We start from the raw sequence: 72,089 nt of genomic DNA, 5'->3' as shown, positions 1-72,089 counted from the left end.
ACTTGTAAATGATCAGAAAAACCATATGGCTTACAGAGGGAGACCACAACTTAAGTTCAGGAAATATCTGGAGTTGTAGGAATAATTTAGGTGCTAAGAAAATTCAGTATAACAGATAAGAATTTACTGAGCAGTTCTGAGGAGATCTCAAGTGTTAATATAATTTCTAAAGTTGTATAAATTACTTCCAGAGCATACTTAGCAACTCGGAAGAAGGTTAAACTGGCCATTACAATATTTTACAATGTCTAGAGTTGCCTTTGGAATCTATCTTTCTTAATGTTTACTGACTTAATTTACTTGAAATGCAAAGCAAGATAAAGAGAGATCTTCTATGGACTAATCCTCTCCCCCAAATACCTGCAGCTACTGGGACTGGGTCAGGCCTAAGACACGAACCAGAAGCTCTACCTGCATCTTCCACATGGATGGCCAGGGACTCAGCTACTTGAGCCATCACCCATGTGTCCCAGGATGTGCATCCACAAAAAGCAGGATAGAACAATGGGACTGGTGTCCCAAGGCTTTGGGCAATCCTCCACTATGTTCCCAGGCCATAGGCAGGGAGCTGGATTGAAAATGGAACAACCATGACACGAACTAGCCCCCATATGGGACACTGGTGCTTACAGGTGGAGGATTATCCTGTTGAGCCACTGTGCCAGTCCTAGACTCTAATTATTTTCCAGAAAGATACAATCACACGAGTTTAGCCCTATCAACTAACTCTCAAATTTCTCATTCTTAAAAGAAAATTTAATTGTGCATGTTAAAAGCTACATGGCCTAGATAAGACATTTATTTGGTGCATTTTCAATACTAACTTTAACATTATTTATTCTTCCTATGTCCTATGTACACTTACTGTTTACATAAAAAAAGCATTATATGTAGTCTATATATTACATATTTTAATACCATATGTGTATAAAATATGGATGTAAAATACACCAAACATGTAATGATGCTTACTTCTAGGGAGAAGAGGAAGAGAACTGAGCAGGGAATAGAAGGCATTAAGCTATACATGCATATATAAGGCATTATTTATCTCCAAAAACATGTAAAATATTAGCACTTATTGTAACTCTATAGCATACACATATGTTCCTATGATTTTGTTCATACCTCTTTATATTTTAAGAAATTTCCTATTCAAAATGATATAAGCCATTTTTCTTTCCTAGCTAATCAATTTTTATTTCACTTCTTAATTTCTTTCCTTCTTTACAGTCAGTAACTTACTTTGACATTGTTTAAGGAATGATGAAAATTTTATGTAGATCTGGGTTGAAAAAAAAAATCCCTGCTAATTTATCAAAGCATTTATTTTTTTAAGCATTAATTTAAGTCTGTCCCTCCGAATGTTGCATCTTCCTTAAGGGGTTTCTCGTGGTCTTTAGAGAACTCCATCTGCTCTTCTAAAAGGAGAACATCAAACTAGTTTGTTAGCCGTGACACAATTATATCGCAGACACGGAGTTGCCTGACCACTTGTAAAAGTGTTTTTCTGGAAATTAGGAAAAGACCAAAGAACTCTGACTTTTTCTGGGTCTTTTCTGTAGTGCTGGTTTTGTGTGACTTTAGCTTAAATCTCTGTTCACTTCTTCTCTTGGGAACAAGAAAAGAACTTCGAAATCATCCTTCCCCAGCAATGCTCCCTTGGTAATTAACCAGTGGTTATTTCTCCTCTTTTTCCACCTCTTCCTGGACCTTGTTGTTGAATTTTACATTATGGACAACGTGTATACAAACCTGAAAAAGCAGCTTGCATGGAAAAACTATGTTTACATATATTTGGACAAACAGAGGTGTCTTGGAGCTAGCAGCACATCAGCAGGGAGGGGCTCCGCATGGCTGGCTTAGTCACAGTTCCAATGTTCCAGATCCAAGAATTCAACTTTGACAATTTAGCCATAGGGGCCGACTTGAATTATCCCAACTCACAAAACACGAGCGTATAAACCAAATGCCAATTGGTACTTCTGAGAAAGCTGTGAACCGATACTAATCATGGCTCCTTCCTCCTCCCCTTGGATGGAAAAAAAAAATTAAGAAATGAAATTATAACCAGAATGGTAGGTAACTACAGTATCAGAGCAAGATCAAGTTACTTGTATTATTCACATCATTTTGTCATAGAGCTATCACCCACAAACCCTCTTTACACTCACATTTTCTAGGCTTCTTGATGTTCTTTCCTTTAACCAACTGGTTGGAGTGCCCTGAGTATGACCATGACCATGGATTTATGCCAACAGGTGCATAAGGTGTCTAGAACAGCCAGGTGAGTGCCAGAGGAGTAAGTGCTGCTCGCTAGTGCCGGGGTGTGTGTTGCTGTGAGCAGACACCACCTGGCTGCGGAGTATGTTCACGGAGTGGCCAACGCTTGGGTTGGGCAAGATTTGGGAAGATTACGTGTGAGGATGTTCAAAAGATTTAAACTCACAAAAACCTTGGTGAGTTTGTGTAAGCTTTCAGGAATTGAGGTACTGAGCAGGATCGGACTACAAACCGTTCTGCCTACCCCGTGAGGAAGAGTGGGGTGGGAGAGCAAACTTTTTCAAGATGTTTACAGAACCCCCAAAAGAAAGAGTACAGATTAACTGGTAAAAGTGGGAAATCTCCAGATAAAAGCTGAGGGTTTCTGATGTGTTAAGTTCACATTTCTTACCACTGTTCCCATAGGTCTGCAGTTCTATGTAAGAACTCCAGCTACTAAAGCCACATCATCACTCAATGGTCACGAAATTCATTTTTTTTTTTACATCTGAGGACATATTAAGTATAAAATCTATAGTTTGCTGCTGTAAAGCATAATAAGATTTACCAAGTTAACTTGACTCACTAATATGTATAGAACGGAGTATAAGGCTTGGCAACTAGGGGCAAATGCTCAGTTTACATGACAAATGATAATTTGTGTAAGTTTTCCAAAACTAGGGAGAAAATCTCAATAATTCTCTAGCAGCTCCTAGCTGGTGCTGCCATATTCTTCAGACTCTGTGTACACTTAATTAAAGTGTAGCTTGCTTCAGAAAAAGAGATGTTTTATTATATTTTTGACAATCTTTACATAGTTAATTAGGGAGAAAAGGTTCAAGGACTATAGGAAAGTGGGTAAGACTATTATTTCCATGTTGCTTCCTTCCTGTATCTGAGGTAAAGGTGGATATTCCACCAAATTTCCAATTTTGGCAAGACTCTGTTATTCATTTATCTGTGGGTCTATTTCTGTACTGTGCTCTGTTCCGTTGATCTGTTGGCCTATTCTTATGCCTCCAACATTGTCAGTTTGGCAAGCCATGCGTCATACCAGAGACAGGAGAGCTCAAACAGCAGAAAGCTGTGCCTTGTCTGCACTTCCAGAGGCTGGGTGTCGGATTTCAGGTTGCCAGTGTGGCCAGTTGCTGGTAAACAGCCTTCCTCACTGGCAAGCAACAACCTCTCCTCGTGTTATCACATAGAAGAGACACAGAGAGCAAGTCTCTTACCGGAAGGATGCTAATTCCACCATTGGATCCCGCCCTCATGGCCTCTTCTACCCCGAATTTCCCCCAAAGGTTCCGTTTCCACCTATCACCACAATGCAGTTAGGCCAACATGAATTTTAGGGACACAAAGACATTCAGTCCATAAAAATCATAGTATTAATAGCAGTGGATTTATAGTAAGTCTTGAATCATGTGATATTTGCCTTTCGATTGTTAATCATTTTAGCAATTGCAATTATACACAGATTTTAGGATCAGCTTATCAATTTCTGTGAGGTTCTTACAGGTTTGCATTAAATACGTAGGCCAATTTGGAGAGACTCTGCATTTGGATCATATTTCCATTTGAGTTCCACAAATGCAAAAAAAAATTAAAATGTTGGGTCCTGCGCGATAGCGTAGTGGTTAAAGTCCTTGCTTTACACATGCCAGGATCCCATATGGGTACTGGTTCTAATCCCGGCAGCTCCATTTCCAATCCAGCTCCCTGCCTGTGGCCCAGGAATGCAGTTGAGGATGGCCCAGAGCCTTGGGACCCTGCACCTGAGCGGGAGACCTGGAAGAGGTTCCTGGCTCCTGGCTCTGGATTGGCTCAGCTCCAGCCATTGTGGCTGTTTGGGGAGTGAATCATTGGATGGAAGATCTTCCTCTCTGTCCCTGCTTCTTTCTGTATATCTGACTTTCCAATAAAAATAAATAAATCTTTTAAAGAAATTTAAAATGCTACCACTGAATTTTTCCCTTCTGAATCATTTAGTCTTTCCAGTCCACTTCCATTTTGGTTCTCAGAAAACTGAAGAATTGCACTGATCCTTGCTCAAAGGGACTGACGGGATGAACAACTCTGCTCGCTGAGATTCAGAGAAGTAGCGCTTTAAATAATATTCACAGTTGATTGTTCTTCACTCACGAAAGAAGAATAAAGAAGTATGAACTGGACCTGACACACACAGAGCTGGGCAGACAGGCAGACAGAGGCACAAAAATGCATAATTTGGGTATTTCTATACATAGATCATTTATCTGTATATATTTCATAGATATGTAAAACAGTCCAAAAATTCTTGTTGGAAATTTTTCAGCGGTTCATCATGAAGTAGTTCCTGTGCTTGAATGAGCCTATTACACTTGAGTAGTCCCTGGTGACAGGAAGATTCAAGTGTTCACTGCTCGTCCAATCTTGCATTTATTTGCAAATTACCAATTCCGTGCTGGGTAGCCCCTTCAATTTTTGAACATCTGCAGATGTTTAAAAGTGCAACACACATGGAGACAAAATTCTCCTGTAAATAACTTCATCCTGGCTCTTCGGCAGAAATGGAAGCCATACCAGGGACTGGGGATGTGAACCACCACCAACCCAGCATTAACAAATCCAAAGTTATTCAAAGTTATTTAAGAACATGAGAGAAGAAGAAGCCTCCAGTTAATTATGCTAAGAGAATGGTCAGAGAAGGTTCCAGAGAACAATGTATAGAAGTCATAAAAGGGAGAACAGAAGTTTGGATAGATGCATAGAGCACAGCACAGCACATTAGAAAACTCAGAGTATCTCAGAATGCCCAGAACAAAAGGCTGCAGAGTAGAAGGAGGCAAAGGAGAAGCACATGAGGAAGAGTCTTATACCTGCTGCTAATCTCAGACTAAATGCTGCAGGCAATGAGGAATCAGTAAAGAATCAATAAAAAGACATGGAAACAACCCAGATTACCATCAAAAGAAGAGGGGATAAAGAAACTATGATACATCTACTCTATGGAATACTACTCAGTCGTGAAAAAGAATAAAATCCTATCATTTGCAACAGAATGCTCCCAACTAGACACCATTATGCTCTGTGAAATAAGCCAATCCCAAAAGGACAAATATCATATATTATCTCTGAAATAAGGCAACCTTCATGCAAAATACAAGATCAATGGATATAAAGGTAAACATGTATTTACATGTACTTATCTAGAACTGTTTACTAGAAACTATCATCTCAAGATGTGAAGATACAATGCAGTATGCATCCCTACTTCCAAATCAAAGATGGTTTCCCAATGCAACTCTTAAATATATCTTTATACGATGTTGGCTTCTCTGTCATTCTCCATGCCTACAGTGTCAGGATACACTTAAATAGCAGAATGATGGACTTGGGATTGTTTAAGAAAGGCTATCCTATTGTAATAACATAGGTGGAATCAGTGGGGTGGACAGACATGAGATTATCATTTTAAGACTGGGAATTTCCCTGGCAGAAGGCTGAGTAGCCCTCAAGTTACAACGCATGTCAATGGTGTCAAAACCATGCACATGCTGTAGAAACCATCCTTGGATGTTGCGTTTGCCTCTTGTCTTGGCTTAGCAGTGGGATACCACTTCCCCACTCATGCTGATGATCAGTGGCAGTGAGCACAGCTCCAGTCAGCCACAGTGTCATCATGGGAAGCCACAGAGGCTCTGCGGGCACTGCAGTGTTGAGCTGTAATGTTTGATAAGCTTGATGCATCAGATGCATTCTCAACATAAGTGTACCATAAGGATGGAACCTGAGATCAGAGAAAACAAGAGAGCAAGAAGATAGCAGACCTCTAAATGATCTAGAAGTTTCCTCCCCATTCTTTCTCCTACCATCTGCTCCTTCCTTTTGTAATAATAATTTTTTTAAAAAGATCTATTAGGGTAAACATGTGTGTAGTGGTTAAGAAAGCTTCTTGGGATGTCTATATCCCATATGGTAGAGTTTGTATTGGAGTCAGCCCAACCACTCTCAGTACCGGCTGGTGACTAACGCGCACCCTGGAGGGCAGCAGTGACGTTTCCAGAATTTGGGTCCCTTTCACTCCTTTGGGGAGCTGGATTGAATTCTGGACTCTCTCATCCTTATCTAGCCCATTCCTGGCTGCTCGGAGCATGTAGGCAGGGAACCAGCAAATGGAAGCCTTCTCTCTTTCTTTCTCTCTGTCTCTTTATGTCTATCTCTCAAATGACAACTATATCTTTTTTAAAAGTTAGTTAAGAATAAGGACATAGATGAACCAACGAATTGTCATCAGAACTTAGTGACAATTCAACATGGGGAAAGTGGGGAAAGCGGGGAAAGTGGGAGAAGGTTCTAGTTCTATCCCTGACATGACAAAATCCATCACTATGCCAACCTTTCAGTCACAGAAAATAATGACCACATTCTCTTCCCCAAAACCAGGCAATAAAACCAATTCACACCTCTTCAACCCCTGCATAATAAGACGCCTTTCCCTAGCCCTGCTGTCTTCCAGTGTTTCATCACACAGAGCATGCCTCACCTCCAAGTTCTCAACTCAACAATCCACTTAAGATGAGGTAGGCAAACGCATTCCTCTTCAGCCTGTAGGTATTTACAACCAGCTAAAAGATCTCCCTCGCTGCTCAGTTGTCAAGAAAATATATTAGTGCTTCTAAATCAAGAACAAAAATCACTCAGAAATAAAGTTTAACATTTCATATTTTTGGCACTTAAAATATTCTTCTATTCGTGCTATCCTAACATGAACATATGACTTGCAAAGTAAAGTAGCCATAAATCAGGCTACTCTCACACTCCCCTCACACACACACACTTGTCGGGAAAAATAATTAGTATACTGGCTAAGATAGCACTAATAAAACAGTGCATTTCATTTCACTTGGTCCTTATTCAACAACTGCAAAAAAAGTTCCAAGGAAAAAAGACAAAGAAAATGAGAATTGTCATTACCCTGCACCTAGCCCAAACGGCAAAGCACATCTCTCGATGCTGCCAAAAGTCCTGGATCAGATCTTTATTTTCTGACCAATCAATGCTTTTCCACAAGTGACAAACTTATCCTGCCACAAGAGATGGGTTTTTAGTCTGGCCTGAGGGAGGCACATGGGTTAGAAATAATATTGTCCTTGGCCTAGATTTGGCAGAACTGGAGGAAAGTCACACAACTGGCATGTTTTGCAGTTGTGGGCTAATGGTGCCCTCTGTTTTCCATTTTTGCTCCCATCAACAGAATTACCAGATGGCCGAGAAGCCACTAGAACAGAAGCAATGTTCCAACAGTAGAAAGAGACAGACACAGTAAACACTGCAGCATCTATCTGCTGACTTATAATAGCCAGGCACACGTTCCAAAGATGAGCAGAAAAATGAAAGAGAGTAGAAACCATTGATGCCTCACTCCTTTCACCTGACTATCCGGACTTTTTGGGCCATACTTTGACCACAGGTGTGACTCCCTCTAAAACTTGGCCTATCTCACTCCCAAGGCCAAACTTACAGCCCAGTGGACTATACTATTCTGACAGTCACGTTAGGAAACTGCTTCAAGGATTCTGAGATCTGTGGAGACATTTTTCAAATGAGTGCTGGCTATGGAAGCCATCAGTTGGGTGCACATATGCTGAGGGTCTTTCCTGGCTGCTAGTGGGAGGAGGCGCAGCACCCAGGATGGTCACAACCCCCAAGTAAAGAAGCAGTGTTCTTTGAAATGAAGAGTCAGGGAACTGCCTGGAGAAACAACCCATGGCAGCCTCACTGATAGCATGACAAATAAAACGAGGAGGATGTACACAGCTGGCTGAACCCTGCATGATGGCTCAGTTGGCTAATCCTCCACCTGCCAATGCCACTGTCCTATATGGGTGCCAGTTTGCATCCCAGCTGCTCCACATCCCATCCAGCTCCCTGCTTATGGCCTGGGAAAGCAGAGGAGGATGGCTCAAATCCTTGATACCCTTGTAGGAGACCCAGGAGAAGGTCCTGGCCATTTGGGGAGTGAACCAGCAGATAGAATATCTTTCTGACTCTTTCTCTCTGTAAAGCTGTCTTTCCAATAAAAGGAAACAAATCTTTAAACAAACCAAACCAAAAATTTAAAAAGTGTCAACCCTGCTTCATTCTGGGGCGAATTCTTCCTCTGTTGGGAAAGTCTAAAACGATCTTTTCAGACATCCTCAGATCATGAAGTTGTTTCACCTAAAAAGGGCCTCCAGTTGTTACCAGAAGTCAACTCCAAGCAACGGAGTTTACATTTACATGTCCCTCCTGCCCACTCCCGGGCTCCGCCTTTCCAGTTTGCACCCCTGCAGGTGACCCCTCCCCCACCTCTCCCCTTCCCCATCCTCCAGCTTGTTCCATCATTCCCCTCTGTGCTAAGTTCAAACGGAAGGTGACACCAGGGTTGGAGTCGCAGACTCACTCTGAGGCAATCTGACCCAAGCTCACTCCAGAGGGCTCATGCCTAAAGCTGACTTTCTCATGCATCCTTGTGGATTCATGAAGAGCTCCTGCTAGCACTGGAAATGGCTCATGTGGAAACAGTGGCTGCAGTGCCTCCTAGCTGGTGGCTCCATATTGTGCACACCTGGAGCCTTCTGGGATGCAGTCACTTGACCCGTGCTATCCCAGGGACTTGGCAGGACCTAGGACAGTTCACAAGTGGCCCACATGTGATCCACAGCAAAGACTCATGTGTCATCCCCTGTCCTACCAACAAAACAGGAAATGTCTTGCTTTTAGGTATTTTAGGAAGACACCAGTCCATAGATTCCCCCAGATAGCAAGTCTTGGCTCTTTGAAGCTCATTTGATTTGACTTAAAATGAAGAAGAAATCGCTCCCCTTCTCCACTTCCATGATGGATACAATCAACAGTCTATTTAAAACTTGCCTGAAATGGTCCTCTCTTGAAGCTCCAAACAACAACCCTTTGTCTCTTCAACCCTTTTTGTAAACTATGAGTGGGTGTTCTGACTCAGGCTGGACTTTGAGTCCCAGAGTCCTCCAAGTTACTCCGAGGGTAGAAGCGTAACGGTCTTTAGGAGGTGGCTGTTAGTGCTGGGTCCCTGAGATATTTGGAGCTTGTCCTCGGAAGGTAATCCTTTTGAGCAGGTTCCCTTGCTAAGCTTCCTCCTGCCTCACCGTGTAATCCCTCTTTCTGTATGCATCCCTCATTTCTGGCACCCTAGAGCCTTTGTCCAAGTGTACAGCATGCCGAGTCTCCAAAACTGTGAGCTAGATCAACCCCTTTCCTTCCTAACACGCTTGTTTCAGGTGTTTTGTAGTAGTTCTAGAAAGCTAACAGACCCCCTCCCCCCAATCAGTTTATGGGTACCATCTGTCATCTGCTCATAGCACCTGTAATGTCTTGAGATAGTAGTTGGAAAACAGGGGTTTCAAGAGTCCCATTTTACAATGTGGTGACTAAAGCCCTCCTTCAGACTGCAACACTGAGAAAGAAGGTCAATGGATTTCCATCAGACAGGACTGGAACATACCCTGTGTTCAATTGGCATTTTGACATTTGAAGTCTGGGCACACTGGCGAGCCCCATTTGCCAAGGAGCAATTACTTCTACAGCAATTAGGTCTGAAATCATGTTATCTATTTGAATCAGTAGCAGTTACCCACACAAGATAGCATTAAACCAAAGCAGACATAGAAAAGTAAATAAACAACACCCCTTTTTTTTAGTCAAGCACACCATTAAATTCCCGAGGTTATTGACATTAACAAGATTCTCATCATAAGGATACTAGGCAGTTTGCTAATTAAACCCCAAATCTAGGGACATACACTCTAGTTATAATTTTTTACATTTTTAACAAAAGGAACAAAGAAGAAAGAAGACAAAGAATCTTAAATGATCAATTGGAAAGAAAAATCATAGAAGTGTAGATGTACTCAGGGTTCTAAAAATCAACTAGTTTAATATCTGTGCTTCACACAAAAATAGTAATAAGCAATACTATATATTGAACATATACTACACTTTAAAGTATATGTCATATATTAAGTGATGTCATTTAATCAGTGTATGTGAGAGACCGTGGTGGATGATTGCTTTGAGTCTTCCTCCCTCTGCACTGGGTAACCTCCAGCACACCATGGTGGGCAGGGAGCATCTCTCCAACCCCAAGATGGGCTTGACTATGTGACTTGCTTTGGGGTGTTAGCACAAGAAGCACAAATAAAGACACGTGTCTCTTTCTCTCTTTCTCTCTCTTTCTCCATTTTCTCACTTAAATGGTTTGACTGCCCATCATGCAGTCCCAAGCTACTTGTTGGTCCAGGAAGACTGAAGCAGCTGAGGCAGAGCCCCTCTCCTCCTGAGCCTGTAGCCAAGACTAACCAATGAACATCCATAAGCGAAATGCCACAACAAGTCAGCCAGCCTGCAAGCTAGGCAAACTGGTGTTGGGGGAAGCTACCGTGCTCTGGCAAGTTTGGTACATGGCATTACTTCAGCAACAACCGACTAACATAGATGCCTTGACCAAACAACGTTCTGTTAATCCCGGGATGGAAAAAAAAAAAATCACATTACACTATTTTTCCCATATCTCCTTCTTGTCTTAATTTAGCTGTCTTGACAACTCTAATATTGATAGTATTGGAATTTGAGAACTTCAATGGGAAAAAAATCTCCTATCAAGAATTCACAGAGCTTCTGAATAACCAAACTCAAAATGTATGCCATCAGTCTCTACAAAATGAGCAAGATTAAGCAGTCAGCAAGCTTTTTTATTTTTTAAATGCAAACTATCAACTCCCAGGCCTAGAAGCATATGAAAAGCTTCGTATTAGGGCAGCACTGAGTTGCCGAAGGTTTAGCAGCCATCCCACGTCAGAGTGTGTGGGATGGAGGGCTGCATCCACTTCTGACCCAGCTTCCTGCTCACGTGCCCAGGAGGCAATAGATGAAGGCTTGGCGCTTGGCTGCCTGCCTCCACATGAGATGCAGCTGAAGCTCCTCATTCTTGGTTGTGGTCATTTGGGGAATGAAACAATGAAAAGATCTCCGTCCTACCCTCGCTCTGTCACTTTGCCTAAAAAAAATAACTAAAAGAAACATTGGAAAAAACAACTTGTGTATTAATCAATGAGTTTTTGTTACATTTGTATGCAATATTAGTCTGAGGACAAATGTGACAATCAGAAATGGGTTTGAGGGGTAGCTAAAAATAAAAGTATGCAAAAGAGAGTAAGATTTTCCCTGAAAAATGCTATTCTCATCCTAGACACAACTTTTTTAGAGTTTCAAATTCAGTGTCTCATACTCTAAAACACTCAGAACAGCATAAGAAATCATAATTTGCTTCAAAAGCAAACAGAATCTTCCATCCCTTCCATCAAACCTCCAGCTAACACCAACTCAATGGTGAAAAATTAAAAGCACTAATTTTAAAATTAGAAACAGAATAAGAAAAGTCTGATATTATTTCTTATGTTCATATAAAATATAAAAATTAGAATGAGAAGAAAAGTTAAAAACTTGAGGAATGGAAAAGGAAAAAAACAATTATGAATCATAAAATACAAATAGAAAACTCAACCAATAGATATGGTTAAAGTGTTAGGAAAATGGGAAGATTTTTACAAGGAAGATATAACATGATTAGTGTTGAGGCCGATGTTGTAGCGTAACAGCTAAAGTTACCACCTGTGATACCAGCATCCCATTTGGGAAAAGCAGCAGAGGACTGCTCAGTTTGTGCAATTTCCAACCATGTGGGAGACCCAGATAAAGACCCTGGCTCCTGGCGTCCACCTGGCCCAGCGCTGGCCATTGCAGCCATCTGAGGAGTGAACCAGCAGCTGGAAGATACAGCTTTCTTACTTTCTCTAACTCTTTAAGAGATTATTAGTGGGCCCAGCACACCAGCTCAGTGGCTAAAATCCTCACCTTACACATGCCAGGATCCCATACGGGCACTGGTTCTAATCCTAGCGGCCCTGCTTCCCTTACAGCTCCCTGTTTGTAGCCTGGGAAAGCAGTCGAGGATGGCCCAAAGGCTTGGGACCCTGCATCTGTGTGGGAGACCTAGAAGAAGCTCCTGGCTCCTGGTTTCGGATTGGCTCAGTGCCAGCCATTGTGGCCACTTGCGGAGTGAACCAGTAGATGGAAGACCTTTCTCTTTGTTCCTGCTTCTCTCTGTATATCTGACTTTCCAATAAAAATTTTAGAAATAGAAAGATTAGCGTGAAAACAAGTAATGAAAAGCCAACTACATTTTATAACAAAGGAAAAGGAAGTATCATTATGCTCCTAAAACTATACTGTAAAATATATAACATTTAGGCCCAGCATGGTAGCCTAGCAGCTCAAAGTCCTTGCCTTAAATGTGTCAGGATCCCATATTGGCACTGGTTCTAATCCTGGCAGCCACACTTCCCATCCAGCTCTCTGCCTGTGGCCTGGGAAAGCAGTCGAGGACGGCCCAAAGCTTTGGGGCCCTGCACCCACGTGGGAGACCCGGAAGAGGCTCCTGGCTTCGGGTCGGCATAGCATCGGCCGTTGCGCTCACTTGGGGAGTGAATCATTGGACAGAAGATCTTCCTCTCTGTCTCTCCTCTCTGTATATCCGCCTTTCCAATAAAAAAAATAATAATAAAAATAAATCTTTAAAAAAAAAAAACTTATTTGAGAGGCATACCTTGTTCACGGGTTTTATGAACATGACGTATTATAAAAATATTACTGCAAACTTGTTTCATGTCTTCAAGTTAATGTTGCTGTCCTTATCACGGCAAGAATCAGAAATGCAGGGCAAGCTGGGAGGTTTTCCAGAGCCAACATGCTCAACTGGTCATTTGGTCAGCTCTGCGTTTTAGGACGATGGTTGCGGGGACAGAGAGAAAGACGGGGAAGGATGAGGGCGATTCCCCCAGCCAAGGAGCTGAAACAGGCTACACAGATAACTCCGCCAGGCAGCCCCTCAACACAGCAGCAGGCTCTGAGAAATTCTGCAACTCAAAAATTATACTCAGCTGGTCTTCACTCAGAAACAAAGTTTATAACCAGCAGAGAAAAGGCAGCTACCTGTCTTTTTCTTGCCTGCCACAGATAAACACACACACACACAGCTTTTTATAGGACCTGTCAAGACAGAGCAAATGTCAAAATTGCAAAGAGGATAAGGGAAATAAGGGGAAAGGTTGGCCTACCGGAGTGTCTACCACTTCCTTCTCTATTGTTTCAAGTTTGAGTAAGATATGATTCTCAGACTCCTTCAAACTAGAAAAGGCCCAGGAGACTCGGTTACCAAGTCACTATGCTTCTAGAATAGATCATTTGTCTAGGAGAAGACAGAGTGGTCCCCTAACTGGAGTGGCCGTGTTCCTATGGGTCCACAGCGAAAAGTTAAATAGGGCCCTAAGAAGCCCTAAGGACACAGGGGGGGAGTGTGCGGCACGCAGCTGGGATTGTCGGGTTTTGCGAGGGGCAGGATCCTGGTAAACGCATCAGATTGCTTCAATCTGTCAGAGCGTGCAAGGGTGACTCAGTAACTGGAGCGTCCCACGTGTGTAATACATCGTAACTCCATCTCCTGACCGTCCTGTAAACCGGGGCCCTTCCCAAGGATTCACTGTTTGGCGCGATTCATTTATCAACATTAAAACAAGGTTTTCAGGTTGCTGGCTTCCACGTCCCAAGACACAGGGTAAGATTAACCTTTTGAGGATGTGAGCAGGCTGGACGTAGGTGGGTGACCTTGACACAGGTGATTAATAGGAGGTGGCTGAGGTCTGGGGGGGAGGGGGAGGGTGCTGCCAGTGTTCTCCCCCACACAATGGCATGAGAAAGCTACATACCTTCATCCTCTCCATACTAATGAGACCTGTCCAATTAATGCGGAGAGGGATCCTACATATTAATCCATAGGAACTATTTGCACCAGGAGCAGGCGTTTCTTCAAATACAGCAGACATCAGTTCGGATACATTGGTAGAATGAGACCTCTCCTTCAGGGTGTATTGGTCACCATTTTCCCAAGATGCTTACGTCTTTAACCCCAGCACCCCAGCACCATCCGAGAGGCGCAACAGTTCTGTGCCCACGAGCAGCAAGTTCACAACTTCTTTCTCCGTGACAGCCTATGGCCTCGGAGGCCTTTCATCCAAATAGCCACATTCCCACAAAATGTTCCATGCACACCCTTCCCAAGGCAGTCCTAGACATTTCCTCTGCCTCCCCCAGGAGAGCCATGCTGTGCACCTGCTCCCCCCAGCATTGAAACAGCAGCTGGGCAGGCTAACGGGCCCCTCCGATGCCTCATGTGCTCTCCTCCGTCGAATTCCTCTAAACAAATTCTTTGCCTCAGTTCGTGGCAGATCTGATGATGCCCTGGATAAAGAGCCCCTAGTGCCTTGCTTCCCCCTTACTGGTACAGGTTAGGCCCAGAGGGAGGTACAAAATGGCACGGCCCCTATCAAAGTGTCCCTGGGCTCCTTTAATTTTCCTTTACAGAATTGTTTCCTTTGAATTCTGCCGGCCGCTGGTGAGTAGTCTTTTCTTTTCCCTTTGAGGGCGACTAGCTGACAGTGTAGTCATTTAACTGGAGATCAGAGCAACGTGGGTCACAGTGATGGCATTCGTGTGTGAGGCATCTGGTCAAACAAGCTCCTCTGAGCACTGGTGGCCACCAGGCTCCCCGCGATCTATATGCATTATTATCACCCATCATGCAACAGACCTAGGAGATGTGCTCAAATGTTAATATCCATCTAATATGAGGAGCCAGAGACATTGGGAGTGTAAATCCCTGGCCCAAAGCCAGTGAGTGGTCAGCCCAGGAGTCAGCCTCGGATGTGTGTGGCCCCAAAGCCAGGGTCATTTGCACCAATGACTGCCTTCCCCTCAGCAGCAGCAAGCCCCAGCCTGGTGATGGGTCGTGGAGCTACGTGGAAGTCAAGGTCCATGGATTCCCAAGATGTGCTTTCTTCTCCACCCCCACCTGGGCTGCAATTCCAAGGCCAATGTGTGCAAAGAACAGGAAGGAATTTTCCCGAAAGGAGACACATTTTGGCCATGAACGTGATGAGGAACACTCAAGGGAGAAGGGCAGAAAATGTGCTAAAAACACAATGTCAGAAAGGCCAGCGCTGGGGCTGGCGGCCACGTGGGCTGGGAGAAAGGAGGGGAGCATGGGAGCGGGGCAGGGGGCCCAGACGTCTACCTTACCTACCAGCCTGCAGTGCTCCAAAGTCTAGACATGGTTTATTAGGGGAGGCAACCCCTTGCTATGGAGCAAAAAAATAACTTAGAAGTGTGGAAAATGGAGGGCAATAGAGAAAAAATTAGAAGTAAAGGAAGCTGAAGGAATACTGAAGATACAGAGAGCCAGATGCAGGGCCCTGCAAGTGGAAAAGACAGGCAAGCCTTGTGTGTAAACTTCTCCCTACCACGTCTTACCATATTTATCCTTATTCATTTTGTCTCTCTCTCTCTCTCTCTCTCTCTAGATTGTACATTTCAGGAGAGCAGGGGTTGTTGCTGAGTCCCCTAGCATCAAAAAATGCTGCCTCGCAGGCCTTCCAGCAATCAACTCAGCACGAATTCAATCAAGTCAAAGGAGGAATTCCAGGACTGGTTGGAATTCATCAATCCAAGGAAAGGATCCCTGAGAAATGACCAAAACTTCTACCATGGCGAAGTGTGCGGAGAGTGGCCGAGGTCAGCATCATGAGAGAAGGGCGGGCAGCACTCAGGGGAGTCAGACGGACACATGTGGCTAAAGCAGCACAGAACACTGGGGCTGGTGTCGTCACTGTGAAGTTCTCAGTGCAGCGTGAGAAACGGGGTGGATGCCAAGGGAACGGGGAAAGCAGGCAACACCCGTGAGGGGAGCAGAGAAGGGGAACCGGCTCACGCGACACAATCAGAAGGCAGCTGGGAAACGGGGAAGCAGGGCGAGGGTTTGGTCCACATCCCATGCCAGAGCACCTGAGCTCACTTTCAGCTCCTCTGGGAGGCTGAAGATGGTGGCCCAGGGATGCTGTTGTGTTTCTGCCACCCACATGGGAGACCCAGTTTGAACTGCAGCCTCCTGTCCTCGGGTTGGCCCATTCTCACCGGCCGCAGGCACCTGATGGAACCCTGGAGGGGGGAAGCTCTTTCCTTTTCTCTTTGTCTCTCATTTTCCCCCTTTCAAATTCACTTTAAAAGATGTATTTATCTGCAAGGCAGAGACAGCTAGAACGTCCCAGCTGCTGCTTCGCGTCCCAAGTGCCCGTGGCCGCTGTGCTTGGACCAGCTTGGTTCCAGAGGCGAGACCCTCCACCCGGGTCTCCCAGCACCGCGGCCAGCTTCCACTTCTTCCTCAGCCTTATGATCAGGAAGCTGGGTTGGAGATGCACAAGCTGGGACTCTGCCAGCGTCACGGGTGGCAGCTTCACCGGTTCCTTGATTTTTTTTTTTCCAAGATGCATGATGGAGTCCAGTGTAGCATCTAACACTGAATACACCTGTGTCTCCCACTGGGATGACACCAGCCGCGCCTGCTGCCCCCAGGAGCTGAATTCCTGCCCTGGCCTTCGCTCTCATCTTGCAAGGCCACAGCAGGAATTAGGGCGTGAAGCAGCGAGTAGGAATTCTGTCTGCGCCTCTCAAACAAATTCAAATGTAAGAGATAAAAAAAAAATTAAAAGAAGCGTAAGTGTTTTAAGCAGAGGAAAATAAACTTTATCAGAAGGAAGACCACTGAGCACATATTCTATGCCAAAAAAGCACTTGAAATCAGATTCTGGGGTCATAAATGGTTGGGTTCCGTGACTGCGTTTTCTGCAATGTCCAGGGATCCAGCAACAGAAAGGAGGCAAGTGGGCAGGATTTAGCTAAAGTTTTTGAGAAAACTGCAAAAATGCCTCACCATCTATTTTAAGAGTTGACAGAAATCAGGAATATCTAGACTACCAGATATTATTGAGGAAAAAACAAAGTTTCCTCAATCAACAAATTCCGTTGGGGGAAAAAAAAATGGGACACTGGGAATAAAAAGAACTATTCAGAGAAAAATCACAAAATGTGGATTTTATTTGGATACTGATTTCAACGATTAAACCACCACGCAATTTTCATTTTCAAGTCCCATGAAAACGTAGTTAGAAACTTGGACATAAACAGGATTTTGCAATATTAAGGAATTGTGAATGTTTAGGGTTTTAACATCAGCATTTTGTTCCAGAATCCTCAGGAATGACAGATACCCCATTATATCCATAGATGCGCTTATTACAAAACTGAAATTTGCATCCAAGTTACAAGGAAACTAGGAAACCAGGTGCGATTTAGGTGAAGTAAGTGACCTTCAACTGGTAACTTGGAGGGCAAATGACAGGTGCATGGGAATTCATTATCCCATTGCGGGCACCTTCTAGAGGTTTCCTTTTTCCTACAATAAGTTTTGTTTAATATACCAACCAAACAAAATTGTCAGCAAGTAATGGAAAAAATCACATTCATTCCAATCATGTCCAGTTAAGGAGATGAGACAGGAAAGAAGTGAAAAAAAAATTACAGAAAGAGGATACGCAAAGCAGGCAGAGGCAAGAAATGTAAAAAGATTCACAGAAATCAAGGCAATAACGCCCACAGAAAAAGCTGGGAGGAACCGAGGAAGCCAAGGTGGATCCCGAGGCCAACTTGTGAAATTACATCACCACCTTGTGGCCTGTCGGGGTATTGCCTCGAATTTCAAAGCACGCTGTTTTTTCACACCTGCTGGCGCTTGCAGGATGGAGCCAGACAAGCTTGTCATTGCACCAGAAATAACTGAAGGAAAGGCCACACAGAAGCTTGGTTCTAGAGGTCCTGATTTGTCACATACACTTTCTCGACGCCCCTCATGTTTTCAGCTAGATTCTGTTTGCTGTCCCAAGTTCCTGGCGTTTCCTAAGCTGTACTGTCCCGCGAGCTCCTAGGCGGGTACCAACAAATGCTTGCCCACCCGAGAGGGCCCTTGACTTCTTGCCTCTGACTTTCTCGGATCCTTTTTTTTTCACCATTTTACCTCCTGCCTCAGTAACCCCCACTTCCGGCTCCTCCAGCTCCTTGAGCCCTCTGTTCAGCCCTTGCCGCCTCTCCCACCCTGCGGAAGTTGTGTAACTGGCACAGTATGACCACGCAGTAGTGTTCCCACACAGCGTGTCCAGGGGGCACAGGAGAGGGCTGGGGATGTGTGGCCACAGGGAACCTGTTTAACACAGAGGCTGGCTACACTTCCCAACCAGATGACCCAAACCAGACCAGGCCCATTCGTCCACCGCCGTCACAGTCACTCCGAATTGTCTTGTAAGTGTGCCCCCTGCCACCCACTCTCCTGGGTGATCTGCCTTCCTCCTCTCTGGCACAGATGGATGCCCCGGCAGACTGCAAACCCCTAAACGGACCTGCACACCGTGCACAGCCAAACATGTTGATAAAATGCACATCTGATCCAATAATTCTAGACTTCTCTTCCAGCGCTTCTTTAAAAGTTTTTACAACTCATTTGTCAGTTGGGGCCAGTGTGGTGGCATATCCGGCTAGTCCCTTGCCTGTGGTGTCGGCATCCCATAATAGGCACCAGTTCATATCCCAGATGTTCTGTTTTCGATCCAGCTTTCTGCTTGTGGCCTGGGAAAGTGGCAGAGGACAGGCTTGAGGCCTTGGGCCCCTGCATCCATGTGGGAGACCTGGAAGCAGCTCCTGGCTCCTGGTTAACTCCTAACTTCAGTTCGTCTTAACTCATGGCTGGCTTCCCTTCCCAGTCGCACATTTCATATGTTTATTACAGTTAGCTCCCTGTACTGCAAAGGTCTTCGTGAGTCTCTCTCTCAAATGGTTATTTGCGTCCAGCCCTTTAAACTCAATGTTCAGGCATCCTGTGTTGTACCAGTTATTGCCACGTACCTGGAACGGAGTGCAAGGCCCTCAATGCACGCTGGAGATTCCAGTCCTCGACCCTGCAGCCTTCGGGAGGCGTCCGATTTCCGAATGGCAGACGGGGCAGCAAGAGCTCTAAGGACGGAGAGGAGATAACCCTTTAAGGCTTAGCATTTTGGAAAACTACTTTTAAACTGTAATTTGCCAGTTATCACATGGATTCTTTCAAAATTCATTCATGTCTTCTGAAAGTAAAAACAACAAAATATATCCAAGATATATGAATCATGGACCCTGGGATCCCGCTTGTGGGAACTGACATTGACAATGTGTGCAAGAATTTATATTTCCTGTTTTCTGGTTAGACAGACAAACAGAAAGCACAAAAACAAAGACAGCAGGGACAGATTTTAGCCTGTGGTTGTGACAGCGCCACCCCCTATCAGTGAACAGAAGTTTGACACACTCAGCCAACTTCGGGCTCCACCTTGCTGTTAACGTAGACCTACTGGGTCCTGCCATTCATGTAGGAGACCTAGATCAAGTTCCTGGGTTCCAGCAACAGCCTGGCTGCTCAAAGCCTGGAAAGCATAGTAATAGAAAGGAACTCGCTTTCTCTCTCTCTCCAACTCCTTCTTTGTCTCTGCTTCCACCTCCATCTCTCCCAATTAAAAAAAAAAAAAAAAAAGAAAGAAAGAAAAGAAAAAAAGGCTAGGAACTTGGGCCTGGCGCCATGGTCTAGTGGCTAAAGTCCTCGCCTTGAACGCGCCGGGATCCCATATGGGGGCCAGTTCTGATCCCTGCTTGTGGCCTGGGAAAGCAGTCAAAGATGGCCCAAAGTCTTGGGACCCTGTGTGGGAGACCTGGAGGAAGTTCCTGGCTCCTGGCTCTGGTTTGGCATAGCACCGGCCGTTGAACTCACTTGGGGAGTGAATCATCAAACAGAAGATATTCCTCTCTATATCTCCTCCTCTCTATATATCTGACTTTGTAATAAAGAAAAAAAATCTTAAAAAAAAAAAGGCTAGGAACTTAAAATGTCCAAAATAAACCATGGTAGAGCCTAAATCAAATTCTAAGCAGTCCTTTAAAAGCAAATCTAATGTTCTGGGGTTGGCACAGTGGCATAGCCAGTTAAGCTGCTGCCGACAATGTCAGCATCCCACATGGTTAACAGTTCAAGTCCCTGCTGCTCCACTTCTGATCCAGCTCCCTGCTAATGCACCTGGGAAAGCCGCGGAGGATGCCCCAAGTCCAGGACACTTGCACCTATGGGCGAGAGCTGCACGAGGCTCTTGGCTGCCATCTGACCCAGTCCCAGTCATCACAGCCACCTAGGGAGTGGAACAGTGCATGGCAATTTCTCTGTCTCCCCCTCTTCCAAAAAAAGAAAAAATAAGTTAACACCAAAAAGGAGCAGGAGGAACAAGAGGAAGAGGAAAAGGAAGAAGGAAGGAGGAGGAGGAGAAAGTTGCAGGGCCCATAGGTGGCGTAACAGGTTCATCCTCCACCTGAGGTACCATTATGGCATACAGATGCCAGTTTGTGTTGGCTGCTTCCGTTGTGACACAGTTCCGTGTTAACGTGCCTGGGAAATCAGCAGCAAATGGGCCCCTGCACCCGCCTGGAAGGAGCTCCTGGCCCCCGACTTTGGATCAGCTCAGCAATCTGCCTTTCAAATCAAAATAATTTTTTAAGTTATTCTTCTGAAAAGCAAAAGAAAAAAACCTTGAGGAATGCTAATATAGAACTACTGCGGCTCATTTTCTAGTGCGCATGCTTGCTTCTCTGTGTGTGTGTATGTTGGTGTCTATTACAGTCGGACGCGGTAGGTTTAAACACGCATGCTCACACCCCCCCACACACACCCCTACGCAAAATCAAAGTTGAGAAAGCAAGAAACCAAAGTGGGAAGAGGGTTAGAATGCGTCTGGAGGCTCCTCTGTAATTTCTCCTTCTCCAATGAACAGCCACTGTCTTTGTAACAAGTACGGGAAAAATGAAGATAATATTTGTAAAATGGGAGGAAGCGAAGCTGAACCCCTGACAGCATTAACAAGGCAGAACACGGGAAGTGCAGACAAGCCTACCCACAGAGCTTAGCGGAAACTTAACACCAGTCGGTTCTCCGTGGCAATCAATATGTATTATGTAATAGGACTCCAATCAATATGTGCTTGAGGTCAGCAACAGGGAGTGGAAATGATTTGCAGGGAGGGGGAAGAGGTGCCTCCTGTTGACACTGTGGGTCAGACTATCCACACAACCTGTCTTCCACAGAGAATCCTGAAGTCCTGCTTCGTCCCTGCAGAATCGGAAGGGCGTCTGCGGGGCTATGCAGCAAGGGTACACACCCACTAGGTCGGCCTGGAACCACTAGACTTGGGCTAGTCCTTAACAGAGGGACACCGGGCAGAAGAGGCTACGAGCATCATGGCATAAGAGTCTGGAAAGAGGGGTTCAGTGGTCACCCCTACAGAACCACCTGAGATACAGGAGGGAGCAGACTGCCCGCATGAATGCCAGCGACAGCAGAAAAGTACATGGACACCAAGGTCAGATGCCTTGGGACCAAAGATGGTACCATGTCCAAACCACATGGGAGAGGTAGCACCTGGGCCTCCACGGGGCTCAACCCCAGGAGACGGCAGGGGAGCTTTCTGGTGGCCCAGAACCCTGAACTTATGTCTGACAAGCACGGAAGTCATTCCACTGCATGAGCCAGCCAGGGTGATCCACTGACCGACATACTGAGACTAACACCTCATGCCAGCCGGGAGTTCTATCCCCAGTTCCGTGTGCAGTGACATCCCACTGATGGCTTGAAACTGGCTATAGCAGGTGTATTTACATGCACCGGAATTGGCAAATGCTGCGGGGTTGTGATACATAACCAACGTACCACAACTCTACTGCACTGAGCAGCAGGAGCAACCCATTTACCCAAGTGGCCTTGTGGGACAGTGTCCTGGCCCCAGGGCTCCAGAACAGATCCCAGAAGCAGGAATGTCTGAGCTTAGAGGGACCCTGGTTGGTGCAGGCTAATGTGAAATCTCTCCAAGGGCAGAAATGAGACGGAGTCTTAGGGAACCCCCCCTAGATGGAAGTCCCAGCTCGACCGGTGTCAGCAGCGAAGGAGGACTGAATTATACGGCGGTGCTCCAAAGCGTGGGGGTGGGGGAGTCATGCCTGGGGCTTGACAGGCTGCCAGCTCACCTTGGGGACCATCTCCATGATTCTCAACTGGTCAGGGCTTCCTGGCTTGCCCCTCTGGGTCACTGAGTCCTTGTGGTCATCGCAATGCCCTTTGGCTCTGACAGCAAAACAGCACCAAGTGCCCTTTCCGGTCAGCACATGCATCGCCATGGCCGTGGGCGAGACCTGGTCCGCGCGAGTCCCACCTGCCGCAGCTTCCCCACTGGTGGCCATTCACACACAGCTCGTTTTCAAATAATTGTTAATGGACCTCCGCTTTTCCTTATCAAGCCGTAGGGAGCCGGTGCAAGTTAGTAACAATAACCCGACTTAATTATCCTATTTTCATGACCTCTGTTTGTCTTGAACTCCTGGATAGTCACAGAAGACTTATGGAATTCAGTCCACCAGTGCGCTATCTCAGTTCACAATCTGAATCACCAGCTAAGCCGTCACCTAGTGTCAAGGTGGGCCTGCACACCACCACCTAAGGCAGCAAGCCACTCAGGCCCAGCAGCCTATGGCCCGACTTCCGGGAGGACTCCTGTATCTGCCGGGGCGGGCTGCATTTCCCATAAACAGACGCCAAGACCTTGACATGCACAAACTTCCTGGAGACTGCACCCGTGAGAAGAAAACACGGTCCATCGGGAAGGGGAGGCTGAATTCAGAGTCATAAGGCACATCTGACGACAGTCTGCCAGACCGATGGGGAGCTGCAAGCCAGCAGTGCGGATTAGAGGGCTCCCACGTGCGGCGCGGAGGGCTGGGCCTTGGAACATGGGGTACCGGCTCGGGGCTGCCCGGAAGACGGCGTGCTGTCGGTGCGAGAGATGGCGCGCAGCCCCGGGACACTAACCAGCTGCAGCCTGTCGGCTCATCCGCTCCACACAGTGAACTCTTCACCAGTGGGGGGTCCAAGTCAGCCATAGCTCCTGACGAAGACATACTAATAAATCCAATCCCTTGTTACAAGAAACACAAGCGTGGCTTATCAACAAAGGACAGCCAGCAGAATAAAACTGTACCCTATAACTTTTAATATTGAGTTCAATCTCATATGCGTCCAACAAGCAGAGAGTCACCAGCTGTAAACAATTGTATACACCCCAGTCCCCTCCACGCAAGCCCAGAACAGGCACGCCTCTGTCACGGGCGCAGCAGATGTGTTAGAATATGACCATCGTGTTAGACCTTAAACAACAGAAATATATTTCCTCACAGTTCTAGAAGCGCAAGTCCAGGACCAAGGTTCCAGCCGCTTCCTTCTCTGCCGAGGACTGCCCGGCTCTGTGCTCACCTGGTCTTAACTAGCAGGGGCGGGGAACGGGGAGGAGCCAGAGATTAAATTGGCAATACTTTATCAACTGATTACTAAATATATTGTTTGCAAAACAGCCTAAATAATGTTCAACTCTTAAGATTTACAGTTGGTATGTAGTTTAGAAAAGACCATTCATGGACTGTCCACCTCCCATTCCAGCTCCCTGCTTGTGGCCTGCGAAAGTAGTGGAGGACGGACCCTGCACCCACGGGAGACCCAGAAGAATCTCCTGGCTTCAGATGAGCTCAGCTCTGGCCATAGTGGCCACTTTGGGAGTGAACCAGCAGATTAAAGCTCTTTCTCTGTATCTCTGCTTCTCTCTGTAAATCTGCCTTTCCAATAAAAATAAAGTCTTTTTTTTTTTAAGTGATACTCCCAAGGTAATGTTTAATTCAAGAGTAAGAGTTTACCTGATCAAGAGTGTGAAAACAAAACCATGGAAAATGGCAGACTGGAACAAGACTGATAGGTAGCCATACTAGAAAGCACTGCTGTTTCTCAAAGGCAGGCAGAGAAAAGGCGGGAAACAGAAGTTGGTGTTGTGGTGCACTGAGTGAGGGTGCCAGTAGTGATGCCTGCCCCATCTCTGAGTGCTGCTAGTGATGCCTGCCCCATCTCAGAGCACTGCTAGTAATGCCTGACTCCCATCTCCGAGTGCGGCTGGTGACGCCTGCCCCATCTCTGAGTGCGGCTGGTGACGCCTGCCCCATCTCCAAGTGCTGCTATGTGTCCCAGCCTCTCCACCTCTCCACCAGCATCCTGGCAACACACGGAAGGAGTTAGTCTAGGAGGTTCAGGTCCTTGGGTCCCTGCCACCCATGGGGGAGACCACGTGCTCTGCTACAACAATACCAACTTACCTTGGCAGCCACTTGGAGGGTGAACAAGCAGAAGAAAGATACATTCTGTCTCTTCCTTCAAACAAACACACACACACATAAAATCTGAAGAAAGACTTGAAAATGAAGAGAAAGGCAGAGATCACACTATGGAAATGACGTAACATTTTTAAAGCTCTTGGTACTATATATACTCTTGGTCATATGAAAACTATGTATGTGTATTTAAGATCAATGTGAGGAGGCAACGCAACAAACAAAGGCAGTGGAAATTAATAAGAAGGAATCAACTCCAACTGTCCCAGTAAAATTAGTGGATTTTGATGACAAACAAAACAGCCATGAATGCCTCTACTCAACAAAAAGTACTAACAATAATAAAAATTAATCATCTCTAACAGTAAGAAAATTAGGTCAGTATTAGAATTTTCAAGAGCAAGTCAATAGCTGAGTAACACTTGAAAGGAACGCAAGGGAAGAAACTGCAAGTCAATGATGTCCTTAAGACTTAATACCGGGCCTGGCGCGGTGGCGCAGTGGTTAAGGTCCTCACCTTGAACGCCAGGATCCCATACGGGCGCCGGTTCTAATCCCTGCAGCCCCGCTTCCCATCCAGCTCCCTGCCTGTGGCCCGGGAAGGCAGTCGAGGACGGCCCAAAGCTTTGGGACCCTACACCCGCTTGGGAGACCCGGAAGAGTCTCCTGGCTTCGGATCGGCATAGCATCGGCCTTTGCGCTCACTTGGGGAGTGAATCATCGGACGGAAGATCTTCCTCTCTGTCTCTCCTCTCTGTATATCTGCCTTTTCCAATAAAAATAAAATAAATCTTAAAAAAAAAAAAAAGACTTAATACCAAATCTCGCGCCCGGCGACGTGGCCTAGTGGCTAAAATTTTGACAGTGAGTATTTGGGCAAGTGGAGACTCTTTGACATAGTACAAAGTGTATTACGTCAGCCAATGGACCTTGGAAGGATTTTCTCGTCCTTGGAGCAATAAAATCTCTAGCATTCAGAACTGTCAAACCATTTAAGCAGTACACTTGAAACATGCTCCACATCAGGAACCCTAAGATGACACAGGTTGGCCATCCCCATTCCCAGGTACTGAAAGTGCTTGGGTTGCTGGGAGTGGTTCTCTCCATTACTCTCCCCACTTCCTGCAAACACAGGAAGAAAAAAGGAGGTTGGAGGCAGTTGTGTCATCCACTTTCCCTCATTTGTTGATCCTTCCCACCCTAACTGCTGGCTCACACGGACATGCATCTTTCTTAAATATGTAGACATCATCAAAAAATAAAATGAATTTATTATTAGAAAAAAAGATGAAAGGTTTTATATTGATTTATGGGCAAATCCCAAATATATGTTTTGTATAAAACACACTGCAAACAGTGACTCAAGAAACCTAAAGGGATGGCCAAAGATAACTGAGACAAGTATGAAGAATGAGAAAATACTGATACCATTGCAGAATTTAAACCAAAAAGCACTAAAAGAATAACGTTTCAGAATAGAAAAAGCCACAATTCACAATGAAGACATTTATGTACATATGTGCACCAACAAAGTACTAAAGGATACAGGAATAATTGCAGAAATGCATATTAGTCATGAAGAACTTTAAAAGGCAGTATTAGTGCAAAATAGGTCATGGGACTAAAAAAAATACTAACAAGACAAAAGATCTCAACAACTTCATCAATCAAGTCAAACCCTGAGGGAAGTTAACAAGTTAGAGGTTAGGGGGACAGATATAACTCAGGAAGTACAGAAATAAATTCCAGTAAGAAACAAAGAAAGGGGGAACTAAGATCCACACAGACCCCTTGCCCACATCTCCGGCTGCCCTGTGAATGACACATGTGTTAGGCCCACAACAGGAAAGTCAGTGCTCGGGTTTTGAGTACAAGTTATATCTGCCTAAACAAAGAAATAAAACCACTATTTTCCAGAAGACTGTAGTAGAGTTTACACTAGCAGATTATCAGTGAACAAGAATTTTTAAAATTAGTATAACCATGTTTAAGGGTATTAAAAGTTCTTTCAATGAATAATAATTCCTAACAACAATCAAGAAATCCTGCTCATGAAAACAATAAGAAAAAAATGTGGACAGTCTTAACAACAGTCAGCCAGTGAAGAGCTTCATAGTTTGAACTGGCAAAACACACAGTTAAGACTCAAGGTTGGACCAGGAAAAAGCATGACGCCAGCCTGGACTGCCCGCGACGTGAGCAGGCGTGCTTTGAGGGTACTATTTGCATTGTCTATGTGTATGCAAAGTTCCTTACTCTGCCAATAAAAAGGACCCAGAATCAGTGGGACCCCAGGAACAGTGAGCACAGCTCCTTTCCAGATCTTGGCTTCTACATGCCGGCGTTTCTGAAAGCACAAAATCCCTGACGAAACCCGGACTCCAGCCCCGAGGCGAGGGAAGGCAGCATCTGATACCGCACTCTTACAAAGTGAAGCCCTCACAAAGCCCTTTGGGGGCTTAGCACAAGAACTAGGTCTCATGGAGTTCTCCCGAACCATATTTCAGATAATTATTAAAGTAAGTAAGCATGGTAAGAGATTATATAACCCATAGAATAAAACAAAAATCTAAACCTACAAATTAGCCACATGGATGACAGAAAAAGTTGGGTAAAATGCTGAAATTACATGGAACATAAAATGAAACTGAATATTTGCTGCCAGAAAAGGGGAGGAGAATGAGTAGTGTTTCAGGAAATGACCTGCTGGTGGAAGCCCCAGGGCACGCACAGGTCATGTACTCAAACTGGACACGACAAAGGAGTTCTTCACTCGATGGTCTGTCCCGATTTCTACAGTGCTTTCCTGGGGGATACACAACCCTATTACAAAATATCAGACTCACACTGGACAAATCCTCCAAAATCCACCAACTGTTGCTTATTTCAGGCATGGAGAACTGTTCCTCACGACAAACAACCACAGACCTGTTTCTTCAGCTTTTCCACCCACTTTCACAGTGTCCATTCATTTTAAAAACGTCTGGCTGAACACACACCACCCAGACTCCAAGATGCTGGAGCTCAGCGACTTTGTTCCAAGTTCCCCGCCTCGAGGCCACACAACAGAGCAGACGTGGAGCAGAGGAATGACTTTTCAAACGAGGTGAACAAGTTGTTCATAATATTCTTTATTTCCATCTCAAGAAATGTCAATGTTCTTCAAATTTTACCTCATAAAATCAGATTTTCTGTCCCTAACTCTGCATTTCCAATAAAAATAAAAGCAATTCATAAAAAAGGGGGGTGGGAACCCCAGCAAGATGCTCTAATTGGCTAATCCTTTGCCTGCCAATACCAGGATCCCTTATGGGCTCCACTTCCCATCCAGCTCCCTGCTTGTGGTCTAGGAAAGCAGTCGAGGACGGCCCATACCTGTGTGGCAAACCCGAAAGAAGCCCGGGCTCCTGGCTTCGGACCAGCTCAGCTTTGGTCACTAAGGTCATTTAGGGAGTGAATCAGTGGACAGTGAAGATGTCTGTCTCTCCTCTCTGTAAATCTGCCTTTCCAATAAAAATAAAATCTTAAACACAAAAAATTGTAATTAATCCAAAAACACATTTAAAAACTAATTGTGAAGCCGCTTTTTTTTTTCAAGATACTCCAATAAAATACAAAATAGCTTGAAAAACAAAATTGATACACTGAAGTCAGAACCCAACTTTATTGTTACAACCAATTTTTATTTACAGAATATAAATCTCTTCAAAAAGATACATTCCTTCATTTAATCAATGGTAAAAAGCCTTATTAAACAGAAAGCCTGAACATCTCTTAAACAGAAATACAGTTCATGAAAAGTGTATCAACAGAGAACACAAAATGTAATTTTTAAACAGTTACATGAATGAGGCTGTTTTAAGTTTCTTCACTGACAACCCCATTTTAACCATTGAACAAATTTTACTTAAATTAACAGTAGTAAAAATGTAAAAATTCAAATTTAAACATGAAAATATGGAACAACAACAAAGAACAGGAAGTATCTTCATTACCAAACAGATTAGCAAATTCACACTCGGATACTTTTCTGAGGCTTATCAAAACACCTACATGGAAGGTTGCATCATTTGAGAGGTATCGGTACACGTTCAGTGCTGAGGCTGCTGGCAGCACTTACAGTATATACAAAGCAGCATTACACTACGGTGCTTCACATTGGATAAACACAGATTTAGGCGTCAGGCGACAATTTGCCAATTCAACATACAGCGAACACAGTGACAGATACTCATTTCATATTTTTTAAATTCTGAAACTGAATAAGCAAATTCTCATTTAAGCACATGGGATAAGGCCATGTCTTCTTCCTTATGACAGGAACTTTTAAAATCCAAAATATTTTGTATCATGGGTCCTACCTAGCGGAATAAAGACTCCTAAATACAGCACAGTCATAAAGTTTCTTCTTTGTGGATTTTATCAATGTGCAGACGAATGCAGGACTACTTTGGATTACTGGGCAACAAAAGCATCAGTGTGTTCCCCACGCGTGGTTACTTATGCAGGAGCACAGGCCACCACAGCACGGCCAGTGAATGCCCTCCCACGTGCCCTCCTGCTGGCGGGGTTCCTTTTAGTCACAGGAGCTAGTCCACTCAGATCCCACTGCATCTCAATCCATCTCTCAAAGTTCCTTTATTGAAGATTTTTAAATTTAACTAATGGGACACCTACAGTCTTAATGGCTAGGTTTTTTTTTTTTTGTTTGTTTGTGTGTTCTTCACTACCTACTTCAAATACAATATGTCATGTTTTAAATTTTTATAAATGCATTATTAAAAGGATTAATGGTATAGAAGATACCATTCACGGGTAAAACATTAACCAAAAAAATATGGCAATAGCGCTACACTTGAGACTATTTTTTCCTAACTAAAAAAGCTGTGAGATTCATAAAGAACATCGAGTTTATGACATTCAGCCAGCTGTTTTACAGCATCAGTTCCAGGAGGAAGCGCACGGAGCACAGGAGAGTCAGGAGATTCCAAGAGGAAACCTAGCGAGCAGCCGGGGCTCTGGAGCCGTCTGACACCACGGGCTCGGACTGCTTACAGCACCAGTTAGCTCTATACTTCAGATCATTCAGATCTTTATTTTATCCAGAAACGAATTTTGTCAGTAAAAACAAAACCAAAAACCCTCAGTTCAGAAAAACCTAGTTCATTACATAATGTAATCTTACCAATTTCAGTTTTCAAGTATTCAAGTAACGCAAACCCAAGCATTTTCTTTTGTGGCAATGACACATTTGCAGTCTGAGTTTCAGAGACAGGGAAAAATTCATTTAAAAGAACTGATACATTCTTCTGCCTGGAGACATAAGAACTAACACTCCACACTGTAATCACATAACTGGTATGGAATAAGAAAAAGTAACATAAAATAAAAGATGGTCCAATATTATCAACGTCTTCTTTAAAAAGAAATCAAAAATAGACTGCTTTAATATGTGGCTAGATTCCCAGTAACAGGATATCCTGAAAACAAACGAACTACAGAAGAAAAAGCAATTGTTCAACTTTGAAATAAAAATGAAGTTGCTGGAGCTCGTGATTACGCACTTGCCCTCGGCAGAGCAGTGTGGGCTACCACCAACTGCAAGATGCTCTTGGCATAAAGCAGTAACTTTTATGATGAATATTAAAAGCTTGTATCTATAGCACTTTGGAATGCAGTATAAAATGCTCGTGAAAAGCAATTTAAAGCAAAAAAACCCAAACATTGTAGTTTCATCATTTACAACATGAAGAAATTCAAACAAGACTTCTATATGAAGTAAAAATGAAATACCTGCCTAAGTTGAAAAGTAAAGGCTATAATTTATACTGAGAATGTCTTGGGATTTTCTTTACTGAATCTGGAAATTTCAATCACTTTTAAACTTATGAATTTTAAAATAGAATTATTTATTATTAGTTCACTGACAATGTGGCAAGAGCTGTCATCACCAGATTAACTCATGTCTTGTCTTTTTCCAATGCTACAAGGAACAAGCTTCAATTCAGAGAAGTCACCCAAGACAGGCTTGTACGGACACAAAGCTGTGCTCTGTCTTATCTCTGGACAGTTTTGGATTTAGGTTCACATTGAGATAAAGGAAATTTCAAGACTTTTTTTGTACATAAAGGCTACCAATTCTGAATACAGGAAAAGGTAATAGAATTTAGTTTGCAATCCCAGAACTGTATTTTTAGTGTGGAAGTATGACTCAAAACAGGAGCTATTAAAACTGTACACATTAAATGCTTCCAGGAAGCTAAGCTCACATCAACTAACAGCCAATTAAAAAACAGAGAGTCCCATGAGGCACTGAAAGGCTACATAAATTAAGAACTGACACTAGCCAGAGCTGCTGAACCCTACTTCCAGTTCCTGTTCACTCGCTGTGCAGCCAGAACTGTTGGTGATTTCCAGTCTAAAACCAACAAGCTGGATCTTTTCCTTACAGATCAATTTCTACAAAAAGGGGGAAAGAATGCAAAACAACATACAGCCTCGTATGCAAGATACAATTCACACTAATTTACAATTCTTTATTTACAGTACTTTATATACATTCCAGGCAGACCTAGTTGAATGAGTTTTGTGCTCATATTGATCTCAGATGAGGTGACAAGTATAACTTACTACCACATCTCTTTGATTTCCAGAAAATGGTGACAGCTGCTCAGGTAAGGTCATACATGTATGCAAGTGGGAAAAGGGGGAAAATATGGAATTCTGCTTATTAAAGCATCCAGGCCACTATGGTCTATGACTAACATTGAAATACGTGAATGCCACTTTTAACAATCATTTCCATATTTACATAATGAGCTACTACCAGCTGAGTGGTTACATAAGGCATTCAAGTTCCTTAGCTTAACGTAAAAAGGCAACTGACATCTCAGCAAGCCACAGGACACATTTTAGAAAGATGATTTTAGGGTGCTGTCAGATTAACCCTCCTTCAGAATCCCTTACATGGACAATATAAAGGGAAATAATTTTGAACCCTACCGCTAGCCTACACCAAGATTCCAAAAACCTATCTGGGAAGCAAAAAAGCATCACAACCCAAAATCTAGCCAAAGAGGGGAGCAACAGCTTAATTACCTTAATTTGTACTCAAGATGTAATGTGTATTCCCAGGGCTACAGTGAGAGCCTGTACTCCCATTTACATCCACTTCTACGACTGTCTGAAACATAGTGTCACACCTACCAGCTCTGTACAGCCTATGCCCAATGACTCAAGGAAACTCTACCCAAAATACTCTGAAGTGAGAATATGGATTAGGAACAAAAATCTCTCTGTCTCAAAGTTCTACAAGATATATATGCTGCTGTTTTATCTTAAAAGCGAGAAAGCGCTAAACAAAACAAAAAAGCACTACATACCCCCTTATCCTTCTATAATGTTTCAATCATAAACAAAATTCTACCAAAAAAATTTTTTAAGTTCACTATAACAAAAAGCTATTAATCCATTCATTCACTTAAGCAACTAGGCAAAACTCTATCTTAACAATAATGGGGTTTACAAAAGCAAAAGAGAACATTTACAAAACTGGGGAGGTAGAAACCAAATGATGGTCTAACACTGGTATAGATACAGACATTTTTTTTCCGAGGTTCTGTTTATGTAACTAGAATTTACCATTTTCAATGGCCTCTGTGTTTCTACTCGTTTTATGAGCTTTAAACATCTGAAGATAATCCAAGTACTGTAAAACATTCATCTGAGAAATGTTAAGTCACAGGAATACTACATCAGACTCCCCAGATTTCTGAGCATAAATTTATAGCTGCATATTTTGAATATGCAGATCCATTAAGCCAACTTTGTACATGGGCACTTGTGTGACGAAAGTGCAAGGCTTGTCAGACTCATCTTTTAAGCAGGGTTCACCAGGACTGCTCGGGTCCACATAGCAGTCTTCAAAACCTGAAGTTTATTTCTTTATCTCAAAGATCTTTCATGTAATAACTGTCTCTCAATCACTAAAAAAAACTAAAGACATACTTAAACATAATAAAACAAAACAAACAGAAATCCTCCTACCATGAGTATTTCTGCTTAATTCACATTTTGTTATTTGTCAGATTTTAAGTGTACAAGATCAATGTACTAAATGCTCCTTACTCTTTTAACCACCACAACATATTACTCTGCACTTACACGTATCAATTGATTATTTGCTACTACTCTTAAGACACAAAATCAAACTAACACATAAAACATAAGGAATGAATGCAGATAGGTTTAAAAAAATCTATGATATTTCCTTGCTTCCAGACACGATGAACTTTGTACACAGGTCTCAAAAATTAACCACACACACAAATTACTGTCAAATTTAAAAACAAAAAACAAAAAAGCATATCAATAAAGCGAAAACCAAATTTTTGGTTAGAAACAATTTGACAAAACAATTTTTAAGAACTGAAACTAGTAACTTAAGTGGTCATACTTAGTATTTGAAAACATTATTTAATACAGATTTTGGTAATACTAAATCATTATACTTATTTCAGGATTATATGGTAAATACTTCTATTTATACTGCAGACAATGCAGAGATGGGAATTAGTTCTAAGTTGTATTTCTAAAAGAAATGCTTTTTAAAGCTCAGTTCAAAAAGATGTACCATCAACAGAATGTATTCTACCTTCCTAAACACATGTTTTCACATGAATATCCTAAATTATCTAATGCCAGTCAACAACTGCCATTCTAAGAGCAAATGATTCATTTTACTTACAGAATACATCAAGATTAAAGGGTTACACTGAACAAGAATGTTTACTAGAATTATTAAAGCAAAATTTTAAAAGTTTTAACTAGAACATATTCATTGCTTACACTCAACAGATGAAAGCAATCACAGAATCTTGTTGAGCTTATAATAAATAATTCACATAACAGATTAAATTATTAAAGGCTTAAACTGACATCTTTATACCTTTTGCACATTTAACAAATTTTTAATTCACCACATTCTGAAAGCTGATCTATTTCTTGACATCATTCAGTCTATTCAAAAATAGATTGGTTGTTTAGAGGCATAATTTTTAAAGCAAGATAACCAAATTAACAGAATTTTAACAAATATCGGCTTTTTGGAATTTCTTAAGAAAAGATTCACAAGCATTGCCCAGCTTCTTGAGAATAACTAAATCTCTTCTTTATTCAGGCACTTTTAATGCAGTAACTTCAGGCTTCATTTTAAAGTACTGGTTAAAACGAACAATTGCATACCTAGTGAGAAATGAGAATAATGGCAAAATTAGTCAATGCTAAAAAAACGAATCCTTTATTTCCATTCACCCTTCTACACTGAATTTTTGAGTTTATACTCTTCAAAGGATGGATGTTTGATCTACTGCACCAGCTACTCAGGACTTTTCCAATACTCAGAATATTTATCAGCTTATAGCAGATTTCCTCACAGACTGATTATTGAATGTAACAGCCCTTATAATATTTAATTTAAGACAGCAGCAATATTTCCTGCGAGTTCTGAATGTTAATGCAAACAAAGCAGAGACAAGTGTAACATATACAATAAAATTAAAACTTACCCAAGGAAATCAAACTCAATAGTGGAGTATTTGGCTTGAATCAAAGCCCACAATCCCCAAAAGAAATGAGAAGCCTTAAAAGAAGGAAAGCGAAATAAAAAATTATCACAATGCATTTCTCTGAAAACATAGTATTAAGTTATTAATTACATCTTCTATCAATTTCATGCATGATACCGTCTTGCTGCTAATTTTGTGTAAGATATGCTTATCTATTTCAAAGGCATCATTGCAGAGAAAGAGGTAGCTCCCATCATCTGGTTAACTCTTCACATGGCTACAAGGGGCTGGCGCTGGGCCAGGCCAAAGTCAGGAGACCAGAACTCCCCCACGCTCTCCCACATTGGTGGGGCCCAAGCACTTGGGCCATCTTCCATGCTTTCTCAGGCTTATTAGAAGGAAGCCAGATCAGATCACAGGCTCCTTGCTAAGCATCTTACATAACACCTGAAACAAGAATACTGAGGAGCACAGTTCCTGGATTTCCACTGATGTATCCACATCAGAACAACACAAGGCAAATTACACTCTAAAGAGTGCATGCTTGGCCTAGCAGGCAAGATGCCAGCATTCCACAGTGCAGTGCCGAGGTTGCAGGCCCAGCTACGGCTTCCAAGTCCAGCTTCCAGTCCATGCAGATCCTGTGAGAAGTGACAGCTGAAATGCCTGGGTCTCATCTCAGCCACCCACGTGGGAGACCTGAGTTCAATTCCCCATGCTTCAGGCTAGCCTGGTCCTGTCCTGGATGTCATTTGGGGGCACGGACTAGTAGATGGAATGAATATCTCTCTTTCTGCCTCCTCAAATTAATTTTTTTTTTTAGATTTTATTTTTTATTTATTGGAAAGTCAGATATACAGAGAGGAAGAGAGACAGAGAGGAAGATCTTCCATCCAATGATTCACTCCCCAAGTGAGCGCAACGGCCGATGCTATGCCAATCCAAAGCCAGGAGCCAGGAACTTCTTCCGGGTCTCCCATGTGGGTACAGGGTCCCATGTGGGTACAGGGTCCCAAAGCCTTGGGCCATCCTCAACTGCTTTCCCAGGCCACAAGCAGGGAGCTGGAAGGGAAGCGGGGCTGCCGGGATTAGAACCGGCGCCCATATGGGATCCTGGTGTGTTCAAGGTGAGGACTTTAGCAGCTAGGCCTCGCCGCCAGGCCCTCAAATTAAATTTTAAATATACATAAAATACATGGTGGCTGCTTAGCCTAGAAGACACGGTAAGCAGAGAGCGCTCTGTCTCTCTGAAATAGTTTTAAAAAATTATAGACCAGGGCTCAGCATGGTGCTAAAGTCCTTGTCTTGCAAGCGCCAAGATGCCATTTAGGCACTGCTCCTTTTCCCATCCAGCTCCCTGCTTGTGGCCTGGGAAAGCAGCTGAGGACAGCTCAAAGTCTTGGGACTCTGCATCTGCTTGGGAGACCCAGAAGAAGCTCCTGACTCCCGGCTTTGGATCAGTTCAGCTCAGGCCATTGTGGCCACGTGGGGAGTGAGCCAGCAAATGGAGGTTCTCTAACTCAGTCTCTCCTCCTCTCTGTAAATCTGACTTTCCAATAAAAATAAATTTTTTAAAAAAATTTACAGACTAATTCCTTAACTTGCTTTGCATATAACAGATTGAAGCATCAGCACTAACAGACACTACTTAAGTGTTTTTAGTGGCTACACTTGCCCTAGCATAAACCAGGGAAGGATTTAGTCTCTCAGCCACCACACCAGGCCCAGCACAGTTCCACTTTGGAATAGCTCCCTGCTAATACACCAGGAAAAGCAAGTGTTTGGGTCCCTGGACCAACCAGGGAGTCCTGGTGTCTGGCTTCAGTTTGGCCAAGCCATGGTTGATAGCTACTGACAGTCACTTGGGGAGTGAATCAATGCATGGAAGGCCTTTCATTCTCTTTCCCTCTTCCTACAACTACCATTCAAGTAATTTATTAATACTTTTTTCAATTTCACCTTTTAAGGTATTAAGCTAACCTCTCCATATAACTGGCCTCTCCAGCTTTGTGTTAATGCACCGTGAGAGGCAGCAGGTGGCTCAAGTACCTGGGTCCCTGCCACTCACATGGGAGACCCTGATTGGATATCTGTCTTTGTCCTGGTGTAGCTGTGGCTGTGGTGGGCATTGCGGGGAGTCATTCAGCAGCTTCAAAGTCAATCTCTTTCGCTCCTTCTCCTTTTCAATAACTTAGGCACATAAACAAGATTTTTAAAAGTAGGGCCCAGCAGCGTGGCCTAGCGGCTAAAGTCCTCACCTTGAATGCACCAGGATCCCATATGGGCGCCGGTTCTAATCCCTACAGCTCCACTTCCCATCCAGCTCCCTGCTTGTGGCCTGGGAAAGCAGTTGAGGCTGGCCCGAAGCTTTGGGACCCTGTACCCGCGTGGGAGACCCGGAAGAGGCCGCTGGCTTCGGATCGGCATAGCATCGGCCGTTGCGCTCACTTGGGGAGTGAATCATCGGACAGAAGATCTTCCTCTCTGTCTCTCCTCCTCTCTGTATATCTGACTTTCCAATAAGTAAATAAATCTTTTTAAAAAGAAATAGCTAAAGTAGCTTTCACCTACTATTCAATTAACACCTTAGCTGAAAACTCATCCTAATACAGCATGTCATTCTTAGAAGGTAATTAAAGTGATCTAATGTTTTTTAAAAATGCACCGAAAGAAGTGGTCTTTAAAATAACAAAGCATTAAAACACCAAAGCAGCAAGAAATAGTTGTTTTAAGAAACAAAAAGGTCAAGAAGACAAAACAGACATAATCCTGCTAGTTTTTCTAACCTCTTTATATCACAATAGCACCAAAAAGTTAAGATTAAGGATATTGGGGGAAACCTCATATCTTATAAATCTGTTCTGGATTATGTTTTTCATAATATGATGTAAAGAAAGGGAAGTAACCCAACAAAAAACTGTGTTAGATGTTAATCTAACCCTAACTAGAACTTATTCATTAAACAAGTAATTCCTGAGCACCTATCATATTACCAGGGGCTAAGGATATCAGCAGAGAATAAACCAAAGTTTTGTCCTTTAGAGCAAGACACTGGGTTGAGGGCAAACTTCATGTTTACAATAAAAATTCATATAACGTAAAATAGGAAACTGTTACAAGACAATGAAAACGGAAGAATTTTTTATTGTTTATTTACAATTACACTTACCAGAGCAAACTGATTGACCTGAATGAAGAGTATCTCCACCTCCTTCTCAGTAACTTCAGTCCCAAAGCCCTTGTACTCCTTGTAGGCTTCCAGGTAAGAGCGCAGCCACTGGCCCTGGAGTTCCCTATCTGGATAGAGACTATAGTCTACGTCACTCACACCTTCAAAGAAGCAAAGAACAAAAACACAGACTGAAGGCTTTCAAAACACTCTCTTCCGAGCAACTTAATAATCATTACCACCACCAATATAAAACACGCTTCCTTATAATTTTGACTGCAACATTAGATATTAATAGCATTTATTAAAATAAGCCAGGGCCCTGCATGATAGCCTTGTGGCTAACGTTCTTGCCCTGGACGCACTGGGACCCCCATATGGCACCAGTTTGTGTCCCAGCTGCCTCACTTCCCATCCAGCTCTCTGCTTGTGGCCTGGGAAAGCAGCAGAGCACAGCCCCAAGCTCTAGGACTCTGCGCTTGCATGGGGACCTGGAAAGAACTCCTGGCTCCTGGCTCTGGCTCAGCTCCAGCTGCTATCGCCATTTGCTGAGTGAACCAGCAAACAAGATCTTTCTGTTTCTCCTTCACTCTGTAAACCTGACTTTCCAGTAAAAATAATTCCATCTTAAAGACAAAATAGTGTTGATCACCATAAACAACTCCTGTTGCTGCACTTTTTTTCTAAATATGTAAATTAAACCACCCCCCATGTTTTAGTAAACACTGCACAAAATTTAAACAGTTGGGGCACTACCTTAAAGCATGGCTCAAAATTTTTTCTTTTTTTTACCATGACTTACACCAAGAAACTTAGGTTTTCTTTTTGTCCTTATAGCTGATTCTGTCTCAAAACAATAATTCTAACTATGAAATGTTCTGTTCTTTCAATCCCTTCCCTGGGAAAAATAATTCCATTATCACACAAGGTTTATTTCATGATGCAAAGTTACAAGCTTAGAAGATAAACTTAGGGCTTTATCTAGCATTCAAGCTCTAAAATCAATTCATAAATTGTTCTAAACCTAAATACATCTCCAGTATATCTTTTTTAAAAATTTTATTTATTTACATGAAAGATGGAATTACAGAGAGGAAAGATCTTCCATCTTTTTTAGAAAAGAAAAACCTATCAAGTGAAAATCATTCAAGGGAATTTCTCAAAGCCCAGTTTTAGAGTATTGCATGTTTCCAGATAGTTGCAAAATGAATTTTAAACACTTTCACTTACATAAAATACTAAAACTTACTTAACACAGAGGTTCTATTAACATCCCAGAGTAAAAATGAGTAATTCCTCAATATTCATAGCCAAAGACAAAGCTTTGTAGCAGAGGGTGGCCCAAGGCCTTGGACCCCGAACCCATATGGGAGACCCAGAAGTTCTTCCTGGATCCAGCTTTAGATTGGATCAGCTCTGGTGGCTGTGGCCATGTGGGGACTAAGCCAGCAGATGAAAGTTTAAGATTTCTGTCTCTTAAACACAAATAAGTAAAAGAGAGACAAAGTTTTTTAAGTCAGTTCCTGGAATGCAGTGGTGACAACTCAGCTAGTTGGGTTCCTGCCACTGCACTAACAACCTGGATTCAGTTCCTGGCTTTGCTCTGGACTTGCCCTGACCCCTAAGGCATCTGAGGAATGAATGAGTAAATTCAAGCTTGCTCACTCACTCTGTATGTCTTTCTCTTTCTTCCTACTTAATATGCAAAAAAGCCAAAAATCTAAAACTAATAAACAAAACTACACAAAATTAAAACTTGGGTACCAGGGGCCTGGCACACTATCCTAGTTGCTAAAATCCTTGCCTTGCACGTGCCAGGATCCCATATGGGCACCAGTTCCCAAGCAGCTCCCTGCTTGTGGCTTGGGAAAGCAGTCAAGGACGGCCCAAAGCCTTGGGACCCTGCATCCACATGGGAGACCCAGAGACAGCTCCTGGCTTCAAATCAGCTTGGTTCCAGCCATTGTGGGCACTTGGGGAGCCAATCAGTGGATGGAAGATCTTTCCATCTGTCTCTCCTTCTCTCTGCAAATGATTTTCCAAATTATATATAATCATCTTTTAAAAAATTGGGTTCCAAAAGTTTTCTGAATTTTATTTTGGCCCTGGTAAGTCCTCCCTCATCTATAAACTGGGACTATTACCATATGTTTGTTGTGGAGGGAAAAATGCAATGAGATTTACAGAATACTGTGAGCAAAGACTACTGTCGGTTCTCAACAGAAACCACAGTCATTACGCTCCTTGTATTCATTATTTTCTGATGGTAATTAAGCAAGAAATTATGTTTATCTCCTTTTCCTTCAGTAAAAAAAAAAAAAAAAAAAAAAAAAGGAAAAATGTTGCTCCTATAGCAGGTTCATCCTTTTTTAACAAAAAAAAATCATAATTCCCAAAATACCTTTTCCAGATAAATGGCTGACCAGCTAAGTAAGTTATTCTATTAGTTAACTGTAGATTTTACCTGCAAATTCATTGAAATGATTGCCAATATCATATGCCAGGTAGTTGTATCCAGAATATTCATAATCAATGAACTGTACATCACCTATGTGAGACACAAAAAAAGGCATTAAGAAATCACATACACGATCAGAAAATCCCTATGCTATTTATAATTAAATAGCTTCCAATATTCTGTCTCATTGTACGTGCTTGGTTACATGCACTTCTGAGACAATACAGGACAAGGCTGTGAATTTTAATGGCAATGAGCTTTACAAAATTCAAACTGTATCTCCTGGTCAACAGCTTCTTGGTGAACACTTTCGTCCACTTCATTCAAGAAAAAAGAAAAAGTTCCAACAAAAGTCAAAAATGTTTTTTGCCACATGGGGGCATCAGTTACTCAAAAATTCAGGTTTCTTTAGCAATAACTATCAGGCAAACATTAGAAATGTATACAATTTTAACAAAATACTAGTCACTGACAAATTTAATCTAGCTGTGTCACTGAGTTAGGATGTTGCTTTCATGTTCTGTATTCCCTGGATACCACAAAGCTACCGTTTCTGTCTTTGAAAAAAAAAAAAAAAAGAGCAGGGCTTCTTTTTTAACATTTATAAACTTGAAAAATACAAAAGCTAAATATGTTATTACACAGTATATATTTCTTTGTGATTCTCCAAAAAAATTCTGTTCTTCCCATTCGAACAACACACTTCTAACTATGGAATCCTGAGGAAAGCATGTGATGGATTTGGCTGGACACGATACAAGTCCAAAACAGCCAAGATTAAAAAACGGGGGAATAAAGGACATTTAAATAAAAATTTTAAGGGCGATTCCCTATCTTCATGAGAAACCACAGACTCAAGACACTTTCAGGAGAATGGGCCCAGACACAAGGCTGGCCACAACAGTGGCTAAGCTGCTCACACTGAAAACACACAAGAAATGCTTACTGATTTTTGCAAGGAGATAAACTCCTGGCTATGTATTTTGGTATTTTCCAAAGAAAACAGCTTTTGGACTACAATGTCTCAATACAGGGTTTCATGCTTACTTTGGAGAATTACGCTGACCATATAAATCAACAGAGACTAGCAGAATTATATCACACAAAAAAAGGTCATGCAAATTCAGGATTTTGTAAAAGTAATGATAGATGACTCTAATATGTAATTCTAGCTTTTTATAATTAGTGAAGTCCAGAATATAACAGCAATCAAAGAATCATAACTCAATTATTAAAACATCATGTTAAAATCTATAAATGCTGGTGAAAATAAATTACCACAATGCAAATGTCTCAAGTATTGTATTCTTGAACTTATAGAAAATTATTCCACAAAATGTTACAAACTAATTTTTCTAAAACTATAGAATGGAACATATATTTAAATTTCTAAAGTCATCAGGAATGAGAGAGTAGAGACCTTCACATAATAAAATATTGGTAGCCACAAAAAAAATACAATCATAGGGAAAAAAATCTCAATTTCAGAGAAAACAACTGGGGAACTAGAAAAGTCATATAGATAAAGAAGTCATTATAAAGCATGCCTAAAGAGAGGGAAAATAACAAAACAAACAAAAAACAAAAACAAAAACATGGGAACAAAAAGGGACCAACAGTGGAAATAAATCAAAGCAAATGTTTCATCCCATACAAGGCAGTGATTTTTATTTTTCTGTATTTTTAAAATTATTTACAGTAAATGTTAGGGTTTTTTTTAAAGAAAAATGTAAGATTTTTTAAAAGATGATTCTGTATATAAAACAGTATGTGGGAAAATAAAAACACCACATTGATTCAAAAGATACCTACCATCGGCCTTCAGAAAATCAGACTACAGGAAAAACCAAGGTGCACAACCGATCCAGAACAGTTTGATTAGATCATTTCTAGACTACAGCTGTTGACTTTTAATTTTCTAAACACAAATTCTTGTAGAGCTCATACAAACTGAAAATGCCAGTAAAAATACACAGCCGAGACCTGAAGTTTACTTTTGTTATATAAATAAAAGCTTTGATTTCAATTTTCAAAATTATATTTAGAATTTGGCAAATACAGTTTAAATGGCACATAAAATATGCCTGTTTTTGAGTACATACATTTTAATTAATATTTACAAGTTAAAATCTGTTTCAGTATGAAATTTTTAGCAGTGACTTTTTGTAGTAACATTAATTCATTAAAACTAGCCTTTATCTTTAAATGCTATGTTGAGTTTATAAATAATGCAATTTAAATAATAAGAAAATGAAGCTAACAAGATACAGATGAGGCTGTTACCAGGCTCCGTGCATGTGAACAAGTGATGCGATAAACCTCCAGTCAGTGCGTTTAAGAAGCACGGGGTGCGCCGCCACATGGCAGCAACAATGGCATACCTAATCTGTAGCAGATGAAGAGAATTTGGCAAACTCACATTTTACAACACACAAAGCTTAAAAGGAAAAAAATTGTTTTAAAAAATCTGCATTAACTATTCTATTGCAAACAAAGTGGAACTCAACCTTAAATTTAATATTCTGCAACCGAGTAAAATTAAAGAGGCTTACAGCCTTGTTTAGGGTGCCAGAAAAATCAAATTACTGGAAAATGTTTTCCTAGCAACAAATACCATACCTTTTTCATCTAATTTAACTAATTTTCAAAATTTCTCATTACTTGCAGAGTAATGCCCATTTACTTATTATTGCTTAACTAGTTCTTACTGCATGGCCTTCTTGGTCACTCTTTTAAGACAGACTTTTTAATTGGGGCTTCAAAGGGGAGGAAGACAAAAAGTTACATGCATGTGCTTCTTCCAAGGAGGGGAATTTCAATTTCCCAGATTTCAAAGGATCTTTGAATTCTATAAAATAAAGAATACTACTTTACAGACTAGGACTGCCATTTCATTTACCTTTGTACAGTTAACACGACAATAAACATAAAATGAATAAAATATGTGGTTAATGGATAAAACCATAAATTCTCAAAATTCGCATTTTACTAGCATGTCTTACAAATCTTTACAGTAATAAAATCCACATGAGTCAGACTATTCAAACTTTAGGGTGCTGAAACTGATCTAATTTTAAAAGTATTTTTAAAAACTAGAAAGTAATTTGTCATTCAATGTTATAGAACTATCACACGCTAAGTTTGAAATTCCCTACTTTATTAAGAGAGACAAAAGTAAAAAATAAGAACCTGAAATCCTTCCAACTCATTCTACTTGTTCTGATGTGTGAGGCCAATGGAGACTAGAGAAAGGTAACCCTCCACACACAGTGCTGGCTGAAGGATGCATTCTGTCTGAGAAACTGAATGTACTGTGCTCCACAGCGGGACTCGCTACATATCCTGAGCGCTGCCCTCACCCTGGGGGACTACAGGGCCTCCTCAAGGACGGCAACAAGCTTCATTGCATTTTCTTGCCCTGCTAGCCACAGGGCAACACTGGCACACACAGGAATAAATGCAAGTTGTGCAGAGAAAGCTGAGACCAAATAACACATTTGGTGGGTAAGGGGCAAACTAGAAACTATGATACACTGAGGAAAAAATTACATTCTCTTACATTCTTCTTCAAATGTATGACTGAATACACAGTACAGGTCTGAAGGTATGAATTCTGGGGACAAAATTACAACTAATATAGTGGGGGCACTCTTCCTTAGCAATTCCAGTTTTTACAACCTAGGTTTATATTACATAACTTTAAGAATTCTTTACCATCTGCTAATTAGTAGTCTAGATTACAAAATTAAAACAGAGTTAAGATAATCAATCCCTCACTGAAAAAAATCTCTAGGGCAGGTACTGAGACACAGAGGAAGTCACAGTTTGCAATGCCATCAAACCCGCCTGAGAATGCTGGCTGAAATCCCAGCTCCACCCACTTCCACTGTAGCCCCCCCCAGACCCCTGCCAATGAACCTGAGATGCAGGTGCAAGGCTCAATACTTGAGTCCCTGGCTACCCACTTGGGATCCCTGAAGGAGTTCATGATTCCTGATTTTCATTAGGAGTTCATGATTCCTGATTTTCATTAGGAGTTTATGATTCCTGATTTTCATTAGGTCCAGCCCTGGCTTTTATAGACATTTATAGAGCGAACCAGGAGATAGGAAATGGCTCTTTTGTTTCTCCCTTTGTCACTATATGCTCAACAACAACAAAAAAAAAAAAAAAAAAAACTTCAATCTGAAAAATGTAGCTTGGAATGTAGTTGGAAACTACTGGGCAAGGGGGCATCACCAAAGCCTAAGGAGTAGAACCAGTGACTCACCCACTCCCAAAGTACACTATATAAAACGAAAGAAAAATTTGGTTTAATGCCTTTTTTAAGACTAAAATAAAACCCTTTTTCCTATTGACATGTATTTAAAGAGTTATAAATCAGCACCTTATATTTTGCTAACAGAAAATAAACAGTGATTGTCATTAGTGAAATTTAAAATTTTGTGCTGAACCATAACGTGAGTTCTAACAATTACGGGCCCCAGGGAAAGGCAATGAAATAGTCACCATGGGTCATCAGATCAACAAATATCCTGACAGCATCAAGACATAAGGCAACAATCTCTGAAGTTTTGGCAATTATTTCGAACATGTTAAAAATTAAAAGATTAGTGGAAATCAAAATAGTAGCTCTGAAGTCAGTAAGCAACATTACAATCCGTTCACTTAGTATAATATCTATTCAACTGATAATTAAGAGATGCCTGGTGAGACTATGATTCTGGAGCAAGAACCACTGCTTTCAGTTTTTTATTATATATACAATTCTATCATCATTATCATTAAGTATTCTTCTCTTACCTGTTTAGGATGTCCTTTCAGTGAAGGCAAGGAAGGGGCTTGCTGTTTACCAACCACCTAATTTCTGGCACTAACTGTTCAAAATTCTTAACAGGATCAACTTGAGAAAGGAGGCTCACTCTTCCCCCACACTCCCGAGTCCTGTCATCGGACACGCTGAGGGCAGGTAGAGGTAGCACTTCTTCCTGCGATGCCTCCCAGCTCCTGGAACATCGGCTGCAAAAATGCCCGCAACCTTCAGGGTGCTCACAACCTCTGTTTGCACTGCGCACGAATACGTAGCATATCGGTATATGCACACTCACTGACTTGTACATGTACACAGCTTTAATTTTAAATTCATCAGTCAGCTTACCCTTATAACAAAAAACTACAGGCTCCACTTAACAATAAATCAAACTACCGTAAACTAGAATTCTTTTAGTCACAGGATAGAATTAACCTTCCAGCCTACAATAACCATTTCTCACTTTGGCAGAATCAGATACATTTTGTAAAATGCATGGTAGGAACATCATCTGTTTTTTGAAAATAATGCATTGAACACAGCCACACTCATGTATCTATGTATTGAACATGGCAGTGCTACAACACAATGACAAGAATATGGCCAACAAAACCACCAAGACACACTACCTGGCCCCCAAGAGAAAACTATTTCCAGGCCATATCAAGCATAATAGTTAGAACTGAGAGCTGCCAAGTACCTGGTCCAGAGCCATGTACATTTATACACAGGAACTAATCTTGTCAGCAGTCATCTAAAGGAATTATTTTCTATTAGTCACAAAAATAAAATACTATTAACAATGCAAAAAGTGCCAGAGAAACTCTTTAACATGTGAATGTTCAATTTTGTATATATTAATTATTTTTCAGCTGGTCCTAGGAAGTGGTACAGAGCTTTGTATTTTATTCAAAGTGCTCTAGATGATTCTGATACAACAAGGAAAGACTAAATACAGACAGAGACAAAATGACCTGTGTAGTCCCATTTACTTCTGTAATTGAACAAAGACTGAAACTAAAGTCTGTGTTCAGACTTTTCTGAGACTTTTAAATAAGATTTACAAGAGCTGCTTAATATACACAAAATCTAAATTACTTTGGCTTAAAAATACATGCAGCGACTTCAAGATGATCTGAGTATGTTCATGCAGTTTTTTAAAATTAGTTCTTCTGAGAAATAAACAATTCAGACAGTAAGCTTGATGATGTCATGGCCAATTCTTGCACTTTCATTTTAACTTTTTGTCTATTTGTATCTCATGAGTATGTTTAAAGTAGTGAAGCCCCGAGTTTAAGTCATACAAAATGACAAAAAACATATTTGCGAACATAACATGTAGCTTAATCACATATCCTAGACCTAAATTACCTCAAAATATTCAACTTCCATTTTATAATGTAACAAGGTAAGTTAAGAAGGTAAATGGCCTTGGAGTCACTGAACCAATCTTTCTGAGACAGCTCACCGAAGTACAGTATCAATGCTATGATACAGTCCCTATTGCATAATTTCTGGCATATGAAGCTATTTTTGAAATGTTATCTTCTACTTACAGCTAAAGACTCTAATAGGTCATAAATTACAATTTCTCAAATCCATTACCCCCTAATTTTACCAAATCCTAGGAAGAATTTCTTACTATACTTTCACTACTTTCAAGTTTTATCTAAACATCTGTTTTTCCTAAGGCTTACATATTAGCAAATCACAGATCAACTGGTTTCTTCCAATGAACGCCAAATGATCAAAACTAGACTTCCTGATGGACATTGGTAAGGTAATATTGGGAAGGAACATTTCCATAACAAACAAACATAAGCACAAAGACAAGAAACAAATGGTACACAGTTGACTTCTATAAAAAAGAACATATTCCATAAAATGTTAAAGACAAAGTAATCTGATTTTTTTGGTCCCGTATTTTTCAGTTTTATAGTTTATTCTGTGAAATGAATACACAAAAAAAAATCCTTGTAAAAATAAAATATATGAATGGTTAAAAATATATTTCAAATAAAGATTCTCTTTTATTAACTTGCAGTTAAAAATAAAGCTGAGTGTCCACTTCAAATGTAAGATGAAGTCCCTCACTTTAAAACTCCATTATACAAAATGTACCGGGTCTTGCACTGAACGTAAAGGTTAACACATTGCTTTAATGCATAACTAATGCCCTTGTTTTAGAGATGGCATTGAGATTTGGTTACCAGGATATAATCCATTATACGCTATGAAAACTGTAATTAAGAAACAGACAATAATACATTAAAGGACACTGTCAAGTACTTAATGCTTTAGTGTATACCTGAAGTTTTAAGAAAACAATGAGTCCACACAAAAATTTCAGTGACTCACAAATAAAGATGTCACTTCAGTATGCTTTTAAAAAGTACGGTCAAACTATTTTGAAAACAAGTGTTAATCTGCCACCCCTGACAGTGTTTCTTTGATTTCCTTCAAGTTACCTGTCAATCTAACAATCTCTATAACAGAACAGTCTCAACTTACAATCAAATCAGAGGGGTGACAAACATTAACTTAATGTAATGATGACTGTGTTAATGAGACTCCGTTGGCTTTAGTATACTCACAAAAGCATACTTCCGATTCAGAAATCAAGCCTTCCAACTGTACAGACTACCCTCAAGACCTGCTTTCCTACAACAGCTTCACAGCTTCAAACAGTAGTAAACTACTGCTAATCCTTCAACCAAAAACTGTATTTTTAAATTCCAATTTAGTGTTGAAGGGCATGTATCACTCAGCAACCAAACCTCAAACCACTTTACCCAATGATATACTACAATCAAGTGCTTCTTAAATAAGAAAGTCAAATTAATACAGCAAGATGCAAACAAAAAATTCCATCATCAAGTATCACTGTCTACATTAGAAAAAGCTAAAATTATTTACCAAAAGTTGTTGGTTATTACTGTAACACATATAAATTTGCGCAATCATAAGCAACATGAACTCCAAGTGCGCCCCTCTCTTTAGTGTCCAAATTGAAACGCAGCGGAATGAAGGTAATGGGAAGCCTGGAGACATCTTTGTTTCTACTACTGCTGTGCTCGCCAAAACTGTGAGACAATTTTTGTATTTATAAAACAGTGCAATGTCATTTTGTTGATATTCCATAACCGCCTTTACAAGCAGGTATACTTTCCAATCATAAATAATCAAAAGATTTTACAGGTAAGTATATAAAGAAAATCTTTTCATCATTTTACATTTAAAAATCCAACAGGAACCGTAAACTATTTCTAGCAAACCAATTTAAAAAAGAATATTTTGCACCAACACATATTCCTAAATTTATCACAGTGATCATAACTTTATCACCTAAAACAAAATCCTCAAGGACTTCATGTATGATATTAACGCTTGAATTCTTGAATTAAATTTATTTGTACTGATAGAAAGGTCAAACCGTAAGAATCCAAAGAAACCAACTTTACTTACTACTAAGGTCAAATACCTACCTTGTTTCTCATTGTAGATTATATTCTTACACAAGAGATCATTATGGCAAAGCACCACAGGTGAGCCCAAGTTGGAAAGAATCTCCTTCATCCAAGTCATCTCTTCCTGAAGGACTTGAGGGCTTGGGATATCACTTAGGAACCTTTCCATTAGAAAGAAAAGTTCGATTTTGTTTCTCTCAATGACATTTTTTCCAAGTTTTATTAAGAATATCTATTTTGAATAAATCTCATCCATTTAATTGCACTCCCAAATTAAAAAACAGATCAGTGCGTTCCAAAGTCAGAACAAAAGAAATTATTATAATAAATCTAAATTTATAAAAAAAAAAAGGCAAGACATATGCGCGTAGTGGCAGGCATTGAGCCTGGCGGCGAGGATAATGCTCTGCTACGGATTCGGGCTCCCAGGGAATCAGAACTTGTTACCCACATGGGAGCCTGGATTAAGCTCCAGGTTCCCGAGTTGAGCCTGGCCCAGTCCTGGCTGTTGTGACTGCTGGAGGAGTGAATATACAGGTAGGAAATCTCTCTCCCTCCTTTTGACTCGATTTTTTTAAATATTGTTTTTTAAATTATAGGCAGAAAAGACAAGAATGTATCACTATCAATTGCGTGGAAAACTAATATGTACAGATAAAATATTAAAGTTAAAGGCTTTACATTTATCTTCAGTTTATAGGTGAAGACAGATATTTAATTTTAAAAGGCTTAAGTTAAAGGACTTATCAAACTAAACTTGTCTATTTGAAGGTTCAAAGTTTGAACATAGGGCCTGGCACAATGGAGTAGTAGTTAAAGTCTTCGACTTGCATGCACCAGGATCCCATACGGACACTGGTTCTAATCCCAGTGACCCCTTCCCATCCAGCTCCCTGCTTGTGGCCTGGGAAGGCAGTCGAGGCCAGCCCAAAGCCCTGGGACCCTGCCTCTGCATGGGAGACCAGGAAGGGCTCTTGGCTCCTAGCTCCTGGCTTCGGATCGGCGCAGCTCCAGCCGTTGCGGCCGCTTGGGGGGTGAACCATGGGACGGAAGATCTTCCTCTCTGTCTCTCCCTCCTCCTCTGTATATCCACCTTTCCAATAAAAATAAATAAATCTTTAAAAAAAAAGTTTGAATGCAACAGAAATCAGTAAATTCTCAGAATTGTTTATAGTTAATAAAGCAAGAAAAGCAGACATGTCACATCAAACTATGTTAAGAAAGGGACTATTACAGAAACTGCCTCGGAACAGAGAGAATCCAAAGGATAGAAGTGGGGCTAGTTAAATAACAGCATTTTGTCCTATATTACTCTATATTGCTATATTTTGTCTTTTAAACACAAGTATAACACTATCTATTTGAAAACCTGAGTAACGGGGAGGAACAGAGAGAGATCTTCCATCGGCTGCCTCACTCTGGATGCTCCCAAAAGCTCCTGCTCAGCCAAGCAAAGTCGGGAACCAAGAACTTCATCCACGTCTCCCACACAGGTGGCAAGAAGGTCAAGTACTTGAGCCATCACCCAGTGCTCCCAGATGAGTTAGCAGGATGCTGCATAGAAGCACCGACTAACCACCACAGAACCAGCACTCCCATGTGGAGGAGTGGTACAAGACTTACCACATCTATGTTCCCACTAATCTGATAACAAAAAGAAACAAAGTAGGTGGCTATTACTAATCCCACAATTGCATCATTAGGATTAGAAAACTGTTATTAAAACTTTAAACCTGCATTCTCTTGATTCTTCCTCCAGTCTCTGAAATTACTCTAATTGTAAAATTTCTAGTTTCCATCATGATACAGACTATTTTATATAATTTCCAATCTGCCTACTCAGGTGGTTCCTACCTGCTGCTATGTTCCCCACTACTGAACTCTTCTCGACACCCAACTTCACAAAGTGATGCTTTAATGCAATTTATAAAGTAGTTAGATTGCTCAAGAATCTATCTACAAAAAAATTCAGTGCTAGAAGGAAATAACAAGACTCAAAGGAAAATGATCATTGTAATTGTGTAAAAATTAAAATATAAAAATATTTTTAATATTGTTTTTCATGTTCTAGCTGCATGCTTTCTGCACACCTCCAGCTGTTCCAAAGTATCACTACCCCAGAGGGTATCCAAGTATACCTCTGAGGGTCTAGGAAACAAAAGGCAAAACCTAACTTCTTTAAATAACATTTTTTTTTAAAATATGGGACCAGCATTTGACACAGCGTGTAAGGCATCTCTTAGAGTGCTTGGATTTGAGTTCTGGCTCAGAACTTCAGATCCTACCTTCCCACTAATGTGCCACCCACAGGGGAGACCTTAAGTGAGTTCCAGGCTTCTGGCACTCAGCTATTATGGGCATCCAGGGAGTGAACCAGCAGACAAAAAGACTCTGTCCCTTCCCCTGCCCCCACTTTCAAGTAAACAACAGCTAACACATATTCAGTACTTATTTGATGAGGCAGTGTCTTAAGCACTTAATATAGGCTAAATCAATTCTCATTAAAAACTCTTTAAAGTTAACATACTACTCATTTTCCCATTTTACAGATTCCAAGGAGACAAAGTAACTTGCCCAAAGGCAACTGAGATCTGATCATAAGTCAGTGTGGCTCCAGACTGTTAAGTTCCAATATCACCATCAACACCAGCATTCCTAAATGCTTAGCCACCAAAAATTTCCATAGTCATCAAGAGTTCTCTTTTTTTTTTAAATACTGTACCTTCTTGAATATCGAGCTCAGTGGGTACTCTTCAAAAGTTTGCCTACCTTTATTTGAAGGGTGGAATATCCCCAACACTTTCAAAGTTTGTCAAAGATGAATATATAGTCACACCTCTGTAAGAGGGGGACTGACTCCAGCACCCACTTCCCACTCCAATCAGTCAATCCGTAGCAAAAGTCTCATGTGCCTAACTCCCCTACGAATGGTATTTTTACATCACACACATCACTTCCCTGTGATACTTCAGTTCATCCTTACACTGCTTACAGTACCTGATACTGTAAATGCTCTATCAGACGTTCTTATACTGTGCTGTTTAGGAAACAACAACAAGGGAAAAAAGTATTCACTTTCAAAACAAAGCTAATTTTTCTTAGTATTTTTGATCCACAGTAGTTGAGTATACAGAATACAGAACAAGGAACACTGTAGACAGTGAACCAAGTTAAATTTTAAATTAACTACATGCCTGCTTCCCTCTACCGTTTACAAAGAAAACATTTTCTGATTACAAAGATGTACCCTTCATATGTTTTTATAAAGAATAAAATAAAATTTCCAACTTTTATGCTAGTAATAATTATACTACATAAAAACGTTCATACAGACTCTTAGTACCTGATCAATATATTTCTACATAAAATAATGAAATATCTTTCGAACTTGAGGAGTCAGTTTTACAGCAGCTAAGATTCCCATAAAGTTTCAACCTACTGATAAAAACAATCAAGACTAAACTAAGAACCCAAACTTTTTCACACTCCAATATTGCTATCACGCCCCAATGTAGAACTCTAAAGCCTTTTCAAAACTGTGAAAGACTTTTCAAAAAGGTCTCTACAACCAACTAAGCAGTGTGAACGACTGTACCCATTTCATGTTCTCCACATTACAACCCTTTCCTCTTCTGCCATCCTCAGCTCCTCCCCTTGCTGTCACTGGCGGGACTGGGGGATTAATGGCATGGAAGGGGACAAAGGCAGTGGTTTCTGTGGAGCCCTCTGAGAGCCAATCAATCAATACTGATTTTACTTCAAAACAAAAGGACAAATAAAATCAGATTTTACACAAAAAGACCTTGTAGTTACCTTGGCAATTTCATTATAGATTTATAGAGCAAAGTAATCTATAACAGCTTCAAACAGAAAAGTAAACTTACCTTTTATTAATGTCTTCATCAGCAAATCCTGTGGGAATGAGTGAGAAATATTTTCCCATCTTTAGCCAAAGATTAGATTTGGGAATCCATCCATTATGTGCGTGAATAGCATGGATTTTAGCAAGCTGGCGTGCTATTAGCCTGTGGATAACAAAAAAGCAAAAAAAGAAAGAAGTTACACATCATGAAGTTCATGTCCACAGATAATTATTTTTCTTTACCAAATAGCTGTCTCCTAAATCACTGTCTTGAAAAATTTGGTTCGGGCAAGAATCCTGGTAAATTAGTTCACAGCAAGAATGCCCAACCCTCAGTATCTGATCACCTTGAAGCCTAACTAGGCTTGTCATATGCTGCCATCTCCTGGGGATGGACCATTGTGCTGGCCTGTCTTCAGCAAATATCCCCCCTTGCTGTTTTCATCGCCCCTTCCACAAACCTCCCACCCTGCTCCTTAACTATCAACCCCACTTGCCTGTAGTGGCAGCTGAGCCCCCACCATAGTCTAAGCTACAGTCCCCACACCAATTACAACTGTAATGAACAAAGTCAACAGTATCCTGTTTCAACAAGTATCACTGAACACTTTTCTAGCAATCATGGTGTGATGACTGAATCAGGGTCAGAGTCATCGCTTGAACCCTGGTTTTCTCAAGCAGGACCCTAAATTCACACTTCCGAAACCTCTTTACTTCCTTCTCTAAGCCAGTCTGAATATTCCAATCATCATCCTTCATTATCAGTGTCAGTCTTATCATTGACTAATGCACTACCAAAACATTAAAATTTTCTGTACACGTAATTGAGGTCATGGATCTCAAACAAATCAGCAAAGACTTACAGAAATGAAACAACGGGCTGACTTTCTCTCCCCCAAGACCACATATTTATGTTTTTTAGACTATAGGAAAAACAAATCTATTTTTATGGTAGTCTCTTATACGATGAACTAATAAGGATAATTTAAAAGGTTTATGTGGAAAAGGAAAACTGTAGCAGAAACTATGTACAGATTTCAAAACAATTCTCTACCAAATAAGCTTCATTTTAATTTCATTTTTCATGAACTTTTTGAACTATCTTCCATACAGTACTTAGGCACCTAATTAATTTCATGAAAACTTCAAGTGCCCCCCAAAGAATATTATTTTAATATATTATATATATATTAATACTTTAATATTAAGAGGGTCAGACATAGGTGTGCTGGTTAGGAGACTCACACCCTCATCAGGACGCCTGGGCCCCACCTGCAGCACCAGTTCCTGACTCCAGCTCCCTGGGAGATGGCAGTGCTGCCCCCAGCTCCTGCCACTGACATATCACCTGCACTGAGCTCCCAACTAGTAGCTCTGGCACTTTCTCTCCCCCAGCCTCTCTCTATCCCTCCCAGGTAAATACATTCAAACTCTAAAACAAAAATTCATACAGTAAAATGTGACCATTTACCTCAAGATTCAACAACCTTAATCAACTACAGAACAAAAAAAAAATTTTCAGAAAAAAATAAATTTCAGAAAGTTCCAGAAAGCAAAGATTTGAATTTATTGGATGCTGAGCAGTATACACAATCCACACAGGTCAGGTATCTATCTTGCTCTAATCTCTCACAATTTCACAGATCCTGTCTCTCCAGTGTTCACTGTTGGAGCACTGTTCACCTCGTGTCTCATTCATATGCCCTGTTAGGCCTACAGTGGCTGTATCTGTATTGAACACTGGGTACAGACATTTTTTTTCCCTATTAGTATTCTTTAAAAATACAGGATAGCAACTATTTACATAGCATTTATTTTATATTCAGTATTAAACAGTGTCTCTTACGCTAAGGTAAGTGTCTGGGTCTAGTGGCTAAGCCTCCACTTATTGAAGCACTTTAGTTTCATACTTGGCTCCCCTGCTGACTTCACCCCCTGCTTATACAGACCCTAAACGAAGGCAACAACAGCTCAGCTGATGCATTCCTACCAATGACACTGGGGCTGTCCCTGACTCCAGATTTTGGCCCCAGTCAGAGGCCACTGCAGGTTTTTGGGGGAATTATAGATTTCTGCATGCTTTACAACTAAGCCATAGCTTAAAGGTAAAGTTGTCAGTATCTTGCACACGCAGGATGAGAATTAAACAAAGCCATTAAATTTATCATATTGACGCCTTTACTGTCAAAGTTAAAATTGGTTTGTGCTGCAACCTGCACACTCAGAGCCTGAAGACCCTGGGCAACAGGTGAACAGAGCTCTTTGTTCTAGCAGTCGGAACAGTGGGAGATGGCGTGTGGATACTCACTTAAAGCTAATGGCTTACTCTCTATTAATTGTCAAGAAAACTCATGTGGACATTTCTCTAGTAATCTTCTACAGTGTACATATATATTCTATCTGAATCCAAGCCAGCCTTTCCTCCAGTCAACTTATCTAATTGTTTTGGGGCCCAGCACTGGGTGCGGCAGTTAGGCAGCTTGCAAGCTGCAAGGCCATCATACCACACAAGTGCTGGTTGGAGTTCTACATGCTCCCTGTTTAATGCACCTGAAAGCAGTGGAAGAAGGTCCACACCCTTGGACCCTGTCACTTACATTAAGGCCCAGGTGGAGCTGCAGACTTCTGGACGGGCCACTGCTCTGCTGGGGACTCAACCAGAAGATGGAGGATCTCTCTCCGCCTCTCCTACTAGCTAATTCTCTTTCAAATACAGACATCTTTAACAACAACAAACAACTTTACCACACTAAATACTCTCATATTTCTAAAGTAGAAATTGAGAAATGGAAATGTACCTGAAAATGGCTGGATTGCAGACATGCTTTGGATCCAACGCCTCTCCCTGTATAAACTCATAGCACAGGCCGTTGTTGAAGGTGCAGTAGAGCTGTGGTGCACAGCCATGAGCCTGTAACACTCGGAAACTCTTCACTTCCTCATCTCGATCAACCAACAACTCGGTCTTATTGCCATAAATTCTCACCAGGACTACATCCTCCATGGTATTCCCCACATAGCAGCCAATAAGTTTATTGGTGATTCCATCTGTGAAGAGCTGTAAAGAAAGAGGGTGGAAAACGGGAAAAAACAAGGAGTGAGTTATATCTAATTAAAAGAAAATATCCACTTTTTACCATAAAATCACCTTTGGATACAATTTTGTCTAGAGTATTTGTAATTATTTTAAATAAAAAGAAAGGCTCATGTTTAAATGCTGCCCTTAATTCCTACAATAATTAGGAATCCCTTGACCCAGAAACACCGCCTCTGGTATTTCTGTGCAATGCTTTAACACCTACTCTATCTTGGTCTGCTTCATGCTGCAATCACTGCACCATCTCTCCTACTCCAACGGATGGGAAACTCCTGCTGGAAGAGAATGCTGCCCTTTCCTAGGATAGCACAGTGACCAGAATTTATAACTCTACAATTTCCAACTTACAAACAAATTCTATTTTAATATTAATTTTAAAGATTACTAAACACACATTAAATATGTTATGTACTCAAGTTTGAACTGCTTAAAGTGGAATGTGATGGCTAAAAAGAGAAGTGCAACCCTAATTAGAGGAAGATAAAAAGAGAAGTAGGGGTTTCTATAACATTTTCTAAATAGATCATTGGGAGTTTTCAAGAACTCTTAGCACTTCCAATCATTTTTGAAATCTGAGCATAGAAAGTATAACAAAGCAGATAAATATTTTAGCAATTCTAGTTCTTGAAACCACTTGAAAATCCTTTCATTTTCCACTACACTAACTCAGTCTTTCGTGTGTCCAGTTACAGACTGGAACTCTGGAAGCCACTGCTGGGACACCCACAACCCTTACTAGCATGCCAGTTCAACAGCTGGCCCCACCACATTACATGCAGCTTCCTGCTCATGTATCTAAGATGGTGCATGATGTCCTGAGTCCCGGGGGCCCTGCTATTCACATGGGAGACCCAAAATGGACCCAGACTGCTGAAATGGACCCCGTCGGCTCTGGTCTGACTGAAAGGGACTATTTGGAGTGTTGAAAGCAGTGAAGCAGGCAGTGGAAGATCTCTACCCTCTCCCTTGCGCTGTGACCCTACTTTTCAGAAAATTCTTTTCTTTTTACTGGCAAAGCCTTCAATTCAGTTAGACTTATATGCCATTCAACAGTTATTCTCAAAGTACCACTAAGCTATATTCAGGGTTTTCTTTCCAAAAATTTATTTTATTTTTCTTGCAAAGTCAGATATACAGAGAGGAGAAACAGAGGAAGATATTCCATCTGCTGATTCATGCCTCAAGCAGCTGCAACAGCCAGAGCTGAGCCAATTCAAAGCCAGAAGCCTGAAGCCTTTTCCAGGTCTTCCACGTGGGTGCAGGGTCCTAAGGCTTTGGGCCATCCTCAACTGTTTTTCCAGGCCACACGCAGGGAACTGGATGGGAAGCAGGGCTGCCAGGATTAGAACTGGCGCCCATATGGGATCCCAGAGCACTCAAGGCGAGGGCTATAGCTGCTAGGCTACCATGCCAGCCCCCTCATAATCAGTTTTATATGACCATATTCTGTTAAACTTTAATCCTTAAAAAGGGTACAACTAATCCTAATCACTTTAAATCTTTAGTTTAAATATTAACGGCTTTTAAATACTGGATGAGCTTATCACAGATTTTAAATCTTGTTCCCTGCTTTACCTCACCACACAGCTTCAAAAAGCAACATGGGTGTCAGAAATAAGACAAAGACCTAGCATTTAACCAATTTCGACAATCCAAGAGTTTCTTTAAAATGTTGTAGCTGGGGGCTAACATGGTATCACAGCACACTAATCCTCTATCTGCAGTGTCAGCATCCCACACAGGCACCAGCTCATGGCCCGCTCTTCACTTGATTTAGCTGTTTATGACCTGTGAAAGCAACATAGAATGGGCCAAAGCCTTGGGCCACTTTCACATGGAAGACCCAGAAGAAACTCTAGACTGCTGGCTTCAGATCAGCTCAACTTCCCACATTTTTTTCTCAGCATTTTTTTGTTTTTATATTTTATATCTGGGTGACCAGGATGGAGTTCCTCACTCCTGGCTCACGCCTGGTTTCAGCTTGGCCCAGATCTGCCTGTTGAGCCACTTGGGGAAGTTAACTGCCAAATGGAGGCTGGTGTGCCTCACTTGCTTTACTTTTTAAAATCAACAATTTCTTTTAAGATTTATCTTATTTTTATTGCAAAGTCAGATATACAGAGAAGAGACAGAGAGGAAGATCTTCTGTCTGATGGCTCACCCCCCAAGTGGCTGCAATAGCCATAGCTACACCAATCTGAAGCCAGGACCCAGGAGCCTCTTCCAGGTCTCCCACAAGGGTGCACAGTCCCAAGCCTTTGGGCCATCCTCGACTACTTTCCCAGGCCACACACAGGGAAATGGATGGAAAGCGGGGCTGCCAGGATTAGAACCGGCGACCATATGGGCTCCCGTGCGTTCAAAGTGAGGACTTTAGCCTCTAGGCTACCACGCTGGGCCTAAAATCAACAAATCTTAATTAAAATATCACTCATGTAGGTTAAAACACAATTAAGCATGCATCCTGTGCATTTTATGAAATGTACTTCACAGTACTGAAATCACCAAATTAATGAGAAAATTTCTTTACCAAAGAAGTTCAACTGACAAATGTGAAACAACAGAATTAGAAAATAAATTTCTGACAACTTGGAATGTAATAACTATTCACAACAAGTCTGAGCAAGTCAGACCACTACATGAAAGCCAGATGGGGCAGTTTACAATAGGATTTATTGCGTACCTCCTGAACTCACACCCACTAAGGCTGTTAGACCTCCTGAGAGGATACGCTTTGCCACATTTTATCACCTGTGACTTGGAATCCTATCAAGCTTTCAGATCTTTGTAATTTTAGAACATGAGAATGAAAGAAACATCACAGAGATGGGCACTGGGCAATAGCTGGGCCTACCGCGATGGCTCAGTGGCTAAACCCCCACTTTGTAAGTGCAAACATCCCATATGGATGCCAGATCGCATCCCAACTGCTCCAGTTCCCGTCCAGCTCCCTGCTTGTGGCCCCAGGGAAAGCAGTAGAGGACGGCCCAAAGCCTTGGGACCTGTGCATGCCTCAGAGACCCGAAGCTCCTGGCTTCGGATTGGCTCAGCTTCAGCCATTGCAGCCATTTGGGGAATGAACCAGCGGACACATGACCTTTCTCTCTGTAAATCTGCCTCTCCAATAGAAATAAATAATTTAAAAAAAAAAAAAAAGGTACTACAAGTCCTACTGAATGCCCAGGTGGAGTCCTAGGCCCACTTCAGATTCAGCTTCCTGGCAAGACACCATGGGAGGCAGGCGAAGGCCAGGAGAAAGGCAGGGAACGGTACAAGGGCAACACGCCAGGAGATGGAAAGGCAGACTATATGGTCATTCATCCCACTCACGTCCAACAGCGAATTTCTAATTTCTTCTTCCCTGCTCACAAATTTCTTGATAGAATCATTGTAGTCAATGTGTCCATTTCTGATATTATCTGCTATTTCTGTAAATCTTAATTTTATCAAGTTAACCAGTACTAAAAACTTGATAATCATCAATAGCAGATACTGTCACTAATTACAGATTAGCGTGGAGTTGGACTGGAAACAGAGCAACTGGGACATAAACTGCCATTCCACATGGGTGTTGCAGGCAACAGCCTTGCCTGCTAAGCGACGATGCAGGCCCCCTCTTCCTTCTTTAACTAGTGACTGCATCATATCTTCATTTATTTTTTATATACTTACTTGTGGTTTCCAATCAGGGCTGTGAAATGCTGAGAGAACAGACATGGACAGCCAAGTGGGCAAAGTTCTGCTGTTGCCCCAGGACACAGCAAGGCCTGTGGGTCACACTGCCATCAGCCCACCTCTGTTTATTTAACATACAGCACTGTGGCAGGTGATTTTGTTGGAACACAGTGTTCTCACCCCCAGAGGAAAGGGTGAAAAATCACTGGCCTAAATAATTTATTGGGCCACATTCCCTCTAGTCAAGGACAAACTAACAGGGACAGAATTTACTCTCCTACTTGAAAAAAAAACTGCTCTGCAAAAGCAAAATCAAAAGTCAGACAAAACATATAAAGAAACAACTTTAAAGATAATAGATTTTAGAAAACAAAACCGGTCATCTAACAATGTCGCAGCTCAATGCCATATAAGAGAACTCCCAGACCCAACACAGAACTGGAACACTGACAGGGCTGCAAGTGCTGCGAGATCAACTGCGTGTCGAGGGATATTCTGACAGGTACGGTACACAGGGCAGAATCCTAAAGCACACAGAGGAAGAAAGACAAAAAGAGAGAACTCCACAGATTTGCAAAGGTTCCTACAAAATATTCAGAAGAGTACTGAGCAGGACACACGTGTGAGGACACTACCCAAGGCTCAGGGAAGAGCACTTCAAGCAAGGGACTCACACTGACAGAGGGGAGGAAATGGTCCCTGTGTCCTGGCAGACACATGGGGAAAATTCCAAATTCATGGGCTAACAGGTTGAATATTTTCTGAAATTCATATTGACATGCCAGTATTAAGAAAATCAGGCACGCATGGCTGGCACTGTGACACTAGTATCCTATGTAGGTGCTGGTTCCAGATCCCAGGCTGTTCCACTTCTCATCCTGCTCCCCTCTCACGCCTCTGGGAAAGCAGCACATGACGACCCGAGTGCTTTGGCCCATGTACCCATGTACAAGACACAGAAAAAGCTCCTGACTCTGGCTTGGCCCAGCCCCATCATTGCAGCCATTTAGGGTGTGAACCAGTAGACTTCCATAATATTCTCTCTCCATCTGTCTGTGTAACTTGACTTTCAAATAAGTAAATTTTTTTTGAAGATTTATTTATTTTTATTGCAAAGTCAGATATACAGAGAGGAGAAGAAACAGAGAGGAAGATCTTGCGTTCACTGATTCACTTCCCAAGCAGCCGCAATGGCTGGAGCTGAACTGATTCAAAGCCAGGAGCAAGGAGCTCTTCTAGGTCACCCACGTGGGTGCAGGGTCCCAAGGCTTTGGGCCGTCCTCGACTGCTTTCCCAGGTCACAAGGAGGAAGCTAGATGGGAAGTGGAGCTGCAGGGATGAGAACCGGCGCCCAAATGGGATCCCGGCGCATTCAAGGCGAGGACTTTTGCCACTACACCAGCTGCTGGGCCCAGATTTCAGGAAATTTCTATTCCCCAAGTAGGTGGACTTTACAAGCAGTGTGGAGCCCTTTGAACATTTTTAGTTATGTTCATATTTGTATTATAGAAAAGTTACTCTGCAAACAGTGCAGAGTGATTTTTTTCCCCCATAGGAGAGGGAATTAAATTGGCAGAGACGCTGTTACAGTGTTGTAAATAGGAAGTGAACAGGGTCCTAGTTTGGGGGCCCCACGATCCACATGGGAGACCAGAATTAGTTCCTGGCTTCTGCCCAGCCCTACCCTGGCCATTAAAGACATCTGAGGAATGTAGCAACAGATAAAATTCTCTCTCTCTGCAAGTCTGACTTTCAAGTAAATAATCTTCTTTAACAAATTAAAGACAATAACACAGGGTGGGTGTTGAGGCTCAGCACATTACACTGTCACCTGTCATGCCCACATCACATAAGAGTGCTAGTTCTTGGTGAGGATGCTTCCAATCCAGCTTCCATTGAACACATCCTGAGAGGCAGGCTCAAGTGCCTGCGACCTCGTGCGAGACACACTTTGAGTTCTGGCTTTGAGCCTAGTGGCTAGGATGCCTGTCTCCCCACACAGTGCCACCTGTTGGGGTGCAGTGCCCTGTCCCCCAGTCAGTTCTGTGCTGAAGCTGTGCATTAACACACAGTGATCCTCTTCCTGCCAGAGATCTAGTCTGAATTCCTGGCACCACGTGTGGCCCAGGCCCACTGTGGACATTTGGAGAGTGAACCAGTGAATGAGAGAGCTCTCTCCGTCTCGCTCTAATAAATAAATCAAATTTGGAAAGTAAACATTTGGTTTAAAAAAAAAAAACATACAGAATAACTTAATTGGGGTTAGCACTGTGGCACAGCAACGTGAGCTGTGTAGCCTGCGGTGCCAGCATCCCAGATGAGCACTATTTTGAGTTCCAGCTGCTCTACTTTGGATTCTGCTTCCTGCTAATGCACCTAGAAAAACTGGAAAAAAATGGCCCAAGAAGGACCTGAATGGAATTCCAGACTGCTGGCTTCAGGCTGACACACCCCTGCTGCTGTGGCGATATTGCATTAGTAGATGGAAGATTGGTAATTTACTGATTTTTAGAAGAAAATGTACACAAAATCACCTTAAAAGAGAATGATTTGGGCCTGGCAGCGTGGCCTAATGGCTAAAGTCTTGCCTTGAACGCCCCGGGATCCCATATGAATGCCAGTTCTAATCCCGGCAGCTCCACTTCCTATCCAGCTCCCTGCTTGTGGCCCGGGAAAGTTGTCAGGGACACCCAAAGCCTTGGGACCCTGCACCTGCATGGGAGACCTAGAAGAGGTTCCTGGGTCCCGACTTCGGATCGGCGCAGTACCGGCCGTTACGCTCACTTGGGGAGTAAATCATTGGATGGAAGATCTTCCCTTCTGTCTCTCCTCCTTTCTATATATCTGACTTTCCAATAAAAAATAAATTAAAAAAAAGAGAATGACTTGAAATTGGAATTAGACATTTTACTTTTCATTTAACAGTCTTGTATTTCAAATATTTTACATGATTTGCATTTTTACATGATTTACATTTTTATAGCAGAATTAGGCTTAGATTTACTTTCTTTTCTTTAGAATTTAAAACCCACTACCATTTTAACAGTAATTTAACTATGTGATGTTAACATGATCAAATTTTATGCCTGTAGCTATCAAAAAGTATAGTCAACACCATAAAAACACGAAAAATGTTTTTGCAGGCCTATGAAAAAAAGGAATATAAAGCTTTCCCATGTGATTGCACCTACATAAAATGCCTGGGCAAAGTAAAAGGTAATTAACAGGGCCCGGCGCGGTGGCACAGTGGTTAAGGTCCTCGCCTTGCACGCCCGGGATCCCATATGGGCGCCAGTTCTAATCCCAGAGGCCCTGCTTCCCATCCAGCTCCCTGCCTGTGGCCCAGGAAAGCAGTTGAGGACAACCCAGGGCTTTGGGACCCTGCACCCACGTGGGAGACCCGGAAGACGCTCCTGGCTTCGGATCGGCATAGTATCGGCCATTGCGCTCACTTGGGGAGTGAATCATCGGACGGAAGATCTTCCTCTCTGTCTCTCCTCTCTGTATATCTGCCTTTCCAATAAAAATAAAATAAATCTTTAAGAAAAAAAGGTAATTAACAAAAGAACAGTTGTGAACAGAATAGGAATAATAGGAAACAAAGTCCTTCTTGCACTATCCAAAGTTTTATATACATCTCTTTTCTAATAAAACTAAATTATTTCACATTTGTGTGGTCTCTCTTAAAAGAAGAGATGATTATATACCTAGCATATTATTTCTTGTAACACTTAAGAAAAAAGAACTAATTCTAAACATTGTTATGTTCATTAAACAATGAGGTAAGGGGCCAGTGTGGTGGCACAGTTAGCTGATCCTAAGCCTGTGGCACTGGCATTCCACGTGGAGCCATTTGGTGCCCCAGCTTCTCTACTTCTCATCCAGTTCCCTGCTTATGGCCTGGGAAGACAGTAGAGGACAGCTCAAATGCTTGGTCCTCTGGGCCCACACAGGAGATCTGGAGGAAGCTCCTGGCTCCTGGCTTCAGCTCAGCTCAGCACCAGCCACCGTGCTCATGATGGGAGTGTAATAGAGTGGAAGACCCTGTTCAGTCTGTTCTCTGTCAATTCTGCCTTTCGGCAAAAAATAATCTTAAAAGAAAAACAAAACAAAAAAAAAAACACTGCTACTGTGGTTACCACTAGAGGGAGGAAGAGGACCAGGAAGGGATATGGAGATACTCAGCGTTGCTAGAAATTTCTTTCCTTCCCCTATTAAGAATTACGCAGGTATTTATTTCACAATTTGTTTCAAGTATTTTTCTGTGTGTTTGCTATAAACTACAATTTTTAAAAGGATGTTAAAATTTATTGGCAGCCAATCTGGCATATCAGAGAATAAAAAAGTTTTTCAAACTTAAAAATCAAGAAATACTCTGATCCCTTAAGTATAGCAGATGTTCTACTGTATCCCTATCTTTGTCATTCACCAAAAAATAAATAAATAAATGAAAATCACCAAAACAAATAACCAAACCTTAATCTTCCCCTTATCTGTAATCAAAAGGTTTTAAACAGGAAATGCAGTGGGTCATGGCCTTTTATGCCAGCATCCCATATGGACACCGGGCACCAGTTCGGATTTCAGCGGCTGTACTTCCAACCCAGTTTCTGCTAATGTGCCTAGCCCAGAAGTGGAACACTGCCCCAAGTGCCTGGCCCCCGGCACCCAGGTGGGAGGCCCATGGAGAAGCACCTGGGCTCTGGCCTCAGCCTGATCCAGCCCTGGCCACTGCGGATGTTTGGTGTCTCCCTCCTTCTCTTACTCTTTCAAAAAAAAAAAAAAAAGACTTTCACATTCACTTTCTCAATGGCAGGGGCTGGCTAGCCAAAGCCAAGAGTCAGGGGCCAGGAGCTTCCTGCAGGTCTCCCCCACGGACGCAGGGGCCACCTCCACCTTCCCAGGTACACTAGCAGGAAGCTGAATCAGAAGAGGAGCAGCCAGACTCACAGGAAGCAGCGTAGCCAGTTACACACAACACCCACACCCCAAGCCACATCTTAACTGCTGCACCAAACAATCCATTGGGAGAACAGATGGAAGCTGAACCTAATTCATTGATCAAAAATCATACTCAAAATAAACTGTGATCTTTTATATGTTCTAAAATTTCTATCAATTCCCTACACTTCTGGCAATTTACCACATTAATTTATCTGAGATTTTCAGAAGCTTTTCCTTACAGTAAGGAACAAACTCATCTCTCCGAAAACAGAAAAGAGGGGCAGGTGCTGTGGCCCAAGAGGTTAAGCTTCAATTTATTTCTTACAATCACAGCTCGTTAACAGAGTGACAGTTTGAGTTCCAGCCACTCAGCTTCCCATCCAGCTTCATGCTAATGTAACCGGGATGACAGCAGAAGACAGCTCAAGTATCAGCCCTGTTGGAGAGCCAGATGGAGCTGCAGGCTCCCGGCTCCAGCCTGGACCAGCTCTGGCTGCCTTAGACATATAGGGAATAAATCAGCAGATGAAAATCTCTTTGTCTCTACTCCTCCCTGCCACTCTGCCTTTCAAGAAGCTGAAAAATTAAAAAAAAAATTCAAACAAAGAAGAATATCAATTATTAAATTAGAACACTGGAGGTGAACAAAGCAACTGAACAGATCATTCTCTTCATTCAAATCAAAGAACTATATTAAATGTTAAACATCAATAATAAAAGGGGTTATTGCTTTCCTTTTTTTTAAAAATATATATTTATTTTTATTGAAAGGTGGATATACAGAGAGGAGGAGAGACAGAGAGGAAGATCTTCTGTCTGATAGTTCACTCCCCAAGTGAGCGCAACAGCTGGAGCTGAGCCAATCCGAAGCGAAGAGCCAGGAACTTCTGGGTCTCCCACCTGGGTGCAGGGTCCCAAGACTTTGGGCCGTCCTCAACTCCTTTCCCAGGCCCCAAGCAGAGAACTGAATGGGAAGCAGGGCCACCAGAACTAGAACCGTCAACCATATGAGATTCTGGGCATGCAAGGCAAGGACTTTAACCACTACACTATCGCACAGGGCCCAGGTTATTGATTTCTAATAGAATATTTAAGTATTTATATCCAATAGAAAAAAAGAGTAAGGAGATATGAAAACTGTCATGTAGCTACACAACTAACACAAAGATCAGTTTGTAAGATAGTGTATTCAGATGTTAAGCTCAAAATTGAAGACTTCAAAAAATGCTATACAAACACATGCAAAAAGTTGTAGTACAACAGAAAGAACAACATGTGTCTAAGTGTTCTTATATAATCTTTGGATACAAACATTTAAATGTTCATTCCAAAAACATTCTGTGGGCAGCCTTCTATCTCTGGATTCAACCTAAAAAATTTCCCTAAAGTACACTTGTACTAAAAACATTACTATTATTTTTTGTCATGCCCTATAACAATACAGTGTAAAAACAATTTACACGTATTTACACTTTACTGTGTATTTTAAGTAGCCCAGCAATGGTTTAAAGAACAAGGGAGAATGTGTTTAACTTATAAGCAAATACTACGTCATGTCTCAGCATCTGTGTGTTCAGTACTACAGCAGTCCAGAACCAGGCAATGAGAGGAGCTTGACCCGCAATTCTTTTCTTATTTGTTTTCCCCATCAGACTAGGAATTTCAAAGAGAAGGCGTTTGTTCTTTGATTCAGGCATCCACATGTAATGGATGCTCGGCAGCAATAACCACCAGAATAGCATTTTTCCCCCTCATAACAACTCTTTGAAGTAGGACTATCACTGGATTCATTTTACAGCTGAAAACACAGAGGCCTGAGAAGGCCAAGTAACTTGACCAGGAGAACAGGGCAAGCGAAATACGGGACTTGGACTCAAAGCCAAACCTCACATTCTTGACCAAAATAATAAGAGTGTTATTGTAAAACTCAATTCAGCTAAGATCCCACAGAGCAAACAATCTTACTGAGACCCTAGGAAAACCGTAGGTATGCTAGATCTATTCTATCCAGGACTAACTAGGGTCTTATTATCTGAAGTAGTAAGACTTTGACATCACCTTACAATAGGTCTCAAGTTATGGGAAAATGTGCAGAGTGACAAATTAATCACAAAACAAGATTATTCATCTTTGTGCAAAAACCCTAAGAGAATATACTGGACTATCTAAGCCACTAATTCATTAGCTTTTTTCAGAATGCAAAGCAATTCTCAGAGGTCCTTGAAAATTATTCTGTTGAACCAAAACGTAGTCCCCCTACACACAATTAACTACCCAAGGAAATGCAGACAGCTCCAAAAGTTAGATCTTGAAATAAGTTAGCAAGAGAGCTATTGAGTTGAGAGCTGAATAAACCATCAGTTCAGCCAGATTGTTCCAAAAGCTTTACTTGCAAGGGGAGGAGATGCATTTCCAGCTAATCACACTTGGGGCCAAGTCAGTGGGAGCGTTTACCTGACTCATATCACACACTGAGTCTTTAACGTTGCCACGCAGATGCCAAGATTCAGGTACAAGTAGGTACTTTCCAATCACCAGTCTGATGGTGCTGTATTTTGTCCATTTTTATCTTTACCCTGGCTTTACTTCACTGAGTCTCAACTAAAAAAGCTAGTACCTACCTAATATGACTGTTTGGGCAACGACATGATTTTAAAAATCCAGGAAGATTATAATCCGCACCGCCAACCCCACAGTGCCCTATGGGAGCCATTCCAGCCATTCCAGACAAACACATCAAAGCAAATTTCAAAGTTCAAGTTTTAAAGTCATGGCCTAGAAAGTAACATGATTTGCCAGCAGTTGAGCGTACCAGGAAGTAGCACTGCCTGTAATTAATCAGATATATCTAATTTACAACCGACTGAAAGAAACGAAATCGCTTTAGGACCTTCCATACAAATAAGTTAATAAATAATAAACTAAAAAAGTAAGAAGTTTCAATCTGAAAGGCATTTCCTCAACTAGAGGGGGTTAGGTTTCCTTCCTTGCGCGGCGAACCATTTTGGATTCACTCTTTTCTACATACCAGGCTAACAAACACTTCCTTTACATTTCTAATTTTTTTCCGCTCTCAACACGTACGCTTCCTTTTTATCAGCTTGGAAATCTCTGGGCGGCAGGAAACCGAAAGTCACACTCCTGAAAGCTCTAGGCCTCGGGCACTCTGATGTTTTATTCATCTCCGTAGAGGCAGCCTGCTAGTTCAGCCAAGACTTCAATCCAGAAACGTGGTGGAGTGCTTCACCCATCACAGCGAGGCTGATCACTTGGCTAATGCAGACGAAGGTCCGTTCACGACTGCTCATTGTCACAAACAGAACCCCCAAATACCCCAGACTCTAAAATCTCTAACTTTGATTGTTCTTCTCAAAGGAAAAAGGAAACTCATTTTTGTAAGTCGTTCCTAAAACTATACCCTGTACGTAATATTTTAACACTCCAAAGACACTCAATTATTGCATTCTTAAGGCTTTTTTTTCCCTTCATTCCCTCCCCGCTTTTTGGGGTCTATCTAAAATACACAGCGGTTCAGGAAAAGGAAATATTCCCAAGCCTCAGATACGTGTGACACCAGATACTCATTGGCCAGAAGAGAAAGCTTGAACAGTTCCGAAGAATGGAGTCAAGCGTTCCCTGAGGAACTGCATCTAGCAAGGCATGGCCGTGGTCAGCAACGCACGGTCATGGTCAGTCCTCTAGATTCAAGTACACTTCTCCAGTCGCAACATGGGGGGGGGGGGGGGGGAGGGAACCCACATCGCAGGGCGAGGCATCAATGGGACTGACGCCGGAGGGGAGGGAGGAGAAAGGGAAAGCTCAGAGAGGATTAATTACTGCATTATTTATGGAAGGCCCGTGCAAGGGCAGCCGCAAGGGGTGGATTTTGCAGTTTTGTACCGACTAGCCGTGGGAGGAGGGGCGACTATCAACAGGAATCTTGCCCGTGAGGCAAGGGGTGCGTCACCCACGCAGCCGCTTCCAGAAAGAAAGAGAGAGAGAGAGAGAAAGTGCCCCTCCCCGCCCCCACCCGGAGACGATCTCCCAAGGCAACTGCGAGGCCAAGGGGGAGTGACCTTCCCGGGGCCGTTGCACGAAATTCGGGGTCACTTCCCAAGAGGCTGAGGGGGGAGTGGGGGGATCCCGGGCACTTGGGCAGCGGGGGGACGCCGAGGCCGCGGCCGAGAGGCCCGAGGGGCGTCGGGCCGCGGTGTGGGCGTTACCTGCAGGGTCACCTCCTGGGGGTCCCAGTGCGGCCGCAGGTGCTGCAGGAGGCTCAGGGCCCCTTCCCGGCAGCGCTGCTCCTCCTGGTCCGCCACCGTGACGTTCAGCTTGGGCACCTCCGGGGAGCCGGGGGGGACGTGGATGTAATTGGCCATGGCCCAGGCGACGGCGGAGACGACCACGACGACGACGGCGACGGCGACCACGAGAACGGCGGGCGCCGACAGGCTGCTGGGTCCTTCCGTCCCGGGGCGCCCTCGCGGGAGGGCTGGGGGGCACTCGGCGGGGCGGGACGGGCGAGCGAAGGGGTGAAGAGCGAACGGATGCAGGCGGCAGCGTCGCCGACCTGGCTCTGGACAGCAAGCAGCTTCAACTGAACCGGAGCCGCTCACGGGGGAAAATTCCTCTCGCCGGGGCTCGACCGCGGGCGGCCGCACAGGACGCCGGGACTGGGCTGACGCTGGCGTCACGCCGGGGCGGGGCCTCGGCCTGCGTCAGGGCGCCGCGGCTGGGTTTCCAGTTCTTTCGGCACAATGGGGCCGGTCGATGGGGTGTGGGGTCTCTGACGGTGGTTGTGAGGGGGCGGGGGAATGCTGGGGAACCACCCCGTCAGCTCCGTGAGAACTCCCACCCGAGTCCTCCCGACCCCTGCGGAGCCCTGAAGGTTCCCATGACGGTGGGCTTTTTGTGCTGGGGGAGCTGAGTTTGGGAAGCGAATCCTGAGGAAACCCGAGGGTCCAACCCCTGTCCTTGGGCCTTGAGCGTAGGCCACCTGCTGGCTCCGAGGCCCTGGAGAAACCCGAGTTCCGCCTGCAACTAGATTCCCATTCGTGGGAATAAGGCGGTATCTAAAAAGAACCGTTTTTACAGGGCCACCAGTTTGACCATACGGAAGAAGTAGGGCCAGGAAGAACTTGCTAGAGTCCACGATGACAGGGAAGGAACAGGAAGCAGTATGAGGGTCAGTGCCAATGTGTGTGTGTGTGAGAGAGAGAGCGAGCCAGAGAGATCTTGGACTTAATATCTTAGGGCAGCTTATTTCTCCTTTTAAGGGAGTTTTAGGAACTAGGTGACCATCCCCACGTTCTGTTTTGAAGGGAAATTGGTTAGTGTTTGGCCTCTGACTCCTTGTCCCTGCGGCATCCCGAACATTGTCAGTACACTTGTTACTATTAAAAAAAAAAAAAAAAAAAAAAAAACTGGTGCTCGCTCCAGCAGCATTTTAGACTAAAATTGGAACAATACAGAGAAGATTAGTATGGCCCCTGTGCAAGGATGATGCACAAAAATTTACTGGACTCGGCCTCTTAACATTCAGGATTATTCACTTCATCACCATAAATTTACATTCTGATTGTTAAGAGAGAAACTTCATAAAAATAAATACTTGGGGCCCGGCAGCGTGGCCTAGCTGCTAAAGTCCTTGCCTTGCACGCACTAGGATCCCATATGGGCGCCTGTTCTAGTCCCGGCAGCTCTGCTTCCCATCCAGCTCCCTGCTTGTGGCCTGGGAAAGCAGTTGAGGACGGCCCAAAGCCTTGGGACCCTGCACCCGCGTGGGAGACCTGGAGGAAATTCCTGGTTCCTGGCTTCGGATCTGCGCAGCACCAGCCTTTGTGCTCACTTGGGAAGTGAACTGTCAGTTTTTCTTCTCTGTCTCTCTTCTCTGCATACCTGACTTTGCAATAAAAATAAATAAACTTTTAAAATAAACAAATACTTGATAAAATAGTAATAAATTTCCTCAGCTAAAGCAAAGCAAAAAAAAAAACAAAAAAATTACAATAGGGTCAAAAAGTTGACTGTTTTCCGAATTAGAAAATCTTGTACTGCGAGAAGGTAGATGATGCCTTCCAATCTGATAACATCTCATGTTTTTGTATGAATTGTATGCATTTTTTGGTTAAACACTTCACATGTTAAAATGTAGAACTGGGGCCAGCGGTGCACACTTCTGTGACTCTGGCATACCATAGCAGGGCACAGGTTTGAATCCCTGCTGCTCCACTTCTGATCCAGCTCCCAGCTGATGCTCCTGGGAAAGCAGCAAAAGACTGCCCGAGTGCTTGGGTACACATGCAGGGAATTTTTTTCTCCTGACTCCCTCCCTGCCTCAACCCCACCACTGAGGCCATTCGGTTTTAAACAAAAGTTTTAAACAAAACAAATCTTACAAGAATTTTAAAACTATGCAAGTGTGTGATTGTAGAATGATTTAATGGAAACTATGAAAAGTTATTTGGAGAAATAGACTAGTTTGAGATTTTCAAAAGTGACCCATGAACAATTAGGAAAAAAAAAAGTAGGTGTTTAATAATGAAAAAAAATTGCACAGGATCAGTCTTGTGGTATGATAGATGCCCACACCCCATATCCAAATGCTAGTTTGAGTCCCAGCTGTAATAAACCTGAAAAGTGAGTGGAGGATGGTCCAAGTATTTACGAACCCCCAAAATCCAGATGGGACATCTGACTCCTGATATTGACCTGGCCAAATTCTGGTAGTGAGTTCAAATTTCCCGCCTTTGGCATACACCTGACCTGGTTGTGATCACTTATGGAATAAAGTATTTTCCTGTTCAGGCAAATCAGAGTCCTTTCTCCAACTCTGCCTCTTTTGAAGTGTAAGAAACACCAGTTTTTATCAACTTGTTCTATAGATTTAGTGCAAATCCCATCAAAATTCATACAAGTTATTTTGTATGTATCAACAGATTGTAAACTTTTCATACTGAATCAAGAAAATAGCCAACACAATATTGAAGAATAAAGTAGGTAAATGGACAGTACCCTACTTCAAGACGTAACTGTGGTACTACAGTGTTCAAGGCGTCATGGCATTGTCAAATGAATAAATGGGTAGAACACAGTCCAGAAGTGGATCCATATAAGTATAGTAAACCGATATTTGACAAAGGAACAAAAATCCAATGGAAAATGGATATCATTTGCAATAAATGGTGCTCTAACAATGACATATGCAGGGCAAACAACAAGAATGCAGACATTGACTGTAAACTCTTCACTAAAAACCAAGGTGTGATACAACAAACACCTAAAATTTAAAAAAGAACAGAACTATAAAACAAATGAGAACATAATGGAAAAAAAAAAAGCCACCTTGGAGACTTTTAGATGGGCAAAGACGGAAGTAACACTTGAAAAAAAATTCATGGAAGAAAAATTGATAAGTTACACTTCATTAAATCCATATTTGTTGTGCAAAGGATCATTAATAGAAGACAAGCCACCAGACTACGAGGAGATATTTTTGCAAAACATACCCCATAGAAGACATATTCCCAAATTTGGAAAAAAAAAAAAAGGCTATTAGAATTCAATAATAGAAAGAGAAACCCAATTTGAAAATCGGTGTGTGTCAGGGGGAAATCAGCAAAAATTCTTTAAGGAGATGTTCAAATGGCAATGATGTGTGTGAAAACAAGCTAAATCTCACATGTCATTACAGAGAACAACTTTAAGTGAGTTACTGCTACAAATCTATGAGAAAGTTATCCAAAAAGCTAGTGAAGATGTGCAGAAACACTCATTTCTCACTGATGGAATGCAAAATGGTGTACGTCAGTGTGGCACATGCTTATGAAGTTACACATCGTCTTAGCATGCAACCCATCACTAGGGTTCCTTGGTGTTTACCCAAGCAAGCTGACAACATATGTCAACACCGACACCTGTGCGCAACTGTTTGTAACTTCTTATTTCATAATTGTGAAAAGTTATATGCCGATTGACTTCTATGGCTCCTGTGGTCGGGCTTACCTCTATTCCTCTTCCAGCCATCAATTTATGTCTCAAAGGGTTTCTGCCTGTTGGTTTCTCACCATGTATCTTCCTGCCATTCAAATCTTTCTCAAAAGTTGTTGGATGCAGAGTGTGCTTTCCATTGCTTGTCTTTTTTCTTTTTTCAAGAAGATTCATTTATTTTTATTAGCAAGACAGATCTACAGAGAGAAAGAAAGAATGAGAGAAACCTCTTTTATCCGCTGGATCACTCCCCAAATGGTCGGAATGACTGGAGCTGAGCCAATCTGAAGCCAGGAGCCAGGAGCTTGCTCCAGGTCTCCCACACGGGTGCAGGTCTCAAGGCTATGGGCCATCCTCCACTGCTATCTCAAGCCATAAGCAGAGAGCTGGATTGGAAGTGGAGCAGCCAAGACATGAATCGGCACCCAACATGGAATTCCTGCACTTGCCAGGGGAAAATTAGGTAGGTGAGCCACCAGGTTAGAGCCTGCATTTGGGTATCTTAAAACAACAACTGTTCTTCTTGC

The 72,089-nt window shown here is 42.2% G+C and overlaps 1 protein-coding gene and 1 non-coding gene across 4 annotated transcripts; one reads left to right on the top strand and one right to left on the bottom strand.

The window, feature by feature from the left end:
• Nucleotides 1–28,165: 28,165 nt before the first annotated feature.
• ETNK1 (ethanolamine kinase 1) lies at nucleotides 28,166–68,314 on the bottom strand. 3 transcript variants are annotated; one of them, XM_040967760.1, is made up of 9 exons: nucleotides 67,797–68,222; nucleotides 54,656–54,915; nucleotides 51,880–52,020; nucleotides 48,010–48,156; nucleotides 41,643–41,649; nucleotides 39,725–39,797; nucleotides 37,261–37,421; nucleotides 34,092–34,165; nucleotides 28,166–33,768 (listed from the first exon to the last, which is right to left on the bottom strand). In XM_040967760.1, exons 1-9 carry the CDS (start codon nucleotides 67,950–67,952, stop codon nucleotides 33,696–33,698), a joined length of 1,092 nt encoding a protein of 363 aa, XP_040823694.1. In that variant the 5' UTR covers nucleotides 67,953–68,222; the 3' UTR covers nucleotides 28,166–33,695. The 3 variants fall into 3 exon arrangements, with proteins under 3 accessions (XP_040823694.1, XP_040823693.1, XP_040823695.1); XM_040967759.1 differs by lacking the exon at nucleotides 41,643–41,649 and having other exon boundaries at nucleotides 39,725–39,808; nucleotides 48,014–48,156; nucleotides 67,797–68,314; XM_040967761.1 differs by lacking the exons at nucleotides 41,643–41,649; nucleotides 51,880–52,020 and having other exon boundaries at nucleotides 39,725–39,808; nucleotides 48,014–48,156; nucleotides 67,797–68,217.
• Nucleotides 68,315–68,999: 685 nt separating this feature from the next.
• LOC121148416 lies at nucleotides 69,000–69,107 on the top strand. Its single transcript, XR_005882554.1, has one exon. It is a non-coding gene; the product is annotated as a U6 spliceosomal RNA (small nuclear RNA).
• The last annotated feature ends 2,982 nt before the right edge of the window (nucleotides 69,108–72,089 follow it).

The sequence above is a fragment of the Ochotona curzoniae genome, unplaced genomic scaffold, assembly GCF_017591425.1.
Source record: "Ochotona curzoniae isolate NIBS_2020 unplaced genomic scaffold, NIBS_Ocur_1.0 contig_1482, whole genome shotgun sequence".
Lineage (NCBI taxonomy): Eukaryota > Metazoa > Chordata > Mammalia > Lagomorpha > Ochotonidae > Ochotona > Ochotona curzoniae.
This window is presented reverse-complemented; position numbering and strand designations above follow the sequence as displayed.

What these genes read in the sequence shown, in the direction of transcription:
- ETNK1 (XM_040967759.1), bottom strand. Translation starts at nt 67,952, where the DNA reads ATGGCCAATTACATCCACGTCCCCCCCGGCTCCCCGGAGGTGCCCAAG. An exon ending in CCCAGGAGGTGACCCTGCAG is followed by an intron (nt 54,916 to 67,796) that starts GTAACGCCCACA and finishes CTTTCTTTACAG; the next exon opens with CTCTTCACAGATGGAATCAC. An exon ending in AGGTCAATCAGTTTGCTCTG is followed by an intron (nt 34,166 to 37,260) that starts GTAAGTGTAATT and finishes CCTTCTTTTAAG; the next exon opens with GCTTCTCATTTCTTTTGGGG.